The 72089-nt window shown below is 44.8% G+C and overlaps 1 protein-coding gene and 1 long non-coding RNA gene across 6 annotated transcripts in view; both read right to left on the bottom strand.

The window, feature by feature from the left end:
* Nucleotides 1–15469: 15469 nt before the first annotated feature.
* LOC132385718 (uncharacterized) lies at nt 15470–49876 on the bottom strand. Of its 5 annotated transcripts, none has more exons than XR_009509240.1 (5): nt 49707–49876; nt 48024–48290; nt 34965–35066; nt 31160–31427; nt 15470–16051 (listed from the first exon to the last, which is right to left on the bottom strand). It is a non-coding gene; the product is annotated as an uncharacterized LOC132385718 (long non-coding RNA). The 5 variants fall into 5 exon arrangements; XR_009509239.1 differs by lacking the exon at nt 15470–16051 and adding an exon at nt 22408–23024; XR_009509241.1 differs by lacking the exons at nt 15470–16051; nt 31160–31427 and adding an exon at nt 22411–23024 and having other exon boundaries at nt 49707–49859.
* A 7128-nt stretch (nt 49877–57004) lies between these two features.
* LOC132385712 (E3 ubiquitin-protein ligase TRIM39-like) overlaps nt 57005–72089 on the bottom strand; it is a 15627-nt gene continuing 542 nt past the window's right edge. The window contains exons 2-7 of the mRNA XM_059957922.1: nt 71648–71743; nt 71006–71239; nt 69178–69200; nt 68973–69091; nt 59082–59213; nt 57005–57701 (exon numbers count right to left, since the gene is read on the bottom strand). Of these exons, the coding sequence (XP_059813905.1) occupies nt 57151–57701; nt 59082–59213; nt 68973–69091; nt 69178–69200; nt 71006–71239; nt 71648–71743 (1155 nt within the window). The 3' untranslated portion in view covers nt 57005–57150. The remainder of the gene's footprint in view (nt 57702–59081; nt 59214–68972; nt 69092–69177; nt 69201–71005; nt 71240–71647; nt 71744–72089) is intronic.

Below are 72089 nucleotides of genomic sequence, written 5' to 3'. Positions count from 1 at the left end.
TAGTGAAACAGGGATTTCAGCTCATCATTATATCCCAGTTATCTGCCTTCTCCAATTCATCCTTTGGTCTATTGCCTTCTCTGCCTTGCTGATTCAAATGCTCAAAGAGATGGTCTTTAAATGCTTGCTTGCAACATGTCCTCCGTCATTATGTTCCAGATGGTGACCTTCAGAAGCAATTATTCCTAAGATCACCTCTAAACTTCACACGCTTCTTCTTAAAACACTCCTTGTTATTCAGACCTCTGTCTGGAATCACAGAGTCCCAATGAAGAGAAAGTGTGCTTCCTTCCAAATGGTCCATGCCCACTTGAATTCAGCCCATTTGCCTGCATCTAGCCCATAACCCTGTGATCAGGTACTATCCATTAGCCTGTAAATATATCCTTTAAACCCTCTAGCTGAACTCCACCCTACCACTTTCTATAGTCGCTCCTTCCACATCCCCATCATTGTCTGTGGATAAAATGTCCCCTTTTAGTCTTTCTTCTCTTACGTAAAATCTATGCCCTTGAGTTTTACAACCACCCCCTCGTGCTTGAAAAGGCGGTCTCCATTTATATTATCGATGCACCTCATGTTCATTGTCTTCTTTAAGATCACCTCTCAACATTGGATGCTCCAGGAGAACATTATTCCCACCAATGCGGTCTCTCCTTGCTCCTCAGTCCATACCATACATTCTGATGAATCTCCAGTGCAATTAAACATTTTCTGTCGTGTGGCACCAGACACATCTCAAGCTTTTGATACAATTCATGTTTTAAAAAGTCCTTCCAAGAGTTCTGTTCAGTACTTTCCATATAACGACAGGTATCCCAGTGGACGCCTTCATTCTATTTACCTGTCTCGACACCTTTAGGTACCGTTGTACCTCTGCGTCAATGCTACGCCTTCTATAAGAAATTCTGAAGACGCAGGAGAGATATATCCCGAAGAAGAAGTATTTTAAAGGGAGGATGAGGCTAAGCAAAAGAAGGGGCATAGAATATAGCAACTATTTGTAGAAAGCTAGAGGAACGGAAAGCTTTTATAACTTGACAGCATCGACGTTCAGAAGTTCAAAGTACATTTATTATCAATGTATATATACTGCATACAACCTTGAGACTCGTCTCCATACCGGCAGCCACAAAACAAAGACATCTCTTAGAACTTATTAAAGAAAGAAGATCGTCAAACACCCGATGTGCAGGGGTAAAAAACAGATCTTGCAGATAACAAAGTCAGCACATAACATATTGAACTGAAGTGCTCGATAGTGAGTCTAAAGCCACAGAACCAGGCATCACTGTAGCCGATTCAGGAGCCCGTTTATTGCAGACCAGCACAAAGAAAAATAAACCCCGCAGTGCTGTGATCTGAACTTTCCTGTCCTGTCCTCCAGACCCCACACCCTGACATTTTCAGTCTGCCCTCGTACTTCAACCTCCTGAATCTCAGGTCATTCCATGCCTCTGGTTCTGGGCCGTGCCGCGTCGTAACACTCTCAGCCATATCAATGCGGAATGCAAAGAAAACAGAGCAGTGAGGACAGAAACGATGAATGTCAGGGTAATCTAGGCAGTAACATAAAAGAGGAAACCAGAATCCTTTTTTTTCAGATATTCCTCACAAAGCGTACAGGAGAGGTAAAGTGGATACCAGACAACTGTAAAATGATGTTGGAGAGGGAGCAAAGCCGAACAAAAAATAGTAGATCAAGTCAATGTTATTTTGCATTAGTCTTCACCATGGAAGACAGCAGCAGAACACATGAACATCCGAATATCAGACAGTAGAAACGTGTGAGTATTTCTCCCTCCTTCCTTTCTTAAAAAGTGGGATAACATTAGCCATTCTCCAATCCTTAGGAACTGATCCTGAATCACATGCAGGTGAACTGGGAGAATCAGGTAGGTGCTGGACCCCAGGATAGGGAGTTTGTGGAGTGTCGAAGGGATGTATTTTTGGAACAGCTTGTTCTTGAGCCAACCAGGAACGAGGCTATTTTGGACTTGGTGATGTGTAATGAACAGGAATTGATAAGTGATCTTGAAGTAAGGGAGCCATTAGGAAGTAGTGATCATAACATGATAAGTTTTTATCTACAATTTGAGAGGGATAAGGGCAGATCAGAGGTGTCAGTGTTGCAATTAAATAAAGGAGACTACGGAGCCATGAGGGAAGAGCTGGCCAAAGTTAAATGGGCGGATGCCCTGGCAGGAAAGACAGTGGATCAGCAGTGGCAGATATTCTTGGGGATAATACAAAAGATGCAAACGCAGTTCATTCCAATGAGAAGGAAGGATTCAAAGAGGGAGAAGGGGCCACAGTGGTTGACAAAGGAAGTCAGAGATTGTATAGCATTAAAGAAAAAGAAGTATGACAGGGCTAAGATGAGTGGGAATACAGATGATTGGGAAAGTTTTAAGGAACAGCAGATCTTAACTAAAAAAGCAATACGGAGAGAAAAAATCAGGTATGAGCTCAGTCTAGCCAGGAATATAAAAGGGGATAGCAAAAGCTTTTTTAGCTATGTGAAGAGAAAGAAGATAGTTAAGAACAATGTTGGCCCCTTGAAGAATGAATTGGGAGAAATTGTTATGGGAAACAGGGAAATGGCAACAGAATTTAATGCGTACTTTAGATCTGTCTTCACCAGGGAGGACACAAGCAATCTCCCAGATGTATGGATGGACCAGGGTCATAAGATATCAGATGAATTGAAACAGATTGACATTAGGAAAGAAACTCTGATGAGTAGACTGATAGGACTGAAGGCTAATGAATCCCCGGGTCCAGATGGTCTGCATCCGAGGGTTCTAAAAGAGGTGGCTCAGGAAATTGCGGATGCATTGGTAATCATTTTCCAATGTACCTTAGATTCAGGATCAGTTCCTGAAGATTGGAGAGTGGCTAATGTTATCCAACTTTTCAAGAAGGGAGGGAAGGAGAAAATGGAGAACTATCGCCCTGTTAGCCTAACGTCAGTCGTGGGGAAGATGCTTGAGTCCATTATTAACGACGAAATAGTGGCATATCTTGATGGCAGTAATAGGATTAGGCCGAGCCAGCATGGATTTACCAAGGGCCAATCATGCTTGACTAATCTGTTGGAGTTTTTTGAGGGTGTAACAAGGATGTTAGATGAGGGTAAGCAAGTGGATGTAGTGTACCTAGATTTTCAAAAGGCATTCGATAAGGTGCCAAATAAGAGATTGGTGAGTAAAATCAGAGCTCATGGCATTGGGGGCAGGGTTTCAACATGGATAGAAAACTGGTTGGCAGATAGAAAGCAAAGGGTAGCAGTGAATGGGTGTTTCTCGGACTGGCTGGAGGTGACTAGTGGGGTACCACAGGGCTCTGTATTGGGACCACAGCTCTTTACGATTTATGTCAATGACTTAGATGAGGGCATTAAAAACTATATCAGCAAGATTGCTGACGATACTAAACTGGGTGGCAGTGTGACATGCGAAGAGGACGTTAGGAGAATACAGGGAGACTTGCATAGGCTGGGTGAGTGGGCAGATACTTGGCATATGTCATTCAATGTGAATAAATGTGAAGTTATCCACTTTGGAAGCAGGAACAAGAGGGCAGAGTATTGTCTGAACGGTGTAGAGTTAGGTAAGGGAGAAATGAAAAGAGACATAGGAGTCCTAGTTCACCAGTCAATGAAGTTGAATGAGCAAGTGCAACAGGCAGTGAAGAGGGAAAATGGAATGTTGGCCTTTATTACAAGGGGAATTGAGTACAAGAGCAAGGATGTCCTTTTGCATTTGTACAGGGCCCTGGTGAGACCACACCTGGAATATTGTGTACAGTTTTGGTCTCCAGGTTTAAGGAAGGACATTCTGGCAATTGAGGAAGTGCAGCGTAGATTCACTAGGTTGATTCCTGGGATGGCAGGGCTGTCTTACGCAGAGAGATTGGAGAGATTGGGCTTGTACACACTGGAATTGAGGAGATTGAGAGGGGATCTGATTGAAACGTTTAAGATAATTAAAGGATTTGATAGGATTGAGACAGGAAATATGTTCCAGAAGTTGGGAGAGTCCAGTACCAGAGGGCATGGATTGAGAATAAGAGGTCAGTTATTTAAAACAGAGTTGAGGAAAAACTTCTTCTCCCAGAGAGTTGTGGAGGTGTGGAATGCACTGCCTCGGGAGACGGTGGAGGCCAATTCTCTGGATGCTTTCAAGAAGGAGCTAGATAGATATCTGATGGATAGGGGAATCAAGGGATATGGGGACAAGGCAGGGACTGGGTATTGATAGTGAATGATCAGCCATGATCTCAGAATGGCGGTGCAGACTCGAGGGGCCGAATGGTCTACTTCTGCACCTATTGTCTATTGTCTATCTAAGGAACATTGGAAAATGATTACCAATGCATCCGCAATTTCCAGGGCCACCTCCTTTAGTACCCTAGGATGCAGACCATCTGGACCTGGGGATTTGTCAGCCTTCAGTCCCATCAGTCTACTCATCACCGTTTCCTTCCTAATGTCAATCTGTTTCATTTCCTCTGTTACCCTATGTCCTTGGCCCATCCATACATCTGGGAGATTGCTTGTGTCTTCCTTAGTGAAGACAGATCTAAAGTACTTATTAAATTCTTCTGCCATTTCTCTGTTTCCCATAACAATTTCACCCAATTCATTCTTCAAGGGCCCAACATTGTTCTTAACTATATTCTTTCTCTTCACATACCTAAAAACGCTTTTGCTATCCTCCTTTATATTCCTGGCTAACCTGCGTTCTTACCTCATTTTTTCTCCCCGTATTGCCTTTTTAGTTAATTTCTGTTGTTGCTTAAAAATGTCCCAATCATCTGTCCTCCCACTCACCTTAGCTCTGTCATACTTCTTTTTTTAATGCTATGCAATCTCTGACGTCCTTTGTCAACCACTGTGGCCTCTTTCCCCCCTTTGAATCCTTCCTTCTCCGGGGGATGAACTGATTTTGCACCTTGTGGATTATTCCCAAGAATACCTGCCATTGCTGTTCCACTGTCTTTTCTGCTAGGATATCTGTCGTTAACTTTGGCCAGCTCCTCCCTCATGGCTCCATCGTCTCCTTTGTTCCACTGCAAAACTGACACTTGCGAGCTGCCCTTATCCTTCTCAAATTGCAGATAAAAACTTATATTATTATCACTACCTCCTAATGGCTCCTTTACTTCAAGATCGCTTCTCAAATCCAGTTCATTACATAACACTAAATCCAGAATATTCTTGTCCCTGGTCGGCTCTTGTACAAGCTGTTCCAAGAATGCATTCCGTAGGCACTCTACAAACTCCCGATCCTGTGGTCCAGCACCAACCTGATTCTCCCAGTTCACCTGCATCTTGAAATCCCCCATAACTACTGCGACATAACCTTTGCCACATGCCAAAGTTAACTCCCTATTCAACTTGCACCCAATATCCATGCTACTGTTTGGTGGCCTGTAGACAACACCCATTGGGGTCCTTTTGCCCTTACTGTTCCTCAGTTCTATCCACACAGACTCCACTTCTCCTGATCCTATGTCCCCCCTTGCAAAGGACTGAATCTCATTCTTCACCAAAAGAGTCACCCACCCCCTCTGCCCACATTTCTGTCCCTACGATATCACGTATACCCTTGTACATCCATTTCCCAGGTCTGATCTCCTTTCAGCCATGACTCCGTTATCCCAACAACATCATAGTTACCCATTCGCACCTGTGCTTCAAGCTCATCCGCCTTATTTCTGACACTTCGTGCATTCAGATATAGAATTTTTAGCCCATTTCTCCTCTTTCTGTTTGAATCGCTGCCGATTGTGCTTAACCCAGCTCCCCGCACTCCCATCGGGCTATGCGCCCCTAGAATTTTGTTCTCCTTCCTAAATTTACTTATTCTTTCTACACATTTAACTCCATGTTCCGTTAGACCATCCCTCTGTACATGTGTCCTCCTTATCACTTGTTCCGCCTCACCATTCTCTACTACACACTTAATATTCCGGAACCGTGTAGTCCCCACCTGTCCTTTATTCTTCATCTCGCTATCCTCTCTCACATTCTGGATCCCCGCCCCCTGCAAATTTAGTTTAACCCCCCCCCCAAGAAGCACTAGCAAACTTCCCTGCAAGAATGTTAGTACCGCTCCAGTTCAGGTGTAAACCGTCCCCTCGGAACAGATCCCACCTTCCCTGGAACAAAGCCCAATTATCTGAAAAACCTGAAGCCCCCCCTCCTGCACCATCCTCTCAGCCACGTATTAATCTTTATAATCTTTCTGTTCCTTGCCTCACTCGCACGTGGCACAGGTAGCAATCCTGAGATTGTTACCCTGGAGGCCCTGCTCTTCAGCTTCGCAACTAACACCCTGAGCTCCCTACGCAGTTGTATTAGTTGTATTAGTCATAGATACTTCAATAATAAATGCAGTTTGGAATGAAATTACTTCTTGCTGTTAACTCAGGCGGACGCAGCCGTTCTGTGGACTATTTGAAATGATACGTGCTCTGGGATAATCCAATGTGCATGTGGGGGTGTCTGCTGAGTTGGAGCCGAAACGAATCTCAAGATTGTCTCATTTGTTCATACATTGATCATGAAGTTAATTTGAATTTTCACATCTGTTTTTTTTAATGGTTCAGGCAGCCATTTTGTGAAGTGTTTGAAATCAGTGTTCGAGAGCATGCGCAGTTTGCGGACACAGATGGGAAGGGACCGAAACAAGTGGATAAAGTGATGTCGAAGTCTACGGACAAATGTTCATTCAGGCAGGGTCAGGCAGAGACAATGGGTTACCCACACATAGCCTCACACACACTCACACACACACACACACACACACACACACACACACACACACACACACACACACACACACACACACACACACTCACACACACACACACACACAACTACACTGTCTTCACCGTCTAGAGAACATGGAAAAGAAACATAGAAAACCCTACAGCACAAAACAGACTCTTCGGCCCAAAAATCTGTGCCGAACATGTCCTTATCAAAGAAACTACCTAGGGTTACACATATTCTTCTAAGCTCTCTGACCAAACCAGAACAATTTTATGAGACCCTATCGTTTCCACCTCCACCACCGTCGCCGGTAACCTGTTCCACTCTCTCACCACTCTCTGCGTAAAACAACCTATCTCTGACCTATGCCTTCTTCCAAGCACCTTAACACTGTGTCCTCTCGTGCTAAACATTTCAGCCCAGAAAAAAGACTCTGACTATCCACATGATCAGTGCCTCTTCTCCTCTATCAGGTCACCTCTCATCCTCTGTCGCTCCAAGGAGTAAAGGCCGAGTTCACTCAACCTCCGCTCATAAGGAATGATACCCAATCCAGGCAACATCCTTGTAAATCTCCTCTGCAACCTTTCTATGGTTTTCACATCCTTCCAGTAGTGAGGCGACACGAACTGAGCACAGTACTCCAAGTGGGGTCTGATCAGGGTCCTATATAGCTGCAACATTACCTCACGGTTCCAAAACTCAATCTCACGGATGATTAAGGTCAATGCCCCACTTGCCTTCTTGACTACAGAGTGAAACTGCGGAGCAGCTTTGAGTGTCCTATGGTCCCGGACGCCAAGATCCCTCTGAACCTCTACACTGTCAGCAGTCTTACAATTAATCAGCCATCATAATTGACATAATGAAATGAACGACCTCACACTTATCTTTTTTGAACTCGATCTGCCACTGCACAGCCCAGTTTTGCATCCTATCAATGTCCCGCTGTAGCCTCTGACAGCCCTCCACACTATCCACAGCTCTTTGACACATACGGGATGAGATGATTAGAACACACTCACGGCTGAGTTTGATGGCCATGCATTAGGGTTAGGGTTGGACCCGGACGAGCCCCCTGATGTTCTGCCTGTTACTGTCACTGAGGAAACTGGAGGGTTTCTTCAATATGAAAGTGTTTATTCATCACCACCGACAGACAGTTTCTTGGGGACCCTCTCGTTAGAGTGCGCCAAGCACAAACTATATCGAGTGTTTATATTCTTGAGGAGAATGGCAACAGTAGGTGATTCAATACAATTTCACAAGCTACAATGACATAATTGACTTCAATATTCAGTGTCTGACAAATGCTTCTGTCACAACCACGGATTCAGCAGCGCGGCAGATTCGGCAATTGCGCTCGCGAATATGCACGTGGCAGCCAATTATTATTTCATTGTGATCGTATTTAACCACATTCGTCCCGTCGTAGTTTTTGTCCGGACTTGAACCTCGGACACAGCAACACTTCCCTTTCCGCCTTGCCTGTGAAATTGGACTGTTGAGTCACCTGAATCTGAAGACTAGCGGTCTTCGTTTAATTCTCGCTTATACTTTTCAGCCGCGGAGTCGGCTTCGTTTTCCATTTCAGAGTTTTAATTCACGGCTTGTTTGGCCGAGCGTCTTTGTTTGCTTTTCCCTTTAACATTGTTGGCGTTAAAGTCTGTGTCCTTTCGAACTGCTTCAGTGTCTCTCTCTGCGCACTCTGGCCATGTCCGCAAACTAACTCTTGCAAATGGTCAAAATATTAAATCTTTAATTTAATCACATTCTGTCACCGCGGGGATTTCACGAGGCAGGTGTAAATGGTTTGTAAATAATTTAAAAATATTTATTTTTAAATCTGTTGCAACCTCTCCCTGTGGAGTCGCTAAATGGTTTTAAAAACCCCAGGCAAGTGCTGCCTCGACATGTCATTCCGAGAGATCACCTGTGGCACAGACGGATCACTGGACAGATAAAATGTCCTCAATTGCCCGTAGGTACCTGAGTGTGCAGAAAATATTGTTCGTGTTCATCGCCGTCATTGGAGTTCCTGGTGAGTGAGCAGAGCAATTCATGTTCGGTATTTCTGAGTGTTTACTGGTGTGAAGCTGTTTGTGATCATTTAACAAGCTTTTAACTTGATGATCATTGAGTACATATCCGTCAGAGGTATCGATCCTGTCAGTTCCATGTTCTGATATTTATATTTAGTGACAAGCGGTACTAAACCGCTGCCTCTCCTCTCACTCATGGGACCGACTCGAACGTTGTTCTTGCCTTTAACGGGACGTTGCACAGAGTTTCTCCAGCGCTGGGGACAAGCAGCTCTCCGGGAGGGTGTGACGGGGAGGATTTCAGTGGAGCCTTTTCCAGAGCAGTCCCATTGCTGGGTCCAGGCAGCTCCATAGAAAGGAGTGACAGGGTGGGTTTGAATGGGATTTTTCCCAGTGCTGGGGGCAGCACCTTCCAGGGAAGTTGGAGGGTTTTACATCGTGAAGTTCCCAGTTCCTGAGTTATTGATCAGAGAGAACCCCTGGTCCTGTGTTTTACGTTTCGTTACGAAGTCTGTCACAGTCCGATCCTACTGTCTATTGGTCAATGACTGGGTCTGATCAGCTGAACCAGTGTTCACGGATCTGCTAACGTGTGATATGGAACTGAACTGCGCTGTAGAATTAATCCATTAACTCAGCCTCAGGTTACTAGCTTGTTTCTGCTTTCCCTCTGAGACCCGTCGGGAATCGGGGCCCCGCTTCGTCCAGACGAAGAATCTCGGACCGAAACTAGAGTTTGTTCAATTCCATGGAAGCTGCCTGACCTGCTGAGTTCTTCCAGTATTTTATGTGCGTTGTTGCCTTCTGTGTCGCTTCTCGGCCCCGTCAGATGCTGAGTTTCCAGAGACCTGGTCAGTCCGGGTTAAATCAGTGAAACCGGCTCCATCAGCGACTGGAATCGGGATCAGCACTGATTGTGTAGTTCGTGCAGTTGGTTTTTATCGCCAACATTTGCCCATATAGCGTTTTAACTCCACATTGCAGAGGGCAAGGTAGAGACAGTGTGACCCCTGTCTGATGTTGGATTAGCAACGGTTCACAGACTCTCGCACTCCTGATCTTCAGATGAAAACCGATCCGTTGTAAATTTCCGCAGAATGTGTTCAATCATGTACAGTGGGGAGTGGCCAAAATCCAGAAACAAAACCCCCCTGTTCCCCGCCCGCCCTCATCCCACCCCGTCACAGACTCTCCCACAAAACGAAGGCTGGAGTCCTGGCGAACTCTCGCAAGAAGCTGGAACATCTGCCCCGTCTGGCAATAAAGAGGAACTTTTTGAGAAAAAAAAGTGTCAGTTCTCTCTCTCTCTCTCTCTCTCTCTCAAGTGAATTTATTGGCGATCGTGATCCTGTCCCGGGGAAAGTGCGGCCTCTCCACCTGCACCACTCGCTACCTGGTGGCCATGGCAGCGGCGGATCTGCTGACGGTTGTTACCGAGATCATTTTATTTGAAATCAGTTGGTATTACTTCCGGTGGAGTTTTCTGGACATCACCCCTGTGTGCAGTGTTATCACTGTATTGAAGTTCACAGCCATACAATGTTCTGTCTGGTTCACCGTCACTTTCACCTTTGACCGGTTTGTCGCCATTTGCTGCCAGAAGCTGAAAACAAAATATTGCACCGGGAAAACTGCGGCTGTGGTTCTAACAACAACCGGCATACTGACCTGTCTAAGAAACGTTCCCCGATACTTCACATGGGAACCCGCAGTGATCATCGACAATGTACCGTGGTTCTGCAATATCAAGGACAATTATCTCACTGACCCCGGGTGGGTAGCATATGACTGGCTCGATACGGTTTTTGTTCCGTTCCTCCCTTTCGCTGGGATACTGCTGCTCAACGCTCTGACAGTCAGACACATTTTAGTGGCCAGTCGGGTCCGTAAGGGGCTGAAGGGTCAGAGCAAGGGGGAGAACCGCAGTGACCCGGAGATGGAGAGCAGGAGGAGGTCTGTGGTTTTACTCTTCACCGTCTCCGGCAGCTTCATCCTCCTGTGGATGACAATGGTTGTAAATTTCATATATTATCAGGTCTCAGGAAAAGGATTCGATTTCAATGTTTCCGAATGGATCTTTATGTACGTCGGGGTTTTGCTGAAGAATTTCAGCTGCTGCACGAACACATTTATTTACGCGGTGACTCAGTCAAAATTCCGGGAGCAGGTGATCAGCGCGGTGAAATATCCGGTCACCTCGGTGCTTCAGTTCATTAATAAAGCGGCGTCCTGAGTTCAAACCGGAAGCGGCCGCAGTGTCTCCAGTCCGTGTCCAGCCCCTCACGTTCACCACCTGATTTCCCAGGTGTTATTCCCAGGCCGATTATCCCATCGTCCGGCAGCTGTGGGATATCAGCATAGTTTGTGTATGGGGTGGGGCAAAGCACCGTCCGGGAGGATCAGTATTTCATTGGACCGGGAAGATATCAGTCGGAGAACTGCTCCGGAAGGCGCAACCCCATTGGTCAGTGGATATTTGCATCTATTTCCATTCCCTTCTATCATCCTCACTGTCCGACGTTCCACCATGTCGGCGGCGTACAATACGATGCTAGTTGACTATTCCAATATTATCACAGCAGTCTCCACTGTCCCTTGAATGATTGGCTAACGTGAAGGAATATGACGGGATTTGGATAAACGACGGTCGACACTCCCACTTCAAGGCGTTGATCCCGCCACCATCTGGACTGGAGTGTGGTGCGGAGAATTGGGAAATAAAACCCTGGCCGATTCCATTGTTTTTCCGTTCGAAAGTTAAATTACCCCAAAGTCCCAGATATCGTATGCATTGAAACACAATATTATGAATTAAATTAAAGTCACTCCCATTACGTCAGAGAGCTTTTAAATAAAGTCTAACAACCCCCGAAGATTGTAATGAAGCCTCCATTTGATTTCTTTCTTTCTGATACGCTTCGCACTGAATGAAAATGTGTTCAACTGTTTCATAATGACAAAACGTACACGAGCCAGAATGATGTTTACCAACACGACATGAGGAATAGTATTGTCAATTGGAAGACGATTCGTGTTTTAAGCCCTTTTCCCATAAATCCAACACTTCTATGTATTCTGTAATGGTATCTCCCATTGTGACCATTATCCCACCAGTCTTGCCATAAGCCCACAATTATTAACACTAAAAAACCCTTACCTGCTGATTTCCTAGGTGGAAGCTCTTTACCGACAGTTAAACTTTTAACAGCTTTGGTAAGTATACAATCAACCCGCTCATTCCCCTAAACCCCTCTAAACTGAAAGGCTAACTTCACATTCAGTTAGACTTAACGAAGGGTCTCGGCCTGAAATGTCGACAGTGCTTCTCCCTATAGATGCTGGCTTGCCTGCTGCGTTCCACCAGCATTTTGTCTGTGTTGCTTGAATTTCCAGCATCTGCAGATTTCCTCGTGTTTGACTTTGAATAGGAAATAATGTTTGATGAATTTCCAACAGTAAATCTGATCTATTACTGAAGTCACCTGTTTTAAGACTCATCAAAACCGAAAAGGAATCTGAACAAATTACAAATTTATCTGGGCAAATTTCTTTCACCCACTCTCAGTCGAAAACAGATGGCAACCAATTTTGCCGTATGTACTGATAAATGGTAGGTAAGTCATTTCTTCATCCTTTTCTGCAATTCAGTCAGAAAAAAAATGCTCCACCAACATTCCCAGTTAAATTATCTTTCGATCCGTCTGCAAAAAACGGTTAAAATGATTAACCTAGTTAATGATGACTGGTTCACATATCATCATAATTTTCCTTAGTATACTGATGAGCTAACAGATTCTCAAACATGACAGCATCCTTAAACATTATTAAACTGTCCAATCCAAAATGTATGTGCTGGTGGCGAAGGCTGTTGGGGTGGTGAAACCTATCCCGGGTAGGCTGGCGGGAGGATGGGGTCAGAGCAGACGTGCACGATATGGAAGAGATGCGGTTGAGGGCAGCGTTGATGGTAGACGAAGGGAAGCCTCTTTCTTGAAAAAGGAGGACATCTCCTTCGCTCCAGAATGAAAAGCCTCATCCTGAGATCAGATGTGCTGGAGACTGTGGAACTGAGAGAAATGCATCGCGATTTTACAGATAACAGGATTCGAATAGTTATAATCCTGGCAGCTTTGAGAGTCCGTGGGTTTGCAGTAGACATCAGTGGATAAGCTGTCTCCTGAGACAGAGTCAGTAAAAACAAGGAAAGTACTGAAAGGTTGCGCCTCAATTTTGAGACTGCGCCCTCTAGTGCTGGATACGCTCACCAGAGGAAACATCCCCTCCACATCAACCCGATCTGTTCATTCAACACTCGGTAGGTTTCAATGAGATCGCCCCGCGTTCTTCTGAATTCCAGTCAGTACAGGCGCAATGCTGTCAAATGCTTCTCGTATGTTAACCCGTTAATTCCCGGAATCATCCTGGTGAAATTCCTCTGAACTCTCTCCGAGGACAACACTTCCTTTCTGAGATACGGGGCACAAAAATGTTGACGATACTCCAAGTACAGCATGAATAGTGACTGATAAAGGCTCAACGCTATCCCTTTGCTTCTGTATTCATGGGCTAATCTACAGAGGGAATACGAGTTCATATCTCCCAGATAGTGGTTCCAGTGTCAGGCAGTTATGTTGCATTTTAATACTGGAATAATGCAGAAGATTTGGATGGTAATTAGAAGACCCTTAACAAGATGCTGCCTGGATAAAATAAGACTGGACAATCCAGGGGAATTTGCTCTGTTCGGGAGAGGCTGTGGGAAGCCCTACAGAAGATTATAGGTACCTGAGAAGCACAGACACACTGGCCGCCCGGTATTGTGTTTCGAAGTAGGAAATGTCTACTCGCAGACGAAACGCACTTCAGCAGAAACGGGGAACAGTACTTCACGGGTCCTTTTTGCGATGTTTGTGTATTTTGTAATTTAGTGCATTTTTCTCTCTTTTCATGACACTGATGCTGTAATACAAACATCTTATATTAGACTGCAATGTTAAACTTGCCTCTGAATGTTTAAAGTAGATGTGTGTTGCAACTTTTGTTTTTTTTTGGACTCATAGTGATGGTGTCTGGAAGGAATTCCAGGGGTGGTGTTGGAGGCAGATGTGATAAAGGCTTTTAGATACCACGTGAATGGTTGGAGAATGGAGGGATGTGGACCTTGTGTAGGCAGAGGGGACTGGTTTACTGAGACATAAAGTGACCGGTTCAATTGGTTCAGAACAACACAGTGAGCAGAAGCGCCTGTTCCCCTACTGTCATTGTTTTATGTCGGTGAGACCACGGCTGCAGAACTGTGCAACTCTGGCCGGCCGCCTCGGAAAGGACGTGATTAATCTGGAATTCGCAGTGAAGATTCACGACTTTTGTTGCCGGCCGTGGAGAACGGGTGTCAAAAGGAGACTCGATTGTGACTGTGCACTGACCCCAAAACTGAGCGTGATGCACCACCGATTCTCCCCTCCGCCACCACAGGCCCCATTGTCACGATGTAATTGTCGGGTTACATAAAGAGTGACAAATGACACAAATTGTTCAATGAAGAATAGTCACAAACGCTCTCTTTTCATAGGAACTTCAGCTTCAGCTGCCGAACATACGGGGCCGCGGAGCCTACTGGGTGTTGTAGTCCTAATGTCTCAGCTTCTCACTCGCTCCCTGCGTCAACACTATTCCTCAGCCATCACAAACATCTGTTGGAACAGATTCACCGTGATGTCGGAGGAGAACCACGCCTGTCGTTCTGGACGCAGAGGCCGGCAACTACCGACAGCAGGAATTAGGGCAATTAATGCCTCACATTCACCACCCCACTCTGAATAAATTCCTCCTCATCTCTGTTCTGAGGGAAATTTGGAACAAGTGGTGTACCGCAGGGTCGGATGCTGGGACATTGGTTATTTGTATATTTCTCAGTGTGAGTTTGTGAGGCCTCCGTCGGAGAGGGTCGACCATGGATGTTGCGTCCGAACTGTCCAGATATGCACCACAGAAGCCTCAGATAAATACTCCGGACATGGTTTGACCAGAGTGTTATAAATTACAATATAACCTCCTGGATTTTGAACTCAGCGCTTCACGAATAAAAGCCGGTATTCTATAAGCCTCCTTCACCACCTAATCGACCTGTTTCGCCACATCCAACGAGCTGTGAACTTGCATCCCAAGAACTGTCTCTCTGCAACACTGTTCGGCATCTCGCCGTTGGCAGTGAACAAAATTTCTACACCACATTACAGGCCTTTCGGCCCTCAATGATGTGCTGACCATGTCACATACTCTAGAAACTGTCAAGAACTTCCCTACCGCATAGCCCTCTATTTTTCTAAGCTCCATGTACCTAACTAAGAGTCTCTTAAAAGGCCCTGTTCTATCCAACTCTGCCACCTTCGCCATGCATTCCATGCACCACCACTTTCTGTGTGAAACACTTACCTCTGAAACCCCCTCTGTACCTACTTCCAAGCATCTTAAAACTGTGCCCCCATGTGTTAGCCATTTCATCCCTGGGAAATAGCCTCTGGCAATCCACACGATCAGTGCCTTTTATCATTTTATACACGTGTATCAGGTCATCCCTCACCCTCCGGCGCTCCGGGGAGTAAAGGCCAAGTTCACTCTGCCTGTTTTCATAAGGCACGCTCTTCAATCCAGGCAACACCCTTGTAAATCTCCTCTGCACTCGCTGTATAGTATCCACATCCTTCCCGTAGTGAGGTAACCAGAATTGGACACAGTACTCCAGGTGTGGTCTAACTAAGGCGTTGTTCCTCTGTAACATCACCTCACAGCTCTTGAAATCAATCCCACAGTTGATGAAGCCCAGTACGCCATACGGCTTCTTAACAACACTCTCAACCGACGCAGCAGCTTCGAGTGTCCTGTGGACACAGACGCCACTATCTGGCTGATCTGGGTCATCGGACAGGGGTTATCGGACTTGAATTATGATTTGTTCAGTGTTGCCACCTCCCCTGAACCCCGACTCGCTGCCTGTCCCAACCCCGGGAGGGTGGGAGTTTATCTCAGTTACGAGTCCGGGACAGATTCATTTTACAACGCGGAGACTATGTCCCATCTCCACACCTTCACTGGGAATAAATTCACGAAAAAACGTTAAACTGTCTTCTGGATTTGCGATGAAAACAAGTGTCTAAGAATCTGCTCCAGTTCCGCTCCGGTTCTGTAAACAGGCTGGGTCTTGGGACCAATGTCAGGAGTAATGTCCCTGTAAATATAAATGTGCGGAGAGTGAAATAAACACGAGATGAGAATTATCGATCTATTAATGTTAACTCGCTCACCACGTCCATCAACAGAACAGAAACACGGCGGATTCGGTCCTGAGCTGCCCCGGGTCCTAAAGTCCACCCGCACTGAGTCAGTTTAACGGGGACAAGCCGGGGCGGTGCTGACTGGAAAAGGGAGGTCAAGTTGAATCTTGGAAAGACCGTAAGACATAAGAGCAGAATGTGGCCATTCCGCCCATCGATTCTGCTCCGCCATTCTATCATCGCAGATCCCGAGTCCCACTCAACCCCATACACCTGCCTTCTCGCCATGTCCTTTGATGGCCTGATCGATCAGGAAATGACCATCTTCCGCCATAAATATACCCACAGACAGCTTCCACCGCAGCCCGTGGCAGTGTATTCGACCGGTTCACTACTCTCTGGCTAAAAATATTCCTGCTAACCTCTGTTCAAAAACATCTCCCCTCAATGTTGAGGCTGTGCCGTCTACTCTGGATGCCCCATCATATGAAACACATGCACCCTGTCTCGTCCCTTCAACACTCGGTAGGTTTCGATGAGATCCTGCTTCCTTTCTGAGGTATGGGACCAAAAACATTGACAAAGCTCCAAGTACGGCCTAACCTGTGTATTATAAAGGATCAGGATTATATACTTAATTAAATATTCCATTCCTCTTCAAAAAAGCCAACAATGTATTTTCTTTCTTTAAGACTTAACCTGTGAAATACCTTTCTGGGTCTCTTGCACGAGTCCCCCCGCAGCTCTGATATTTGAATTTTCTCCCCATTTAAACACTAGTCTGCACTATTATTCCTTTGACCAAAATGTATTATCATACATTTCCCAACACCGCATTCAATCTGCCACTTTTTTAATCCTTCTGTTGTCTAAGTCCTGTTGCAATCACATTGTTTCCTCAGCACTACTTTCCCCTCCACCTATCATTGTATCATCCGCAAACTTTGCCACAAAGTCATCAATTCCATTATCTGAATCGTTGATACACAATGTGAAGAGTAGCGGTCCCAATACTGACCCTGAGGAACACTAGTCACTGGCAGCCAGCCTGGAAAGGCCCATTTTATTCCCACCTGATGCCTCCCGCCTGTCAGACATTCCTCTGTCCATGCCAGTATCTTTCCTGTAACAACATGGGATTTTATCTTTCTCGGCAACCTCATGTGTGGTACCTTATCAACGGCCTTCTGAAAATCGAAGTAAATGATATCAACTGCCTCTCATTTGTCCATCCTCCTTTTCACTTCCTCACTGACCTCTGACAGGTTTGTCAGGCACGATTTCCTTTTACAGAAACCATGCTGACATTGACTTGTTTTATCATCAGTCTCCAAGTACCTCGGAAACTCATCCTCGTTAAATGATTACAATTCTTTCCCAACCACGGAACTCAGGCTGACTGGCCTAGGAATTCCTTTCTTTTGCCTTCCTCCCTTCGTAAAGAGTGCAATTTTCTACTTTCCGATCCTCCGGGATCATGCCAGAATCGAGTGATCCTTGAAAGACCGTGACCAATGCATCTGTATCTCTTCAACAGCTTTTCTCAGGACTCTGGGTTGTCGTCCATCTGTTCCAGGTGACTTGTCCACCTTCAGACCTTTGAGTTAGTCACACGCTTTTTCCTTTGTAATAGAAAAGGCACTCGCTCCTTCTGTGTCTGCCACAGTGAAGAATGATGCAAAGTATTCACTAAGTTTCTCTGCCATTTTTTGTTTCCCATTACTACCTCACCAGCATCATTTTCCAGTGGTCCAATATCAGCTCTCATCTCCCTTTCGCTCATTATGTAGCTACAATATAATATCCTGTTTTATATTATTGGCGAGTTTGCTCTCGTGTTTCACCTTTACCATTCTTATGGCTTCTTAGTTGCCTTTTGTTGAACTTTAAAAGCATCCCGATGATCCAACATCCCACTCACTTTTGCTGTTTATATGCCATTTCCTCAGCTTTTACACAGGCCTTTTGATTAATTTTTGGAAGTTCGACTGTAAAGTTTTATGAGATTTTTTTATTTAGATTTCTTGTGCAAGTTATACGCAAGTTTCTGAGATACAAGAAAGCACAAGGCAGTATTTATCAATTCTTATTATAATTAAGAATATTTGCTATGAGATAGGTGCCGGGGTGGGTAAATTACTATTTACATATGATGGAGGTTTATGAATTTGAGATAGAAATGTCAATTTAACTGTATATAGGATGCCATTAGCAATTAATCAGTTGGCAAATAGATGGGACTTAAGCTTTCAGCGGCAAAAAAACACAAGTCAAATGTTTTATAAACAGGATTAATAGACCTGCGCTTGATTTGAAATCATCTGATCAAACTCTTGAAGACGTGTAAGTGGTGAGATTTCCAGACAGGTGGATGCACAATGAGCTGACAGGGAAGCACCGTATCAGTAAAATAATTGATAAATATAAAGGAGCAATAAATATTCTCGGTGTCTCTGTGGATATTCTTCGGGTGTGACATGAAAATCTCTGCTAACCATTTACATTTGTTTCATTAGATCTTGTCTTGATTCTGTGGCTGATGGATCAGCTTCATCTCCAACTTTCAAATGTTTGGCTGTGAGACAAGATTCTGTTATGGTGCAGTAAAGTTGTTTCAGGTTTACTGATTGATTTTTCGGAGGTTGAATTTAATGTTAATGTACTGGTTTAATTTGAAGGAGCAAAGAAATGATCATCCTGTTAGGGGTGTGTCGGAGGACTGTTGGGAACATCACAAGAAGAGTGTTATAGTTTAGGGTGCTTGGGTTCTTATTACGCTGGGAATGTGGGTTCGTTGAATTATGCAATATGTCCCACTGTGGCATTCCCGGCAACCCCAACTTGTTTTTGTAAATGCTTTTATTGATTTTGGGATACACGGTTTAATAAAGTCTCGGGACTTGTTACGCCTTGAAATCTGTTAGTTCATTGGTACATTAAGGAAATTTATTGTGATGTGTTAATACAGAAGGAGCAAAATATAATTTAACTGGGGTTGTTAGTGTGGCTGTTATTGTGCCCACATTATAGGTAACGATAAAGAAACGACATTGACCGATTTCTGGAGAACAACATTCTCGATACACTTTCAGATGAAGCACGTGACCCATCGTGAACTTGGTCACATCCTCATCATGGAAGACAATCCAATTGATGTCATCCAAGCGGTCCTGCAGCATGAAGTCCGATTGGTCGGACCAACAGTGGACGGATCACCTATGGCCGCCTCTTGTTTCAGCTTTTGCCTGTACATCGGCAGAAGCCGGATCAGAGAGTGATCTGATTGTTGAAGTGTGGTCGGAGGAGCACTTTGTAAGCGTTATGGAAAGGTCGAGTGTGCCAGCTCCCCGAGCGCTCACCTGGATGTGCTGACAACACTTCGGAGGGGCTTCAGTCAGCGATGCTGGATTAAAGTCAGGGCGACAATGAAGGCAGCCTCTGGGTGGGCAGTCTTCAGCGTGCTGAGGGTTTCGTACTGTTCCTTGAGAGCCAGGTCAGTATCAGCCTGGGGCGGAATGTACACTGCCGTGATGATAACACCGTGAACTCCCTGGGCAGCCAGTAGGGTCTAAACAGCGGCTCCACATCTGGGCAACAAAGGATTGGAGCACATGCATATTCTGGGGGTTGCACCAAGCATTGTTGACCATGAAGCATACCCCACCTCCTTTACTCTTCCCCGTGAGTGGTTTCCACCTGTCCACAGGGAACAGGGAGAACCCAGAGGGTTCGATGGCCTGGACCGGTGTCTCCTCCGTCAACCAGGTCTCGGCAAAGCACAAAACGTTATATTATTTTGTTTTCCGCTGGTGAGAGATACTGGCTGTCATTTCACACAGCTTGTTGTCCAGGGGCTGGGTTCTATTCACGCTGGGAATATGGGTTTGTTGGATTATGCAATATGTCCCACTGTCGCGTTCTTAGTAACCCCACATTGTTTTTCTCAATGCCTTTAATTGATTTTAGGATACACAATTTAATGAGGTCTCAGGATTCTGTTCTGCTTGACAATCTTGATTCGTCAGCATATTTTCGAAAATTATTATGATATGTTAAACATTGCTGCAGAAGAATCAAACGATAACGTAACCGGGATGACGGTGTGGCTGTTTTTTGTTCATGAATTACAAGTAACGATAAAGAAACAATTTACCAACCATTTATCAGTATATATAGTAGAATTTGTTTCCATCATTTTTGGCTTACAGTGGGTGGTGGAAATTTGTTCATGTAAATGTACAATGTCCTGTGTATGTGACTCAAAATGGCTTCTTTGGTTTGTTAAGAGTAGGAATGCTTCTTTGTCTGATAGGTGTTTCTCTCGCAGTTGTTTAGCTTTAGACTTGCTGATATGGGGATTGTATTCATTTGGTAACCAATGGGGATTGTTATTTTGTCTTGTGAGGCTGGGAACTTGGGGGCCGGGGTGTTTTCGCGGGTTTTCCAGAGAGTCGGGAGGAAGACGCCGAGGAAGGTGGACGTGCCCGGTCGAACACCGGGGTGGTCCCGGGTGCGAAGACGCGGAGGGCGGAGGCAAGCGACAAGGGGTCGAATGTTTCGTTGGTTGAGCTCCAACGATGTGCACTAAACCGACTGAACTTTGATAAGTTGGCGCCTTTTGCTTCTTCTTTTCTTTCATATATGTTGTATTGCCTAGTACTCTTTTATTTTTAGTAAACTCTTTAAAGTGTATTTCATAACGGTATCTGGTGTGAATTTGATACTGTGTGCGGGCACGAGGCATAAACTTGATTCTCACAGCACCTGTGTGTACGGGAGGTGGGGTTGGTGAGTGGCTGGATCTCCTTTTCCCCTAGACATATACCAGCCTGTTGTTTAAGTGTGACACAAAGCTGTAATTTGTTCAGATGCCTGTTCGGTTTTGATGAGTCTTCAAACCGGTATTCTTGCAGTAGAACAGATTTACTGTTGGAAATCAAACGCATCAAACGTTATTTCATACGCAGAGTATTGGTTTATATTTCCACTTCTTATGGGTCCCTGCACACAGCGGATCAGTTACAAAAGCTGTTAAAATTCTAACAAGCACATCAGAAGCTAAGGGGTTGTTGGATTAATAATTAAATCAAGATTGGTGGGATAAAGGGCATCAATGCAGACACCTTTACAGAATACATACTTGTTGTGTTTATGGAAGTTTGTGGATGAAACAAGAAGATAAAGAATTACATTGACACGACTTAGAATTTGACACACTATGCCTAATTACTGTATTCCTTTGTTCGTGTTGGGAAGCATCATTCTGGGTATGTAGTTTTCATTTAAAAATGGCAATAATTTTAATTTAACTCAAGCTATTGTGTTTTGTTACGTACAAACTATAGGACTTTTGGGGAGTAATTTAGGTTTCATTTGAAAAAGGAAGCAGTGAGGGTTTTATGTCCCAATTCTCTACACCACACTATGTCCAGTTCGTGTCCGGAATGAGGCTTTAAATTGGAGTGTCCGCTGCCGTTTATACAAACCTCGTTCTCCATGTCAGCCAATTATTCAAGGAGAAGGCGGAGACTGAGGTGATTGACAATGGATTAGCCAACCAGCATCCGGCAAGACCGTCGCCATCAAAGTGGTCCTGACGAAGGGTCTCGGAACGAAATGTTGCTTCCCGACTTGCTGAGTTCCTCCAGCTTGTTTGTACGTGTCGACTAGATCTCCGCCACTTTCTGGCAACGTCGGGCTGCGAGTTCGGTGGGAGGGAATGGGAACTGATGGGCATATTTGCAGACCAATGGGCGAGCGGCATTCAGGAGTAATTCTGTGACTGCCACCTGACCGATCCAATGAGGTAACGAGTTTCCAGGCCGGTGCTTTGCCCCGTCCCCCACGCACACTCTGGTAACTGCCCGGAGCTGCCGATCGATGGGACAATCCGCCCGGGAATAAACATCGAAACCTCTGGCACAAAACAGGAGGTGCTGTGCCGAACATGTCCTCAGCTTGGAAACACCTGGGAGATGAGGCGGTGAATGTGAGGATCTGGAGCCCGTACCGGAGACACTGCGGCCGCCTCTGCCGTGTGCTCAGGACGCGGCTTTATTAATGAACTGAAGCCCCAAGGTGACCGGATATTTCACCGGCTCATCACCTGATAACGTCTGACCGGCGCAATGCCCACGGTGAGAGATTGTGATTACATTATTGAATTCATATTTAGACCATATGTGGGAGTCAACTGTCTCAACAAAGGTTGGGATCAATTGAATATGCGGCCAGTGTAAATTTGCCTTGAGACTCGTCACAGCCCCAAATCTACACACAGCCCCACATACACATTAAGTGCAAGAATCATTTCACGGAATGGCTGTCTCCATTAAAAAAAAATCAAAAACAGAGGTCAAATTTCATATTGCATTTATTATTGAAGTCCGTATAAAGGGAAAAACCATGAGATTTGTAACACCTCGAAATCCACCGGTTCCCCCAAGTCAGTGTTCACCGCGAATCCGCCAACACACCCACTATGCACATATCTGCAAATCGGTGTGCACCCACAAATCTGTGCTCACCGAAAAAACCCCACATTCAACCCTCCAGTCAGTGTTCACCCCCGAATCGGTCAACACACCCACTATTCACATATCTGCAAATCGGTGTGCACCCACAAATCTGTGCTCACCGAAAAAAAACACATTCAACCCTCCAGTCAGTGTGCACCCCCGAATCCGCCAACACACCCACTCTTCACATATCTGAAAATCGGTGTGCACCCACAAATCTGTGCTCACCGAAAAACCCACCTTCTACCCTCCAGCCAGTGTGCACCCCAAAGCAACCGACACACCTGTTACCAGCTCCTGTTTCCTTAACTCCGAGTGTCACTTTAAGAGGCTGGAGCTGGATTCTGAGTGACAGCCGAAGAGAGAGAGAATATTTAAGAACTGTGTTCACGAAAAAAGCTGCCTCCTCCTGAAAAGAAGCAAGAACAAAGTTTAAATTTCAAACACACGTTCACATGCATAGTCCCCATATTCTAGTTGACATCCCCTTAAATCTACGCTCCTCCCCAAACCCATTCTCACCCCGTAGTCAGTGGGTGCCCACAAATCCACCAACAACCCCATATTCACTGACAAACCCCTATGCCTGCGCAAATCCCTGTGCACCCAATATTCGCCAAAACTTTTCTAAGTCAGCACAATCCTCAAATCCGTGTGCAACCCCAAATCCGCTGAGACACTCAAATCTGTGCGCAGCCCTAAATACTCCCAAATCCCTGTGCACCCTCAAATGCCCAAAGCAGTGTGCACCCCCAAATTCACCGACACTCCAAAATCCATATTCACCAACATACCCTGAAACCTCCGCACATCCGCAAATCAATGTGCAGACCCATTTCCATGTGAACCCCCAAACCCGCTGACATCCCCACAAGCACACTAGATTATCCCAGAGCAAGAATCATTTCAAACAGTTCACAAAATAGCTGCCTCCATCTTAAAACGATGAAAATGCAAACTGCATTCATTTTTAAAGTATTTTTGTATGTCTGAATCTCTGTGTGTTTATATGCGAAATCGTATGTGTCTGTCCGTCTCTTTGTGTGTCTGTGTCGGTCTGTGTCAGAGACCAGCTCGCAGACGGCGATTGGTCTTTGTCGTGACCGCGCAGCTACTGAGAACACATGGCTCTCCCGTCCACTCCACATCCCCTCCCCCGCCTATTCTGCAGCGCACGGAAAGGGAACAAACTGGCCTCTCCCGGAAACCACAAGCCTTTAGCTCTGAGAGAACATTGGTGCTTTCCAAACTATGAAGAATTGCAGAACATCTATAATTCACTGTGTGAGTCAACCGTCATCACAGTACGGGGTGGGGGATGTGGGGACGGGAGGGTGGCCGGGAAACAAGCGACAGAAAAGGGGGAAGATTAGGGTGGAATGTGTGGAGGAAAGAGTGGGGTGGTGTGGCTGAGAACAGATGAAGGGAGGAGGACAGTGAGAAAGAGATTGAGGCTTCTACATATTTAGTCTCTCTCTCTCTCTCCTCCACACTCCCTTCCCCCGCCTATTCTGTAGCACATAAAAAGGGAACAAACAGGCCTCTCCCGGAAACCACAAGCCTTCATATTCCGAGAAAACATTGTCACTGTCCAAAAAACGAAGAATTGCGCAACATCAGACAATTCACTGTGCGAGTCAACCGTTATCACAGTGCGGGGTGGGGGATGTGGGGACGGGAGATGGCCCGGAAAACGAGCTGCAGTAAAGGAGGAATTGGGGTGAGGGTGAGAGGCAGGGGAAGCATTGTGTAGAAAGGGAGAAAGAGACAATAAGGGACAGAAGAAGGGGAGTGAGTGAGTGAGTAGGGTAGGGAGGACAAGAGTGTGCTGAGGACAAGAGTGTGTCAGTGGGAAGGTAACGGATGAAGAGAGGAGAGAGAGATAGTGTGTGGAAGAGAGGGAAATTGGTGAGGTGAGAGCTGAAAGGGAAAGTATGAGGGAGTGGGAGACAAGAGATGGAGAGAAAGATACAGTGAGAGAACGGGGAAGCAGAGGTGGCAAAAGTGGGAAGGGGTGAAGATGGGGGCAGGAGAGTGGGGAGAGTTTGAGCCAAAGAGGAGGAATGAGATATTTTTGGGAAGTGGTGTGAACGCCAATGTGAAGTTGAAGGGAGTGTGTGTGTGTGTGTGAGTGAGTGTGTGTGAGAGTGAGAGAGAGAGAGTGTGTGTGTGAGTGTGTGTGTGTGTGTGTGTGTGTGTGTGTGTGTGTGTGTGTGTGTGTGTGTGTGTGTGTGTGTGTGTGTGTGTGTGTGAGTGTGTGTGTGGGGGGGTGTCTGTGTTTGTTTTCAACAACTTTACAATCCTTGGCTCTGATCGCCACTCTTTGACCATGGATGTCCAGTATCAATTCACTTCTATCCCCAGCAGGAAATCCTGAAAGCACATCGTCTGCTTCCCGACAACAGCCCCAACCAATTTCCCTTCATCGACACTTTATTCTGAGTCAGAGAGCACCATGACAAACTGTGGTGAACTACGTGTGCCTGTCTGGACACGCCCCCTGCTGACTGCTCCTGTGGCTCCTCCCACAGACCCCTGTATAAAGGCGATCAGAGCCTGGGCCCGGCCTCTCAGTCACCAGGATGTAGTATGGTGGTCACTCACTGCTTGTTCCTTCTTCCAGTAAATAAAAGCCGATATCTCGCCTTTACGTCTTAGAATGAGTTATTGATGGTGCATCACAAACAAACCCTTTTTCCCATTTAGTCCGTACCGAATTGTTATTCTGCCGAGTCCAATAACCGCAGCTGCACCATGGCCCTCAATACCCCTCCCGTCCATGTACTGATCCAAACTTTTCTGCAATGAAATCCATAACTTCCACTGACAGCTCTTCCCACACCCTCAACACCCTCTGAGTGAAGGAATTCCCACTCAGGTTCCTCATAAATATTTCACCTTTCACCCTTAAACTGTGATCTCCAGTTCCCATCTCACCCAAACTCAGAGGAAAAATCCTGTCTGCATTTACCCTGTCAACAACACTCAAAATTTTGTATAAATCTGCAAAATCCCCCTTCATTTTCCAACACTAAAGGCAATAAAGTCCTCAACTTTTCCTAAAGCTCGAGTCCTCAAGTCCCAGCAAACGTATTGTAATTTTTCTCTGCACTCTTTCAATGTTGTTGATAACTTTCCTTCAGGCCAGTAACAAAAACTACACACAATACTCCAGATTAGGCCTGACCAATGCAGTAAAGCCGAAACAGGGGATAACTTTACTGCACCACAACACAATCTCAAAGCCTCTTCTTGTATCACACCCAAACATAATAAAGTTAAAGCTGAAGCTGATCTATAAACCACAACTATAATCAAGAACAGATCCAATTGAACAAACGAGATTGGTCAACAAATACTTTCATGTAACACCCTAGAATACCCGCAGGGATAACTGAGAATATTTAATGTTTCTTTACATTTATCAATTATTTTCTGATCCGGTGCTTCCATGTCAGCTTATTATCCGTCCACATGCCTGGAAATCTTACCACTGACACCTTTTAAGGAGTTTGACCATATCAGTTCCAATCATTTCCAATCAAGTGCAGGTTCATTAATGCTGTCTTTAAAACACATAACTTGTCCCATCTATTTGCCGACTGTTCGACCTTACTAATTGCTAAAGCATCCTATATACAGTAAAATTGAAATTTCTACCTCTAATCCATAAACCTCCATCATCTGCATATAGGGATTTACACAATGAAAAACCTATCTCAGAAAAAAATATTAATTATCATATAAAATAATAAATACTGCCTGTGGGATCACAGTCTTTATCTCATAACAAACTGAATATAACTTTCCCACCCATACCTGACACAAAACGTTCAATTAAAACAACTCAAAGTTAGATAATCGCCCCTCCATCCTCATTTCCACAATTTCATAAAATTTCTTTCCTTCCATAAATACCATCTGCCTTTTGGATAGTAAAAATACTGCTGTTACAACATCTATATTTAACTGACCTTACTAATACCATCTTCCAAACATAAAAATGAATTCAATGTCATACTTGCCCACACATACCTTTACAAGACATACAAATAGAAACAATCAGAAAAAAATTGTACAATAGCACTCTCAATTGCATTTCCAAAAATTAATCAAGTCCATCCTTCAAGAAATATTATTTGCCTTTTCAATATCAAAAATATTGCTATTACAACATCTTTATTTAACTTTACTTTCCTAATATGATCTTCCAAACCCAAACTGATTCCAATGTTATTTAAGGCAGAGATTGCTAGGTTTCTGAGTAGCCAGGGTATCAAAGGTTATGGTGTGAAGGCGGGGGCATGGGACTCAATGGGAGAATGGATCAGCTCATGATAAAATGGCAGAGCTGACTCGATGGGCCAAATGACCGTCTTCTGCTCCTTTATCTTATGGTCTTATTCTACCGTTCCAGATTGCCTCTGATAAAACATGAAATTACCTCTTTTATCGAAAATATAATTCAAACACTCGATTACCATACATTCCACAAGTTTACATAAATGAGACTTTAATGATATTGGCCTACAAGGTGGATCAGACGGGGAGATCCAGGTTTTAGAATGGAAACTACTACAACCATTTTCCATGAGAAAAGTAGATGGCCAAACCTCCAAATACAATTCATAAAGTTAATATTTTCACAAAAGAAAATTACACACATACCTGTTGAATCAAGATTTTCTGCAAGTTCATGATACATTTTATTCCCATTCACAACACTATACTCTGCCCCTTTCCTTATAAAACTGACAACACCACCCCTCTACCAACTGACCTGTCAAGCCAAACGACAATATAATCCTGCACAGCAATAAAACTTAAAATGTTTAGGTTTCCTGAACAGATATAACATCGGAAGAATCTGACAAATCAGAAATAAACTGCTGAAAGTGTTGGCCATGTAAAATCAGGCTTCTTGCATTTCGCTTCAATATTTCAATCCCATTACATATCTTCACAAGTAGACTGGGATGCAGAAACCCCCACAAATCAGAGCTTCATTTACAGCTTCCCACATAACACCAGTTACACCAAGATACCTTTCTGCAGCTTTCACAATAATTTTAATTTCTCCAGCAGGATGAGATGTCTGAGCAGGACAATTCATCTCATCGGTTATAAACATCACAAACTTCATTTTATCCAGCAGTGAAGTGTCTTTGGTGAGAGAACAGTGATGCTGGCATATATCCTTGACAGACAGACCTCAGTATGTGCGGTTGGGAGACTGTAGGTCTGACACGGTGGTCAGCAGCACAGGAACGCCGCAGGGGACCGTGCTCTCTCCGGTCCGGTTCACCCTGTACACATCAGATTCCAATATAACTCGGAGTCCTGCCATGTGCAGAAGTTCGCTGATGATATGGCCATAGTGGGGTGTGTCAGGAATGGTCAGGAGGAAGAGTATAGGAAACTGATACATGACTTTGTGATATGGTGCAGCTCAAACTACCTGTGTCTCAATTTCACCAAGACCAAGGAGATGGTGGTGGACTTTAGGAGACCTAGGCCTCATATGGAGCCAGTGATTATTAATGGAGAATGTGTGGAGCAGGTTAAGACCTACAAGTATCTGGGAGTGCAGTTAGACGAGAAGCTAGACTGGACTGCCAGCACAGATGCCCTGTGCAGGAAAGCGCAGAGTCGACTGTACTTCCTCAGAAGGCTGGCGTCATTCAATGTTTGTAATGAGATGCTGAAGATGTTCTATCGGTCAGTTGTGGAGAGCGCCCTCTTCTTTGTGGTGGCGTGCTGGGGAGGCAGCATTAAGAAGAGGGACGCCTCACGTCTTAATAAGCTGGTAAGGAAGGCGGGTTCTGTCATGGGCACAGAACTGGAGAGTATGACATCGGTGGCAGAGCGGAGGACGCTGAGTAGGCTACGGTCAATCATGGAAAACCCTGAACATCCTCTGCACAGCACCATCCAGAGATGGAGAAGCAGCTTCAGCGGCAGGTTACTGTCAATGCAATGCTCCTCAGACAGGATGAAGAGATCATTACTCCCCAATGCCTTTCGGCTCTACAATTCAACTACCAGGGGCAAGACATGTTAAAGTGCCGGGGTTAGGACTGAGCTTAAGATACCACTCAATGCACTTCAGTAAACTATTTAAGAACTTTTTAAAAGCTATTTATTAATGCTTTTTGGGAGGGTGATTTTAGATGCATATCATATTTGTACTGAGTTAAATACTGTATGTAATTAGTTTTGCTACAATAAGTGTATGGGACACTGGAAAAATGTTGAATTTCCCCTTGGGGATGAATAAAGTATCTATCTATCTATCTATCTATCTATCCATCCACTGACGTCACAGTCTGTTCTCTGAGTGGGATCACTTTATCCAGTTTACCTGTTCTGCTTGCTGTACTTGTCCTTGAACAGGCCCTTCTGCTCACTGTGTTGTTCTGAACCAATTGAACTGGTCACTTCATGCCTTACTAAACCAATCCCTTCTGCCTACACAAGGAACACATCCCTCCAATCGCCTCACATCCAGGTGGTATCTAATAGCCTCTATCACATCTGCCTCCACCACCACCCGATATTCACTCCAGACACCCACCACTATGGGAATGAAAAACCAAACTTGAAACGCAAATCTCCTTTAAACATTCTGAGTCAGGTTTCTAACATCATTGCCTTTTCAATTCTTTTTTTTCAACAGCAGCTATGCATAGAAAAGATACAAAATGCACTAAATTACAAAATACTTCAATAGTGCAAAAAGGTCCAATGAGGATGTGTTACCCCTTTCCCCTGAAGTGCATGCCCACTGGCATTGGACATTTCCTCCTGAGAGAAAAAATCCCGGCTCTCCACTCTGTCTGTGTCTCTCACATTCCTGTAAACGTCTGTCAGACCTCCCTCAGCCTCTGCCACTCCGGAGGAAATTACCCGAGATTGTCCGGTGTCTCTTTATTCAGGCAGCATCCTGTTAAGCCTCTTCCACTCACCATCCAAAACCTCCTCATTATTCCTGTCTTCCAATGCAATTCTCCAGATGTGGTTAAACTAGAGATTTATACAACTGCAACATAACTGCCTGACAATGGAACCACTATCTGGGAGTTATGATCTCGGATTCCAAGATCCCCCTGTAGATCAACACAGTCCAATCTCACCCCATTAATATAACAGCAAAGATATAATGCTGAGGCTTTAAAAGACACTAGTCAGGCCACACTTGGAGTATTGTTGACACTGTTGGGCCCCAAATCTCAGACAGATTGTGTTGTCATTGGAGAGAGTCCAGAGGAAGTTCAGAAAGATGATTTCGGGAATGAAGGGGTTAAAATATGAGGAGCACTTGGCAGCTTTGACCCTGTGCTCATTGGAACTCAGAAAAATGCGGGGCATCTCATTGAAACCTACCAAATGTTGAAAGGCCTGGATAAGGTGGTTGTGGAGAAGGTATTTCCTGTGGTGGGGCACAGCCACAAAGCAGAGGGGCCACCTTTTCAAACAGAGGTAAGCAGGTTATTTTTTTATTAGCCAAAGTGTATTGGATCTGTTGAGTGCTCTGCCACAGACTGCGGTGGAGGCCGAGTGTGTGGGTATATTCAAGGCGGAAGTTGATCGTTTCCTGATCGGTCAGGGCATCGATGGATATGGGGGGAGGTCAGATATCTGGAATTGAGTGCGATCTGGGATCAGCCATGAAGGAAAGGGGTCTGACTCAATGGGCTGAATGGCCTAATTCTGTTCCTATGCCTTATGGACTTATGAATACAAGCCCCCTCAATCATGATGAATCTCCTCTGCACTCTTCCAGCACAAAACATCCTCTGTACAGAATGCTAAGCGGAACTGAACGCAACTTTTACAGAACGTTGTCAAGTCAGGCAGCATCTGTTCAGGGGAATAGAGTCGATGGTTGGGACAGAACCCCTCCCTTACCGCACTAACGCAGGCCCTTCGGCCCAACCTTTCCATGCTGTCCTCCAGTCCATTTAAACTAATCCCTCTGCCTGTCTTTGACACAGAACACAGAAATCTACAGCACATTACAGGCTCTTCAGCCCACAATGTTGTACCGACCATGTAACCTACTCTACAGACTGCCTCGGATTTCCGGAACGTATATCCCTCCATGTTTCTAAGCTCCATGAACCTATCTGAGAGTCTCTTAAAATATCCTCTTGTATCCAGGTCCACCATCGCTGCCGGCAGTGCATTCCATGCACCCACCACTCTCTGTGTAAGAAACTTACCCCTGACGTTCCCTCGGTACCGACTTCCAAGCAGCTTAAAACTACGTCCCCTCGTGTTAGTCACTTCAAGCCTGGGAAAATGCCTCTGGTTATCCACACGGTCAAAGCCTCTCATCATCTTATTACAATTACTTATGTACAGGTTAGGAGGAATATAGCTTCAACATCACCTCACAGCTCTTGAACTCAATCCCACGGTTGATGAAGGCCATCACACCAGACGTCTTCCTAACAACACTGCCAACCTCCACAGCAGCTTTGAGTGTCGTATGGACATGGACCCCAAGATCTCTCTGACTCTCCACACTGCCAAGAGTCTTACCATTAATATTATATTCTGTGTTCAAATTTGACCTGCAGAAATGAACTTCTTCAGCTGTGTTGAACTCCCTCTGCCACTTTCCGGTTCTGCATCCGAGGCGAGGAGATAGATTGCTGAGCCTCTGGCTAGGATCATTATGTCCTTATTGTCCACGGGAATGGTACCGGAGGACTGGAGGGAGGCAAATGTTGTCCCCTTGTACAAAAAGGGTAGTAGGGATAGTCCCGATAATTATAGACCATTGAGCCTTCCATCTGTGGTGGGAAAGCTGTTGGAAAAGATTCACAAAGATAGGATCTATTGGCATTTAAAGAATCATGGTCTGATCAGTGACAGTCAGCATGGCTTTCTGAAGGGCAGATCATGTCTAACAAGCCTGATGGAGTTCTTTTAGGAGGTGACCAGCCATATAGATGAGGGTTGTGCAGTGGATGTGATCTACATGGATTTTAGTAATGCATTTGATAAGGTTCCACATGGCAGGCTTATACAGAAGTCAGAAGGCATGGGATCCAGGGATGTTTGACCAGGTGGATTCAGAATTGGCTTGCCTGCAGAAAGCAGAGAGTTGTGCTGGACGGTGTACATTCGGATTGTGACTAGTGGTGTCCCACCAGGATCAATTCTGGGATCCCTATTTTTCGTGAGTTTTATTAACGACCTGGATGTGGGGGTAGAAGGATGGGTTGCCAAGTTTGCAGAAGACACAAAGGTTGGTGGTGTTGTGGATAGTGCTAAGGAATGTCAAAGATTGCGGAGAGGCATTGATAGGATGCAGGAGAGGGCTGAGAAGTGGCAGATAGAGTTCAACCTGGAGAAGTGTGAGGTGGTACACTTTGGAAGGACAAATTTCAAGGTAGAGTACAAAGTAAATGGTAGGATACTTGGAAGTGTGGAGGAGCAGAGGGATCTGGGGCTACATGTCCAGATGCCTCACAGGTAGACAGAGTAGTTAAGAAAGCTTATGGGGTGTTAGCTTTCCTAAGTCGAGGGATAGAGTTTAAGAGTCGCGATGTAATAATGCAGCTCTGTAAAACTCTGGTTGGGCCACACTTGGAGTACTCTGTCCAGTTCTGGTCACCTCACTATAAGAAGGATGTGGAAGCATTGGAAAGGGTACAGAGGAGATTTACCAGAATTCTGTCTGGTTTTGACAGTATGGATTATGATCAGATATGAAGGGAGCTCGGGCTTTACTCTCTGGAGTAATTAATTAAGCACTTGCGTTATATTTTGGAAAGAGTGTTGATATAGTGTTTTATTAGAGTGGATTTCGAAGGGTAAAATGACATTAGATTCAGTTTTAGGTTTGGAAGATGATATTCGGAAAGCACAATTCATAAAGATGTCGTAATAGCAGTATTTCTTGATACTGAAAAGGGAAATGATATGGAAGAAAGGACTTCTGATTAAATTAGGAGTGAGGGGGACATTGTATAATTTTTCTGAGTTTTTTTTTTGGATGGACTGTCCAAGTACCGGTCAGCATGTTATGTTTGTGTTTCTATGAGATGGAGAATGGGATCCATCTTCAACTTAACAATGTTTGTATGTGATACAATTACAGGCTTTAAGATTGTGTTCAGGTGCAGTAATGTTGTCTCCTGTTTTGGCTTTACTGATTACAATGGAACAATTGCCCTCAAAGTAACAGAGGTTCAAGTTCAAACTCCAGGAAATCTGCAGATGCTGGAAATTCAAGCAACACACACAAAATGCTGCTGGAACGCAGCAGGCCAGGCAACATCTATACCTGTCCTGACGGAGGGACTCGGCCTGAAACGTCGACAGTGCTTCTCCCTACAGATGCTGCCTGGCCTGCTGTGTTCCACCAGCATTTTGTGTGTGTTGCTGGAGGTTCAAGTTGACGTTAACATTCTGGATTAATTTCAGAGGGCAATGAAATGATCATCCTGTTAAAGGTGTGCTGGAGGATGGTTGGGGACATCACAAGAAGAGTGTTTTTTGTTTTGTGTGGCTGGGTTCTTACCACACTGGGAATACGGGTGTATTTGATGATAGGTTTACAGTGGGTGAAGGAAATTAGTCCTTATAATTTGTTCAGAATACATTTCGGTTTTGATGACTCTTATACAGGTCATTCTGGCAGTAGGTCAGATTGACTGTTGGAAACTCCTCAAACGGTATTTCATATCTAAAGTTTGATTTATAAGCCTACACATTATGGGCCGCAGATCACAATGATGAGGGAAATGATGATGTTGACTGTTTAGCACCAAAAGCTGTTAAATGTTAAGCTGCGGATATAGACCTTCCACTTAGCAAATTAGAAGCTAAAGGGTTGGTACTGTTAAGAATTAGGGGCTTATGGCAAGACGTAGGATAATGGACATAAGGACAGACACCTTTACAGAATACATAATCTTGCAGTGTTTATAGAAGAAGGTCTTAAAACAAGGGAAGGAATGATATTGACTCGACTTAGAAATGCCCACACTATGCTTAATTATGCCTTGTAACTAATTGGAAAATTTCATTCTGTGTCGTGTACATTTTGTCATTATGAAACTGTCGAAATACATACTATTTCAATATGAAGCATATAAGGCTGAAGAGAAATCAACTGCAGTCTTCAGTACAATCTTTGCGAGGGTAGATAGTTTTCAGGTAAAAACTTTATTAAATTATGGGATTGACTTTAAATCAATTTACAGTTTGAGCTGGAAAAGGCATGTATTAATTGTGTTAAACCTAAGGAAATGGCATAGAAGGTAGCAAAGGTGAGTGGGATGTTGGATTATTGGGATGCTCTTAAAATCCAACAAAAGGCAACGAAAAAAGCCATAAGAATGGTCAAGACGAAATATGAGGGCAAACTGGCCAATAATATAAATCAGGATACTAAAAGTTTAGAAGAGCCTCTGTGACCTCTTGTTTAAATCCATTCACTCACCCCTTCCCATCTTAATCCACTCCTTTCCCACACTCTTTTCTGCTGTCTCTCTCCCCTATTCATTTTTGTTCTTCAGAGAAGATGTCAATCTGAAACGTAGACTGTCCATCTCTCTCCACACATGCTACCTGACCCGCTCGGTTCCTACAGCATTTTGTGTCTGTTTGATCGGTAAATCTCTGCTCTCCGTCCAGCGGAAAGATATTGGAGAGATATTAGTTGCCCACCTGCTTCCCTGGGAAAGGTTGCCTGTCGGCAACCCGACTGCGCCGAAGGCCCACGGGCTTTCCACTGGTCCTGGGGACGCTTTGCCCGAGTGTTCCCCCAATCTCTGGGGCAGTGCTGCCTGAGTCTCCCCACAATGCCCGGGGACTCTCTAATTCTCTGCTTCCCCTCCCAGTCTCTGTCACCCTGGATGTGGAAACGGCGAATCCATGGATCGAGGTGTCTGAGGAACAGAAGAGTGTGAGATGTACCCGGACCCGGAGAGATCTCCCTGACACCGGGAAGAGATTCACAAATCGGGCTTGAATGCTGGGATCGGAGGGATTCACATCGGGGAGACATTACTGGGAGGTGGAGGTGACGGAGAATCGGGGCTGGGGTCTGGGAGTCGCCGCAGAGTCTGTGAAGAGGAAGAGACGGGTCAGTCTGAGTCCGGACACCGGATTCTGGGTCATCGGGCGGAATTATGATGTGTTACATCGGGATTGTGACATGTCCCGTGGTCTCCCCTCCCCCGAGTCCTGTCTCGCTGCCGGTCCCATCCCCGGGAGGGTGGGAGTTTATCTCAGTTACGAGTCCGGGACAGTTTCATTTTACAACGCGGAAACCAAGCCCCATCTCCACACCTTCACTGGGAATACATTCACGGGGAAACTTTATCCTTACTTTGCGACTGGGGATGAAAACCAGTGGCTGAGGATCTGCTCCGGTTCCGCTCCAGGTCTGTAAATGGGTTGGGTCCTGGGACTGGCGTCAGGAGTAAGATCACTGTAAGTGTAAATGAGCGGAGAGTGAAATAATCATGAGATGAGAATTATCCATCCATTAATTTTAACTCGTTCACCGCATCCAACAACAGAATAGAATAGGGTCCTGAGCTCCCCCGGGTGCTACAGTCCACACGAACTGAAACAGGTTAAATGGGACAAGTGGGGGTGGTGCTGACTGGAAAAGACAGTGAAGATTGTTCATTAAGTTCATCTGCCATTTCTTTGTCCCCCATTACTACTTCACCAGCATCATTTTCCAGTGGTCTAGTATCAACTCTCATCTCCCTTTCACTCTTCATGTAACTGAAAACTAAACTTTTAGTATCCTGATTTATATTATTGGCTAGTTTGCCCTCATATTTCGTCTTGACCATTGTTATGGCTTTTTTCGTTGCCTTTTGTTGGATTTTAAGAGCATCCCAATAATCCAACATCCGACTCACCTTTGCTACCTTATATGCCATTTCCTTAGAGTTAACACAGTCGTTAACTTGACTTGTCAGCGACGGATTCCTACCCCCGCCATTGGAGAACTTCTTCGGTGGGACACGTCTCTCCTGCTGTTCCCACATCCATCAGCCACCTCTGTTAAGTCGTCATCCCCAGAGTAACGTCCCGATACAATTGGGACGATTCCATTATTATATGCCTCTGCATGTTCAATACTGTGAATTAATTTAACGTCAGTCCTATAACTTAATAAAGTTTTTAATCTGAAAACTATCAACCCCTCAAAGATTGTACTGAAGACTGCATTTGATTTTTTTCGCCCATATCTGCTTCACACTGAAATAGTATGTGTTTAAAAGTTTCATAATGACAAAATGTACACAACAGTCATATGAAGCAAGGTTAGCAGAGCTGGGACTTTTCTCTTTGAAACGTAAAGGAATGAGAGGGGACTTGATAGAGGTCTAGAAGATTATGAGAGGCATAGATAGGGTGGATAGTCAGTACCTGTTCCCCAGGGCACCAATAACAAACACCAGAGGACATAGGTACAAAATTAAGGGATGGAAGTTTAGGGGAGACATTAGGGGTAAGTTTTACTTTACACAGAGGGTTGTGAGTGCCTGGAATGACTTGCCAGGGTTGGTGGTGGAGGCTAAAACATTTGGGGTATTTAAGAACCTCTTGGACAGGCACACGGATGAAAGAAAATTAGAGGGTTATGGGGTAGTGTGGGTTTAGTACTTTTTTTAAGGATTATATGGGTTGGCACAACATGAAGGGCTGAAGGGCCTGCTCTGTTCTGTAGTGTTCTATGGTTCTATGGTCCTGTGACACAGAATGAAGTTTTCTAATTAAATACAAGGCATAATTAAGCACAGTGCTGACAATTCTAAGTCGTGTCAATATCATTCCTTCCCTTCCTGTTTTAAGCCCTTCTTCCAAAAACCCAACTTGTTTATGTATTCTGTAAAGGCATCAGTCCTTATGGCAATTTTCCTTCAGACCTTGCCATAAGTCCTGAATTCTTAACCCTACCATCCTCTTAGCTTCTGATTTGCGAAGTGGAATGTCTATATCCACAGTTGAACTTCTAACAGGTTTTGTTGCTAAACAGTCAACTCCATCATTTCCCTCAACAGTGCGATGTGCAGGGCCCATAAGGTGCAGACATATGAACCGAACTTTGTATGTGAAATAATGCTTGATGAGTTTCCAACAGTCAATCTGACCTACTGCTAGAATGTCCTGTTTTAAGGCTCATCAAAACCGAAAGAGAATCTGAACAAATTACAAGTTTGCAAGGACCAATTTCCTCCACACACTGTAACCCTAAAATCAAAGCAAAGAATTCTGCTTCATAGACCCACAAATGGCTGGTAAGTGATTTCTTTATCATTGCCTGCAACTCAGGCACACACAAAAAATGAGAACAGACGCACCAACATTCCCAGTTAAATTACGTTTTAATCCATCTGTAAAAATGCTGACCGTATGATAATAACTTTCATTAATATACTCGTGAACCAACAGACTCTCAGGCAGAACGGAATCCAATTGTGTAACCTAAAATTAACTACAGTCATTGGAAAAAACAACAAAGTGGGGTTACCGAGAAAGCTACAGTGGGACATATTGTATCATCCAATACACCCATATTCCCAGCGTGATAAGAACCCAGCCACCCAGAACTAAAAGCATTCTTCTTGTGATGTTCCCCACCACCCTTTAGCACAGGATGTTCAATCCAATTTGTTTACATCAACTTCCACCTCTGTCCCTGGAAGGGCAATTGTCCAATTTCAACCAGTAAAGCCGAATCAGGGGACGACCTGACTTAACCACAACACAATCTTAAAGCACGAAATGAATCACACCCAAACATCATAAAGTTGAAGAGGAAGGTGATCTATAAACCACAAACATAATCAAGAACAGATCCAATTAAACAAACGAGATTGGTCATCAAATATTTTCATGTCACACCCAAGAATACTCACAGGGATAACGAAGAGTATTTAATGTTTCTTTACATTTATCAATTATTTTCTGATCCGGTGCTTCAATGTCAGCTTATTATCCGTCCACATGCCTGGAAATCTCACCATTGACACCTTTTAAGGAGTTTGACCATATCATTTCCAATCAAGTGCAGGTCCATTAATCCTGTTTGTAAAGCACATAACTTGTGTTTTTGCTACTGAAAGCTTAAATCCCATCTAGTCGCCGACTGTTCGACCTTACTAATTGCTGAAGCATCCTATATACAGTAAAAGTGAAATTTCTACCTCTAATCCATAAACCTCCATCATCTGCACATAGAGATTTACACAATGAAAAACCTGTCTCAGAGAAAAATATTATTAATTATAATATTGTTATGATCCCAGCCCCCTCCTTTGTGAGAATCGCAAGAGCACCCGTTGAGGAGGGGGGGTGGTCAGTAGACCCAGGAAGTGAGAGAGAGAGAAACGTGAAATATTGCACGTCCCACCAGGGATACAGAATAAGATGCCAGCAACTATTGTCTCATGGAGACCACGTGAAAAGCCCTCGGGCAAGGTGGGCTGGTTGAGAGAGAGATTGCATCATCCCAACCTGATTGACACCTGCGACCCCGTGAGGAAGTATAAAGGAGAGTCTCGGGGACAGCCCCTTAGACGCACCCAGAAGACACGAGAGAGCGATCCCGCAGTAGCGGGATGCCATTCTGAAGGAAGCCACGTGCGTTAGATTCCGGGATTTGAATTTGTGGCTGGAATCACAGGAAACCGCTTTGAACTAACATCGGGGAGAGGGAACCAACGCTTCCCCGATTTCACGGAAGATTCATCAAGACTCGGCAAGTTCTTTCTCTTCTCCCCCGCCCAATCTCTCTCTCTCGGTCGCCCCACGCAAAACCCAGTGATTTTCAAAGGGCTGCGGCCTGCAGACTTTCAGAGTGACTTTTATATTTCCAAACGGACAATCTATTAACCCCTGGACACCAGCAGAGCTCACTTCTTAATGATGATGATTACTATACCCGCGCTTTAGATTGAATGTTGACAATGTGCACTATCTAAATGTATGTATTAACCCTACTTTTTGTCCCTTTACGAGTAAAACGTTTGAAAATAGTGACATCAGACTTCAACGGACCTCTCTATCTCTGCTGGTAAGTTCTCCAGTTACGGGATTCATAACAGTTGGGGTTCTCGCCTCGGGATTTGACACCAAATTGGGAGGCCAGTGAATCGGGCTTGTAAATCAAAAACTTGAATCTGGTTACGTGGGTAGCCAGACGGGAAACCAGCATAGATGGACGTGGGGGAATTTATGGAAAACCCGACGGTGGGGGCGCTAGAGGCGGCCACCAAATCAGACTTGTTAAATTTGGCGAAGGAGTTGAACCTCACAGAAGTGAGTTCGTCCATGAAAAAGCGGGAGGTACGAAGGGCCATAACCCAGTATTACATTGGGAAGAAGGTGTTTGAAGCTGAGGTATTGGGAGATATCCCTGAAGAGATACCATCAAGTGGGACGGTTCAGTTAGAGGTGGAGAAATTGAAGTTGGAACATGAAATTAAATTAAAAGAGCTGGAAGCGTCTGAGAGAGAGAGAGAGAGAGAGAGAGAGAGAGAGAGAGAGAGAGAGAGGGAAAGGCAAAGGCAGCATGAAATTAACCTAAAGAAGCTAGAAGCAGAAGAGAAAGAGAAGGAATGTGCCGAGAAAGAGAAACAGAGGCAACATGACCGGGAAATTGAGAAGATGAAGAACGAAAGAAGAGATCAAGGGTCAGACCAAGCAGAGCGGTTTAATGTTAGTAGGGAGTTGAGATTGCTGCCCCCGTTCGAGGAGACAGATGTCGATAGCTATTTCTTGCTTTTTGAATAGGTGGCAGTAAATCAGAAGTGGCCAAAAGAGCAGTGGGTGGAGTTGTTACAGAGTGTGTTAAAGGGGAAGGCCCAACGAGCAGATGCGGCCTTGTCCCTAGAGGAGGGAGTAGCGGAGAATTATGATGAGGTAAAAAAGGTAATTCTCCGGACTTAGGAATTGGTACCTGAGGCCTATAGACAAAGGTTTAGAAATTTAAGGAAAGGGTGGAATCAAATGTATACCGAGCTAGCCCATGAGAAGGGGGTGCTCTTGGACCGTCGGTGCACCGCGGAAAGAGTGGGCGAGGATTATGGGCGTCTCAGGAAGTTATTTTTGATTGAGGAATTCAAAAGTTGTGTTCTGGAGGAGTTCTGGGTGTATTTGAATGAGAGGCCGGATAAGTCCATTTCAGAATTTGCCAGGTTGGCGGACGAATATGCCCTAACCCACAAGACAAAGACTCCCTCGAATAAAGGTCCCCAGAGAGACCGTGGGAACGATCGAGAAAGTCCGACGAGTGAGGCAGAGGTTCCACCGGGAGCTAGCGGTAAGGTTGACGGGGAAAGGCAAGACGACCAGAGGGCTCCGGGTTTGACCTGTTTTAATTGTGGAAAGGAGGGGCACATTGCATCTCGATGCTTTGCTCCGAGGAAGGAGATAGGAAGAGGGAAAACCACAGTCCCTATCGGGTGTGCCGTGGTAATCAGCAAATCGACCAGAGAGCTGAGGGTCGATAAAGTACGAGAGGTCTCTGGGAGTTGTCTGTCACACGGAACCGTGTCTGTGACGTAGGGAGACACACCAGTTTCCGTACGAATCTGGAGGGATACGGGCTCTGAATTATCCCTGGTTAGCCGTAAGGTACTAGAATTTGGTCGGGAAACGGGCATGGTAAAGGTGGAAGGAATAAATAAACGGATAGAAATGGTGCCCTTATATAAGGTGTTGTTGGATTGTGAGCTGGTGTATGGACCAGTTGAAATAGGGGTGCCCTCAGAATTCCCGAGAGATGACGTGGACATCCTGCTGGGAAAGGACTTAGCAGGGGGTAAGGTTTGGTCAGCCATGCTGCCGACCGGCCGACCGGAGAGTGTGGTGGCCCCGTCCCTAGCGCCCAAGGACCATCTCGCCGGCGCGGTCACTCGCAGCCTGTCGAGAGAGAGAGCTGTGAACGAGAGCAGTTTAAATCTGGCCAGTTTGATTTGGCCGAGACGTCTTTGCCGACCCTGTGCCACGAGGGTTTCGAGGGTGGTAAGACGAAGAGTAGTAAAGTGAAAGGGGGTAAGGGAGAGGAGATAGATCTGCCTTTAGCGAAGAGAAAGGTCCTAAAGGTAGGAAATAAAGATGAGAAACAGATAAAGCTGTTAAAAGGTCCAGAGTTGGACATGGATGATCTGTCTGGTTTGGCAGAGTTGTTTGAAGAACTTGAGAGTTCTAAAGGTGTTCCCGATAACGAGAGGAGGGCAGTCCTAGATGGAAAGGATACCCTTGCCTCGAAGGGGTCTGCTGAAAAGGAGGTTGTTTCAACTCGCAGGGTTGCGCCTTCCCCGGGTGGGAGCTGCCCAGAGAGTAACTGGGAGGATCGGGGGAAGTTAGAATGTGGAAAAGGTACGGGTGTTGAAAGCCTGGAAGAGGCCAATGTCCCGTTTGAGTGTGTCCGAGATGGGGATGCATGAGGTGCTGAACCTGGTAACGGAGCTCAGAAGAAGTCTGAGGTATCTGATTCAGTGGAACAGGACAGTGGCCGTCCTTGTGGGTCAGATGGACTCGGTTCAGTGGGAAAAGGGTTAACCTTGGTAACCGGGGAAAGTGTGAGTTCCCCGGCGCCTGTACTTGAAGGAGTGTTCAAAGTTAATGCAGAATTTAAGAATGGGGGGGTGAGGATTGTTGGCGAAGGAAACGAAAAGTCTGTAGTTTCCAAATCGAAGGAAGAAATCTTAAACCTGGCAGATCGCTCACAGAGTGAGCCGGGGAATAGCGGGGTCCCCCACTCTATTGTTACGCCAGGATGGGGTGTGAAAAGGCTGCCTTCGAGTTCGAATCAAACACCAATAGCCTGAAGGGAACTGATAAAAGGGCCAGCCACCTGGGTAAAATCAAAGAGTTGGGTGGAAATGGTCTAAGTCTGGGGCATGGTGTTGCTAAAATAACCCCGATGAGCGGGGCGGGCGGGAGTTCACCACGCAAAACTACTCAAGTTCCCCACGGGGGGGGCTCGCCGGAAAAGAGGCAACGGTTAATGGGGATGTCATTGTTAGACAGCCAGGCAGATTGAACGGGTTTGCGCCAAAGCCTGTGAATAATAAAGACAGCCCTTTGGAGAGCTGCCGGTTAAGTTAAACGACTGAAACGATTAGTATTCGCGTAAACTTTTGTAAACGCACCTAAGCTAAGGTCACACCTCCTTAGTTTTGTTGCTTAGAAAAAAAAAATTAAATAGGTGGTTATTGAATTGAAGTCTGATGTACGGTTCGCAATGTTAAGATACGAAAGAAAGGGACACTGTAATCGTTAACTATTTAGATACTGACTTGAATGTATAACGGTAGTATTTTGTGAAAAGAAAAACTTGAGTATTGTGTTAGATTCAAAACTCCTGTAAGACAGTGGACCACTCCGTTTTAACCGCTGGTAAAACGTCTTTTTAAGAGGGGATCCCAGCCCCCTCCTTTGTGAAAATCGCAAGAGCACCCGTTGGGGGCGGGGGGGTCAGTAGACCCAGGAAGTGAGAGAGAGAGGAACGTGAAAAATTGCACGTCCCACCAGGGATACAGAATAAGATGCCAGCAACTATTGTCTCATGGAGACCACGTGAAAAGCCCTCGGGCAAGGTGGGCTGGTTGAGAGAGAGATTGCATCATCCCAACCTGATTGACACCTGCGACCCCGTGAGGAAGTATAAAGGAGAGTCTCAGGGGGACAGCCCCTTAGACGCACCCAGAAGACACGAGAGAGCGATCCCGCAGTAGCGGGATGCCATTCTGAAGGAAGCCACGTGCGTTAGATTCCGGGATTGGAATTTGTGGCTGGAATCACAGGAAACCGCTTTGAACTAACATCGGGGAGAGGGAACCAACGCTTCCCCGATTTCACGGAAGATTCATCAAGACTCGCCAAGTTCTTTCTCTTCTCCCCCGCCCAATCTCTCTCTCTCGGTCGCCCCACGCAAAACCCAGCGATTTTCAAAGGGCTGCGGCCTGCAGACTTTCAGAGTGACTTTTATATTTCCAACGGACAATCTATTAACCCCTAGACACCAGCAGAGCTCACTTCTTAATGATGATGATTACTATACCCGCGCTTTAGATTGAATGTTGACAATGTGCACTACCTAAATGTATGTATTAACCCTACTTTTGTGTCCCTTTACGAGTAAAACGTTTGAAAATAGTGACATCAGACTTCAACGGACCTCTCTATCTCTGCTGGTAAGTTCTCCACTTACGGGATTCATAACAGTTGGGGTTCTCGCCTCGGGATTTGACACCAAATTGGGAGGCCAGTGAATCGGGCTTGTAAATCAAAAACTTGAATCTGGTTATGCGGGTAGCCAGACGGGAAACCAGCATAGATGGACGTGGGGGAATTTATGGAAAACCCGATAGTGGGGGCGCTAGAGGCGGCCACCAAATCAGACTTGTTAAATTTGGCGAAGGGGTTGAACCTCACAGAAGTGAGGTCGTCCATGAAAAAGCGGGAGGTACGAAGGGCCATAACCCAGTATTACATTGGGAAGAAGGTGTTTGAAGCTGAGGTATTGGGAGATATCCCTGAAGAGATACCATCAAGTGGGACGGTTCAGTTAGAGGTGGAGAAATTGAAGTTGGAACATGAAATTAAGTTAAAAGAGCTGGAAGCGGCTGAGAGAGAGAGCGAGGGAAAGGCAAGAGAGAGAGAGAGGGAAAGGCAAAGGCAGCATGAAATTAACCTAAAGAAGCTAGAAGCAGAAGAGAAAGAGAAGGAATGTGCCGAGAAAGAGAAACAGAGGCAACATGACCGGGAAATTGAGAAGATGAAGAACGAAAGAAGAGATCAAGGGTCAGACCAAGCAGAGCGGTTTAATGTTAGTAGGGAGTTGAGATTGCTGCCCCCGTTCGAGGAGACAGATGTCGATAGCTATTTCTTGCTTTTTGAATAGGTGGCAGTAAATCAGAAGTGGCCAAAAGAGCAGTGGGTGGAGTTGTTACAGAGTGTGTTAAAGGGGAAGGCCCAACGAGCAGATGCGGCCTTGTCCCTAGAGGAGGGAGTAGCGGAGAATTATGATGAGGTAAAAAAGGTAATTCTCCGGACTTAGGAATTGGTACCTGAGGCCTATAGACAAAGGTTTAGAAATTTAAGGAAAGGGTGGAATCAAATGTATACCGAGCTAGCCCATGAGAAGGGGGTGCTCTTGGACCGTTGGTGCACCGCGGAAAGAGTGGGCGAGGATTATGGGCGTCTCAGGAAGTTATTTTTGATTGAGGAATTCAAAAGTTGTGTTCCGGAGGAGATCCGGGTGTATTTGAATGAGAAGCCGGATAAGTCCATTTCAGAATTTGCCAGGTTGGCGGACGAATATGCCCTAACCCACAAGACAAAGACTCCCTCGAATAAAGGTCCCCAGAGAGACCGTGGGAACGATCGAGAAAGTCCGACGAGTGAGGCAGAGGTTCCACCGGGAGCTAGCAGTAAGGTTGAGGGGGAAAGGCAAGACGACCAGAGGGCTCCGGGTTTGACCTGTTTTAATTGTGGAAAGGAGGGGCACATTGCATCTCGATGCTTTGCTCCGAGGAAGGAGATAGGAAGAGGGAAAACCACAGTCCCTATCGGGTGTGCCGTGGTAATCAGCAAATCGACCAGAGAGCTGAGGGTCGATAAAGTACGAGAGGTCTCTGGGAGTTGTCTGTCACACGGAACCGTGTCTGTGACGTAGGGAGACACACCAGTTTCCGTACGAATCTGGAGGGATACGGGCTCTGAATTATCCCTGGTTAGCCGTAAGGTACTAGAATTTGGTCGGGAAACGGGCATGGTAAAGGTGGAAGGAATAAATAAACGGATAGAAATGGTGCCCTTATATAAGGTGTTGTTGGATTGTGAGCTGGTGTATGGACCAGTTGAAATAGGGGTGCCCTCAGAATTCCCGAGAGATGACGTGGACATCCTGCTGGGAAATGACTTAGCAGGTGGTAAGGTTTGGTCAGCCATGCTGCCGACCTGCCGACCGGCCGACCGGAGAGCGTGGTGGCCCCGTCCCTAGCGCCCGAGGACCATCTCGCCGGCGCGGTCACTCACAGCCTGTCGAGAGAGAGAGCTGTGAACGAGAGCAGTTTAAATCTGGCCAAGTTTGATTTGGCCGAGACGTCTTTGCCGACCCTGTGCCACGAGGGTTTCGAGGGTGGTAAGACGAAGAGTAGTAAAGTGAAAGGGGGTAAGGGAGAGGAGATAGATCTGTCTTTAGCGAAGAGAAAGGTCCTAAAGGTAGGAAATAAAGATGAGAAACAGATAAAGCTGTTAAAAGGTCCAGAGTTGGACATGGATGATCTGTCTGGTTTGGCAGAGTTGTTTGAAGAACTTGAGAATTCTAAAGGTGTTCCCGATAATGAGGGGAGGGCAGTCCTAGATGGAAAGGATACCCTTGCCTCGAAGGGGTCTGCTGAAAAGGAGGTTGTTTCAACTCGCAGGGTTGCGCCTTCCCCGGTTGGGAGCTGCCCAGAGAGTAACTGGGAGGATCGGGGTAGGTTAGAATGTGGAAAAGGTACGGGTGTTGAAAGCCTGGAAGAGGCCAATGTCCCGTTTGAGTGTGTCCGAGATGGGGATGCATGAGGTGCTGAACCTGGTAACGGAGCTCAGAAGAAGTCTGAGGTTTCTGATTCAGTGGAACAGGACAGTGGCCGTCCTTGTGGGTCAGATGGACTCGGTTCAGTGGGAAAATCAGGCTTCTTGCATTTCACTTCAATATTTCAATCCCATTACATATCTTCACAAGTAGACTGGGATGCAGAAACCCCCACAAATCAGAGCTTCATTTACAGCTTCCCACAGAACACCAGTTACATCGAGATACCTTTCTGCAGCTTTCACAATAATTTTAATTTCCTCAGCAGGATGAGATGTCTGATCACCACATTGGTTATAAACTTCACAAACTTCATTTTATCCAGCAGTGAAGTATCTTTGGTGAGAGAACTGTGATGCCGGCATATATCCACTGACGTCACAGTCTGTCCTCTGAGTGGGATCACTTTATCCAGTTTACCTGCTCTGCTTGCTGTACTTGTCCTTGAACAGGCCCTTCTGCTCACTGTGTTGTTCTGAACCAATTGAACTGGTCACTTCATGCCTTACTAAACCAATCCCTTCTGCCAACACAAGGAACACATACCTCCATTCTCCTCACATCCACGTGGTATCCAATAGCCTCTATCACATCTGCCACCACCACCATCCGATATTCACTCCAGACACCCACATTGATGGGAATGAAAAACAAAACTTGAACCACAAATCTTCTTTAAACATTCTGAGTCAAGTTTTTAACATCATTGTCTTTTCTAATTGTTTTTTTTTCCAACAGCAGCTATGCAGAGAAAAGACAAAATTACACTAAATCGCAAAATACTTCAATAGCGCAAAAAGGTCCAATGAGGATGTGTTCCCCCTTTCTCCTGAAGTTCATGCCAACTCGCATTGGACATTTCCTCCTTAGAGAAAAAATCCCGTCTCTCCACTCTGTCTGTGTCTCTCACATTCCTGTAAACGTCTGTCAGATCTCCCTCAGCCTCTGCCACTCCGGAGAAAATTCCCCGAGATTGTCCGGTCTCACTTTATCCAGGCAGCATCCTGTAAAGCCTCTTCGGCTCACCATTCAAAACCTCCACATTATTCTTGCATTCGAATGCAATTCTCCAGATGTGGTTAAACAAGAGATTTATACAGCTGCAACATAACTGCCTGACAATGGAACCACTGTCTGGGAGTTATGAACTTGCATTCCAAGATCCCCCTGTAGACACAGTCCAATCTCGCCCCATGAATATAACAGCAACGAGATAATGCTGAGGCTTTATAAGACATGAGTCAGGCCACACTTGGAGAAGTGTCAACAGTGTTGGGCCCCACATCTCAGACAGGATGTGTTGTCATTGGAGAGAGTCCAGAGGAGGTTCAGAAGGATTATTTTGGGAATGAAGGGGTTAAAATGTGAGGAGCACTTGGCAGCTTTGACCCTGTGCTCACTGCAACTCAGAAAAATGCGGGGGCATCTCATTGAAACCTACCGAATGTTGAAAGGCCTGGATAAGGTGGATGTGGAGAAGGTATTTCCTGTGGTGGGGCACAGCCACAAAGTTGAGGGGCCACCTTTTCAAACAGAGGTAAGCAGCTTATTTTTTTTATTAGCCAAGGTGTATTGGATCTGTGGAATTCTCTGCCACAGACTGCGGTGGAGGCCGAGTGTGTGGGTATATTCAAGGTGGAAGTTGATCGTTTCCTGATCGGTCAGGGCATCAAAGGATATGGCGGGAGTTCAGATATCTGGAATTGAGTGCGATCTGGGATCAGCCATGATGGAAAGGTGGCTGACTCAATGGGCTGAATGGCCTAATTCTGTTCCTATGCCTTATGGACTTATGAACAGAAGCCCCCTCAATCATGATGAATCTCCTCTGCACTCTTCCAGCACAAAACATCCTTTGTACAGAATGCTAAGCGGAACTGAATGCAACGTTTCAAGAACGTTATCATGTCAGGCAGCATCTGTTGAGGGGATTAGAGTCGATGGTTGGGACAGAACCCGTCACTTACGGCACTAACACAGGCCTTTCGGCCCAACCTTTTCATGCTGTCCTCCTGTCCATTTAAACTAATCCCTCTGCCTGTCTTTGACACAGAACACAGAAATCTACAGCACATTACAGGCTCTTCAGCCCACAATGTTGTACCGACCATGTAACCTACTCTAGAGACTGCCTCGGATTTCCTGATCGTATATCCCTCTGTGTTTCTAACCTCCGTGACGCTATCTAAGAGTCTATTAAAATATCCTGTTGTATCCAGCTCCACCATCGCTGCCGGCAGTGCATTCCACGCACCCACCACTCTGTGTGTAAGAAACTTACCCCTGACATTCCCTCAGTACCGACTTCTAAGCAGCTAAAACTACGTCCCCACGTGTTAGGCACTTCAAGCCTTGGAAAATGCCTCTGGCTATCCACATGGTCAAAGCCTCTCACCATCTTATACACCTCTATCAGGTCACCTCTCATCCTCCGTCGCTCCAAGAAGGAAAGGCCAAGTTCACTCAATCTATTCTCATAAGGCATGCTCTCCAATCCAAGAGCAACATCCTTGTAAATCTACTCTACACTCTCTGTAGTATCCACATCCTTCCTGTAGTGAGGCCACTGGAACTGAACACAGGACCCCCAAGTGGGGTCCAACTAAGCCCACAGCCCTGCCGCGTTGGGGTACAATTACTTTTGTACAGGTTAGGAGAAATATAGCTTCAACATCACCTCACAGCTCTTGAACTCAATCCCACGGTTGATGAAGCCCATCACACCAGACACCTTCCTAACAACACTGCCAACCTCCACAGCAGCTTTGAGTGTCGAATGGACATGGACCCCAAGATCTCTCTGACCGTCCACAATGCCAATAGTCTTACCATTAATATTATATTCTGTGTTCAAATTTGACCTGCAGAAATGAACCTCTTCATCTGTGTTGAACTCCATCTGCGCTTCCCAGTTCTGCATCCGAGGCAAGGAAATAGATTGCTGAGCCTCTGGCGAAGATCATTATGTCCCCATTGTCCACGGGAATTGTACCGGAGTATTGGAGGGAGGCGAATGTTGTCCCCTTGTTCAAAAAGGGTAGTAGGGATAGTCCAGATAATTATAGACCATTGAGCCTTACATCTGTGGTGGGAAAGCTGTTGGAAAAGATTCAGAAAGATAGGATTTATTGGCATTTAAAGAATCATGGTCTGATCAGTGACAGTCAGCACGGCTTTCTGAAGGACAGATCATGTCTAAAAAGCCTGATGGAGTTCTTTTAAGAGGTGACCAGACATATAGATGAGGGTAGTGCAGTGGATGTGATCTACATGGATTTTAGTAATGCATTTGATTAAGTTACACGCGGTGGGCTTATTCATAAAGTCAGAAGGCTTGGGAACCAGGGATGTTTGACCAGGTGGATTCAGAATTGGCTTGCCTGCAGAAAGCAGAGAGTTCTGGTGGAGGGAGTACATTTGGATTGGAGGGTTGTGACTAGTGGTATCCCACAAGAGTCAGTTCTGGGACCCCTACTTTTTGTGATTTTTATTAACGACCTGGACGTGGGGGTAGGAGAATGGGTTGGCAAGTTTGCATAAGACACAAAGATTGGTGGTGTTGTGGATAATGAAGAGGATTGTCTAAGATTGCAGAGAGACATTGAAAGGATGCAGGAGTGGGCTGAGAATTGGCAGATGGAGTTCAACCCAAAGAAGTGTGAGGTGGTACACTTTGGAAGGACAAACTCCAAGGCAGAGTACAAAGTAAATGGCAGGATACTTCGCAGTGCAGCGGAGCAGAGGGATCTGGGGCTACATGTACACAGATCCCTGAAAGTTGCCTCACAGGTAGACAAAGTAGTTACGAAAGCTTATGCGGTGTCAGCTTTCATAACTTGAGGGACAGAGTTTAAGAGTCGCGATGTAATGATGTAGCTCTATAAAACTCTGGTTGGGCCACAGGGAGTACTCTGTCCAGTTCCGGTCATCTCACTATAAGAAGAATGTGGAAGCACTGGAAAGGGTACAGAGCAGATTTACCAGAATGCTGCTTGGTTTAGAGAGTATGGATTATGATCAGAGATCAAGGGAGCTAAGGCTTTACTCTCTGGAGAGAAGGAGGATGAGAGGAGAAATGATAGAGGTATAGTTGATATTAAGGGGAATAGATAGAGTGGACAGGCAGCGCCTCTTCCCCAGGGCACCACTGCTCAATACAAGAGGACATGGCTTTAAGGTAAGGGGAGGGAAGTTCAAGGGGGATATTAGAGGAAGATTTTATACTCAGAGAGTGGTTGGTGTGTGGAATGCACTGCCCGAGTAAGTGGTGGAGGCAGATACACTAGTGAAGACTACTAGACAGATGTATGGAGGAATTTAAGCTAAGGGAGGCAGAGTTTAAGGGTCAGCACAACATTGTGGGCCGAAGGGCCTGTACTGTGCTGTATAGTTCTGTGTTCTATCTATTTCTCGCTGGAATCTCTCTTTTAGTTTAATTGTTTATTGAAGGCACGACACAGTCCAGAAAACTTAATGCATTACATTTTCCTCCATTTTGCTTTGATACCTTACCCCGAAACAACACCACAACGTCATCAGTGGGGCCTTCTGGGAGTTGTAGTCATTGGTCCTCGCTCGCTCCCTGTCAAAGCATGTTTCGTCAGCCACCACAGACGTCCCCGAAACAGACGCACCGAGGCGCGAAGGGGAATCTCACCCGTCCTTGTGGGCGCCGAGGCCGGCGACACCGACAGAAGCGACTCGCTGACCTCCGCCATGGCGATGGAGCGGAAGAGGAGGGGCTGGTCATGGGCCGATTTCCTCCAGCCTATCGTAGCTCAGACGTAACACTGACCCCTGCTGTCATTGGCTGCAGTGCCTGTCGCTCAAATGGGAACTCGGAAGGTGATTAGTTTATGTGAACGTCAGTCAGCCTTCCAGTCTTTATGAGTTTGGATTTGGATTTATAACGGGACAGGAAGCAAATTGGGAGAAATGTGAGTTTTTATGTGATGGTGCATCAGTCTCCGAGTGACATTATTAACAATAAAAGGGCAAAGGCCGTGGTGAGGAAGTAGGTGATTTATTGGAGGTTATATGAAGGGATATCAAACTTGGAATTGTTTGGGATATGATTTAGAAAATGGGATTTGTGGGGATCATAATATTCCAGTGTTGATTATTGAGGGCAAAATGATTGTTACTGAAACAGGGAAGGTTGTGTTACTGGCTGGGTCATTTGATGAGATTAATTTAAGTGAAGAAGTTAAACAATATAGGGATATGTTTTTCAGTGAATACCCTGATGTGCTGGAAGTCAGCTACAGCAATGATAGTATCACTGATGGAGAGATTTCTTTGTATGAATTTAAGAAGTCTATTAATAATGCAGGTCAGGTGTCTCCAGGAAAGAGTGATATTTGAAATTGTAATTGTATATAATTCGCATTTGTAAAATATTAAATATTTGAATTGTGCATCCACTTTCCTCATGGAAAATGGAAATAGTAGTGCCTGAAAACCTGGCAGATCCCCACTTGATCCTTCTAGTTAAGGGCCTATATCGTGAAAGTCTCATTTATGTAAACTTATGGAATGTATAGTAATCAAGCGCTTGAGTTATATTTTGGAAAGAGTGGTGATAAAGTGTTTTATTAGAGTGGATTTTGGAAGTGTGAAATGACATTAGATTCAGTTTTAGGTTTGGAAGATGATATTCGGAAAGCACAATTAAATAAAGATGTTGTAATAGCAATATTTCTTGAGACTGAAAAGGGAAATGATATGGAAGAAAGGACTTTTGATTAAATTAGGAGTAAGGGGGACATTGTATAATTTTTCTGAGTTTTTTTTTTGTATGGACTGTCCAAGTAAAGGTCGGCATGTCTGTGTCTATGAGATAGAGAATGAGATCCCACAAGGCAGTATTTGTAGCCCTTCATTATTTAATATTATGATTAATGATATTTTCTCTGAGATGGGAAAACCACAATATACAGATGACTTAGCTTTATGGATTTGAGGTATTAACTGCAATTTACAATTAATGGATCAAACAGTGGGCAGATTGATGAGGATTGTAAGCTTTCAGTCGTTAAAACACATTACGTGGTTTACAAACAGCATTAATAGACTTGCAGTTGATTTTAATTTATAGGATTAATGTCTTGAGGAAGTGTCAGTGGTAAGATTTCTCATTATGTGGATGGATAATAAGCTGACGGGGAAGCAACTATCAGTAAAATAATTGATAAATGTAAAGGAGCTTTAAATCTCCTCAGACATCTATGTGGGTATTCTTGGGTGCAACATGAAAATCTTTGACCAATTATATTTGTTTAATTTGATCTGTTCTTGATTATGTCTGTGTGGCTTGTGGATCACCTTCATCTTCAAATTAAAAGTGTTTGTATGTGATACAATTACAGACTTTTAGATTGTGTTCTGGTGCGGTAATGTTGTCTCCTGTTTTGGCTTTACTGATTGCAATGGGACAATTGCCCTCAAAGATTCAAGTTGATGTCAACATACTGGATTAATTTGCGGGTCAAGGAAATGATCATCCTGTCAAAGGTGCGCTGGAGGACGGTTGGGGACATCACTAGAAGAGTGTTTTTTGTTTTGGGTGGCTGGGTTCTTACCACGCTGCGAATATGGGTGTGTTTGATGATACAGTATGTCCCACTGTAGCTTTCTCTGTAACCCCACATTGTTTTTTCCAATGACTTCAGGTGATTTTAGTTTTTACACGATCGGATTCAGTTCTGCCTGAGAGTCTGTTGGTCATCAGTATATTAATGAAAGTTATTATCATACAGTAACCATTTTTACAGATGAATCAAAAGATAATTTAATTGGGGATGTTGGTGTGGCTGTTTTTGTGTGCCTGAATTGCAGGTAATGATAAAGAAATGACTTATAGCCATTTATCAGCATAGAAGGCAGAATTCTTTGCCAACAGTTTAGGCTTACAGTGGATGGAAGAAATTGGTCCTTATAATTTGCTCAGAATACATTTCGGTTTTGATGAGTCTTAAACAGGTCATTCTGGCAGTAGGTCAGATTGACTGTTGGAAACTTGTCAAATGGTATTTCATATATAAAGTTTGATTTATATGTCTGCACATTATGGGGCCCTGCACATCACGCTGTTGAGGTAAATGATGATTTTGATTGTTTAGCTCCAAAAGCTGTTAAATGTTAAGCTGTGGATATAGACCCACTTAGCAAATTAGAAGCTAAAGGGTTGGTACTGTTAAGAATTAGGGGCTTATGGCAAGACGTAGGATAATGGACGTAAAGACAGACACCTTTCCAGAATACATAAACCTGTTGGGTTTATAGAAGAAGGGCTTAAAACAAGTGAAGGAATGATATTCACATGACAGAAATATCCACACTATGCTTAATTATGCCTTGTAACTAATTGGAAAACTTCATTCTGTGTCGTGTACATTTTGTCATTATGAAACCGTCGAAACACATACTACTTCAATGTGAAGCGTACAAGGCTGAAGAAAAATCAAATGCAGTCTTAAGTACAATCTTTGCGAGGGTAGATAGTTTTCAAATAAAAGCTATTAAATTATGGGACTGACTATAAATCAATTCACAGTTTGAGCTGGAAAAGGCACGTAATAATTGTGTTAAACGTAAGGAAATGACATAAAGGGTAGCAAAGGTGAGTGGGCTGTTGGATTACTGGGATGCTCTTTTTATTTATTTATTAAATTTTTAGAAAATTACAAAGAATAAATGTAATGAAAAATTAGTAAGAAAAAGAAAAATAATATTAATCCTCCTCCCCCTCCCCACCTTAACCCTTATCTAAAGAAAGAAATAAGGAAGAAAAAGATTGCCTCGATATTGGAGGATACCCACATGCTCCATGGAGTTCAAAATAATATTTATATGTATTCTTACTTTCCCCAATTACATTATAATTTTATCTTCAAAGGACCTCTATATTTAATCCCATCTTTTGTAGGTATGGGAGCCAAATTTTGAAAAATATATGATATTCATTTCTCAGATTATATGTAATTTTTTCAAGTGGAATACAACAATATATTTCATTATTCCAATGATCCATAGTTAAATATAACTCAGATTTCCAAGTAATTGCGATAACTTTTTTAGCTACTTCCAATGCAATATTTTTAAATTTTTTCTGATACTTATTCAATTTAATTTTCGGTATTGTCCTTTCAATATCTCCTAATAAAAATAATATTGGACTATTTGGGAGTTGAACTCCAGTACTTTGTTCCAATAAAAGTCAGATATATCGAAAATGGTTGAATTTTAAAACAAGACCAAGTAGAATGTAAAAAAGTACCAATTTCTTGATTACATCGAAAGCATTGGTCAGACATATTTGAATTTAATCTCTTTATTTTCTGTGGTGTTATATATAATTGATGTAAAAATTATATTGTATTAATCTAATTTGAACATTTATTGTATTTATCATACTATCAGAACATAATCTTGACCAACTTTTTCCAACAATTTTAAAATTCAAATCAGTTTCCCATTTTTGTCTTGATTTATGAATTCCAGATTCAGTCTGTTTTTGAATCAAATTGTACATACAAGATGTATTTTTTTAAATTTTTCCTTTTTGAATTAATATTTCTATTTCACTAAGTTTTGGCATCAACATTGTTTGACCCAGCTTTTTTTGTAAATTGTCCTTTAATTGAAAATAAGAGAAAAGAGTGTTGTTTGATATTTTATATTTATTTTTTCATTGATCAAACGACATCAATATACCTCCTTCAAAACAATTACGTATATATTTAATCCCCTTTTGGAACCAATTATGTAAAAGTTTATTATCCATTGTAAAAGGAATAAGCCTATTTTGAATTAAAGTTTGCTAATAAAGATTTCTTTATCTTATCGTCCATATTTACCTTATTCCATAAATCAATCAAGAGTCTTAATATAGGAGATTCTTTTTTTTCCCGTATCAATTTGGATTCCCATTTGTATGTAAAATCTTCTGGTATGTTTTCTCCTATCTTATCTAATTTTATTCTAATCCATGCCGGGTTTTTTTTTCATCAAAAAAAGATGCAATAAATCTAAGTTGATTTCCTTTATCATAATTCTTAAAATTTGGAAGTTGTAACCCTCCTAAATCAAATTTACATCTCAATTTTTCCAATGATATTCTTGACATCTTTCCTTTCCAAAGAAATTTCCTTACATATTTATTTAGTTCTTGAAAAAACTTCTGCGGTAATTGTATTGGTAAAGTTTGGAATAAATATTGCAATCTATGGAATATATTCATTTTTACAGCATTAACTCTACCTATTAATGTTATTGGTAACATCATCCATTTATCAAGATCCTCTTTTATTTTTTTTAATAATGGCAAATAATTTTGTTTATATAAATTTTTACATCATTGTCAACTCTGATACCTAAATATTTTATCCCATTTATTGACCATCGAAATTGAGTTACTAATCGACATTGATTATAATTTCGTTTGGTAAGGGGTAAAATTTCACTTTTATCCCAATTTAATTTATACCCTGATACTTTCCCGTATTCTTCCAATTTAAAAGATAATCTTTGCAAAGATTGTAATGTGTTTGTTAAATAAATCAAAACATCATCAGCAAATAAATTAATCTTATATTCTTCTTGATTAACTCTAAAACCACCAAAATCTGAATCTGTTCTAATTAATTCAGCTAATGGTTCTTTTGCCAATACGAATAAAGCAGGTGATAACGGGCAGCCTTGTCCAGTTGACCTCGTTAAGCAAAATGGTGTTGAAATCTGAGCATTTGTAACTACTTTAGCTTGAGGATTAGTATTTAAGGTTTTAATCCATTGTATAAAAGATCTTCCTAGCTCATATTTTTCCAATACCTTAAACAAAAAATCCCATTCCAATCTATCAAATGCTTTTTCTGCATCCAAAGCAAATGCCACACTCATTTCCTCTCTTTTTTGTGCCAGATGAATTATACTAAGTAACCAGGTTAGATTATCCATTGATTGTCTGTTTTTAATAAAATCTGTTTGATCCATATGTATTAATTTTGGTAAATATTTAGATATTCTATTAGATAAATCTGTATTCAACAAAGAAATAGGCCTATATGATGTTGGTTTTAGAGGATCTCTTTTTTTGGCAATACCGTTATGATCGCTGTTAAAAAAGATTGTGGGAGTTTATGCATTCTTTCCACTTGGTATATTAATTCCATAAAGGGAGGAATTAATATATCTTTAAATTTTTTTATAAAATTCAGGAGGAAAACCATTTTCTTCTGGGGATTTATTACTCTGAAGTGATCCTAAAGCTTCTTCAACCTCTTTTAATGTAAAGGGCATATCTAATCCTTTCTGTTCTTCCAAATTAAATTTTGGAAGGGTTATTTGTGATAAAAAATTTATCTATCTCAGTAATCTTATTTTGTGATTCTGATTGATATAGTTCAGTATAAAAAAAAATAAAGTTTCATTAATTTCTAAAGGTTTATCAGCAACCTTATTTACACTTGTTCTAATTGCATTTATTGTTTTAAAAGCCTGTTCTGTTTTCAACTGCCAAGCAAGAATTTTATGTGATCTTTCAACTAATTCATAATATTTCTGTTTAGTTCTCATAATTACTTTTTCTGTACGATATGTCTGGAGTGTATTATATTGTAGTTTTTTATTAACAAGTTGTCTTTATTTTTCTTCTGTCATATATCATTGAGATTCTTTTTCTAACTTTATGATATCTTTTCCCAATTTTCCTTCTTAATTTTAGATGTATAACTTACAATCTGACCCCTTAAAATATGCTTTCATCGCTTCCTATAATACAATTTTATCCTCAATTGAATGTAAATTTGTATCCAAAAAAAATTGAATCTGTTTTTTCATAAAATCACAAAAATCTTGACGTTTTAATAAAATTGTATTAAATCTCCATCTAAGTTTTATGTCTATTTGAATAAAATGAATAATCTCTTTCTCTTGGATTAATTTTTCTCCATATATCAATCAGGTTTAAATCTTCCATTAATGATAAAGTTAGTTTTATTACTTTTAATTTTGTAACAACTTTAGTTGACCTATCCAAAACTGGATCTAAACAAAAATTAAAATCTCTGCTTATTAATATTTTATAATTTGCGTCAGCCAAGTTCAAAAAATCTTCTTGTATGAATTTTGCATCATTTTCATTTGGTGCATAAATGTTCATAAAAGTCCATAATTCTGAAAAAATTTGACAATGTATAATCACATATCTCTCCACAGAATCAATTATTACATTTTGTATTTTAATTGGTAAAGATTTATTAACCGAAATTGCAACTCCTCTCGATTTTGAATTAAATGAAGTTGCTATAACATTTCCAACCCAATCTCTATTTAATTTCTTATGCCTGTGAACTTACTGAACACATCCTTGCCAGAAAAAAAACTTATCCCAATCCACTCTTCCTAGATCCTTTTTCATTTCCACAAAATTGGCCGTTCTCCAATTTTACCGGAACATTAAGCTGCCAGTTCTGCCCCTCACTGATAGCAGTAATGACGTTATCCCACGTGTCAACCCAAGCCCTAAACTCATCTGTTTTACCGACAATACTCCGTGCATTGAAATAGATGTACCTGAGAATATGTATATCATCCGCTTTTTTTTTCATTTCCGTTTATACATGCAGTCCTCTCATGTTCCTTATCCTCCTGCACCTCACTATCTGCTCTGACACTCTGGTTCCCCTCCCTCTGCAAATCTAGATTAAATTCCCCGGAGCAGCACTGGCAAATCTACCCGCAAGAATGTTATTTCCCCCCCCCCACCCCGCCCAGTTCAGGGGCAAACCGTCCCGTCGGAACAGGCCCCACCTTCCCGGGAACAAAGCCCAATTGTCCAGAAACATGAAGCCCTCCCTCCTACACCATCCCCTGAGCCACGTATTTAGCTGCACTCTCCGCACATTTATATTTACAGGGACTTTACTCCTGACGCCGGTCCCGGGACCGGACCCGTTTACAGACCCGGAGCGGAACCGGAGCAGATTCTCAGCCACTGGTTTCCATCCCAGGTCGCGAAGAAAGGATAAAGTTTCCCCGTGAATTTATTCCCAGTAAAGGTGTGGAGATGGGACTTGGTCTCCGCGTTGTAAAATGAAACTGTCCCGGACTCGTAACTGAGATAAACTCCCACCCTCCCGGGGATGGGACCGGCAGCGAGACGGGACTTGGGGGAGGGGCGACCGGACACGTCACAATCCCGATGTAACACGTCACCAGCCCGCCTGATGACCCAGAATCCGGTCTCCGGACTCAGTCTGACCCCTCCCTCCCTCTCCACAGACTCTGCGGCGACTCCCAGAAACCAGCGCCGAATCCCCGTCACCTCCACCTCCCAGTAATGTCTCCCCGATGGGAATCCCTCCGATCCCAGCACACAAGGCCAGACTGTGAATCTCTTCCCGGTGTCAGGGAGATTCCTCCGGGTCCCGGTCCGTCTCACACTCTTCCGATCCTCAGACACCTCGAGATCCGGATTCGCCGTTTCCACATCCAGGGTGACAGAGACTGGGGGGAGAATCAGAGAATTAGAGAGTCCCCGGGGATCGGGGGGAGACTCGGACAGCGCGGCCCCGGGGATCGGGGGGAGACTCGGACAGCGGGACCCCGGGGATCGTGGGGAGACTCGGACAGCGCGGCCCCGGGGATCGGGGGGAGACTCGGACAGCGCGGTCCCGGGGATCGGGGGGAGACTCGGACAGCGCGGCCCCGGGGATCGGGGGAGACTCGGGCAGCGCGGCCCCGGGGATCGGGGGGAGACTCGGACAGCGGGGTCCCGGGGATCGGGGGGAGACTCGGACAGCGCGGCCCCGGGGAGCGTGGGGAGACTCGGGCAGCGGGGTCCCGGGGATCGGGGGGAGACTCGGACAGCGCGGCCCCGGGGATCGGGGGGAGACTCCGACAGCGCGGCCCCGGGGATCGGGGGGAGACTCGGTCGGATCGGCCCCGGGGATCGGGGGGAGACTCGGACAGCGCGGTCCCGGGGATCGGGGGGAGACTCGGACAGCGCGGTCCCGGGGATCGGGGGGAGACTCGGACAGCGCGGTCCCGGGGATCGGGGGGAGACTCGGACAGCGCGGTCCCGGGGATCGGGGGGAGACTCGGACAGCGCGGCCCCGGGGATCGGGGGGGAGACTCGGGCAGCGGGACCCCGGGGATCGGGGGGAGACTCGGACAGCGCGGCCCCGGGGATCGTGGGGAGACTCGGTCCGCGCGGCCCCGGGGATCGGGGGGAGACTCGGACAGCGCGGCCCCGGGGATCGGGGGGAGACTCGGACAGCGGGGTCCCGGGGATCGGGGGGAGACTCGGACAGCGCGGTCCCGGGGATCGGGGGGAGACTCGGACAGCGCGGTCCCGGGGATCGGGGGGAGACTCGGACAGCGGGGTCCCGGGGATCGGGGGGAGACTCGGACTGCGCGGCCCCGGGGATCGGGGGGAGACTCGGACAGCGGGGACCCGGGGATCGGGGGCAGACTCGGACAGCGCGGCCCCGGGGATCGGGGGGTGACTCGGACAGCGCGGACCCGGGGATCGGGGGGAGACTCGGACAGCGCGGCCCCGGGGATCGGGGGGAGACTCGGACAGCGCGGCCCCGGGGATCGGGGGGAGACTCGGACAGCGCGGACCCGGGGATCGGGGGGGAGACTCGGACAGCGCGGCCCCGGGGATCGGGGGGAGACTCGGACAGCGCGGCCCCGGGGATCGGGGGGAGACTCGGACAGCGCGGACCCGGGGATCGGGGGGGAGACTCGGACAGCGGGGTCCCGGGGATCGGGGGGAGACTCGGACAGCGGGGCCCCGGGGACCGGGGGGAGACTCGGGCGGCGCGGCGCCGGGGATCAGGGGGTGGTGGAGATCTCAGGCGCGGTCGGGTGGCCGACACGAACCTTTGATTCGACAAAAGCAGATGTCGCCACAAGGGTTTTCCGCTGGACAGGGGAAACATCCTCCCTCACTCCTGCCTGTTGACCCCTGAAAGAATTTTGTGTTTCCATGAGATCTCCTCTCATTCTTCGAAACTGGGAACAGAGAACATAGAGCAATAGAGCACAGGAACAGGCCCGTCATACAATGTGTTCACTTTCATTTGTGAGTGGGAAGTGGTGGAGTGTGATGGTTTGAGACAGTAAAGGAGGTGATAATGGGAATCAGTAGCAGAGAGATAGATGGCAGATTGAACCAGGAGGGGGAGGGGTGGAAAGCCTGTGGGTGAACTGTGTGTGTAGACGTAATGAGAAGCTGGAGGGGGCAAAGATGGCAGATCAGGATGACTTTGTCCCCTTTCCCAGAGCCCCATCCCCCGCAGCCCCTCATTAGGACAGGGGATGAATTTACAGGAACCCTTCAGCATCACAGGTCTGGATGAAGTGTTTCAGTCTGAACCGTCGACTGTTTACTCTTTTCCATTGAAACTTCCCGGCCTGCTGTTCCCCCAACAATTTGTTTGTGTTACTCTGCTTTAAATATGCTCAATTATTTGGCCCCCACCGCTGCCTGTGGCAGATTCACTATCCTGTGGATAAAGGAATTCCTCCTCATCTCTGTCCTGAATGGACATCCCTATAGTCGGAGGCTGTGCTTACCGTTCTCGACCCACCCACATCCTCCCAACATCAACTCTCTCCAGACAGGTGTCAGAGAGATCTGGCGAGACCCTTCATCCGGACCTGTGCAGCTTTGATTACCAGCATCTGCAGATTTTCTCCTGTTTGATTTTTAATGCAGGAGTTAATAAGTAAACTTCTTGATTGGTCAGAGTCTCAAAAGTTATGGGGAGGAGACTGGAGAATAGGGTTGAGAGGGATGATAAATCAGCCATTCTTCTAAACTCCGGTGAGTACAGGCCCAGAACCATCTAACACTCCTCATATGTTAACTCTTTCATTCCTGGAATTATTCTGGTGAATCATCTGCACCCCCTCCAATGCCAGCACATGATTTCCGATAGAAGGGACCCAAAACTGCTCACAGTACTGCAAGTGTGGTCTGACCAACGCCTTATAAAACCTCAGAATTACATCCTTGCTCTTGTACTCTAATCCTCTCGAAATGAAAGCAAACATTGAGTTTGCCAATCTTACCACAGACACAAACAGCAAGTTAACCTTCAGGGAATCCTGCACAAGGACACCCATGTCTGTTTGCACCTCTGATTTTTGAATTTTGCCCTGTTTACAGAATTGTCATGCCTTTATTGCTTCGATCAAAGTCGTACCTGCCTAAGTTTGTACCTGTCAAACTCTACCTGTACTACAAGATCCCTATTCCATATCCTGGTGCATTCAAATAAGACCATAAGACAAAGCAGCAGAAGCCGGCCATTCGGCCCTTCGAATCTGCTCTGCCATTTTATCATAAGCTGATCCATTCTCCCATTTAGTGCCACTCCCCCACCTTCTCACCGTGACCTTTGATGCCCTGGCTACTCAGATACCGATCAATCTCTGCCTTAAATACACCCAATGACCTGGCCTCCACTGCCGCAACAAATTCACAGATTCACCACCCTCTAGCTAAAAAAATTTCTTTGCATCTCCGTTTTGAGTGGGCGCCCTTCAATCCTTAAGTCATGTTCTCTCGTACTAGACTCCCCCACCTTTGCCACAAACAACTTTGCCACATCCACTCTGTCCATGCCTTTTAAAATTCGACATGTTTCCGTGAGGTTCCTCCTCATTCTTCTAAACTGCACGGAGTTCAGTCCAAGAGTGATCAAATGTTCCTCACATGTTAACCCTCTCATTCCCGGAATCATTCTGGTGAATCTGCTCTGAACCCTCTCCAATGTCAGAACATCCTTTCTTAAATAAGAAGCCCAAAACTGCACACAGTACTCCAAGTGAGGTCTTACCACTGCCTTATAGAGCCTCAACATCACATCCCTGCTCTTATATTTTATTCCTCTAGAAATGAATGTCAACATTGTATTCACCTTCTTCACCACCGACTCAACCTGGAGGTTAACCTTAAGGGTATCCTGCACGAGCACCCTCAAGTCCCATTGCATCTCAAATCTTTGAATTCTCTCTCCACTTAAATAATAATCTGCCCGTTTATTTCTTCTGCCAACATGCATGACCAATCACTTTTCAACATTGTATTTCATTTGCCACTTCTTTGACCATTCTCCAAATCTATCCAAGTCTCTCTGCAGACTCTCTGTTTCCTCAGGTGGGGGAGTTTCCACCTACCTTTGTATCATCAGCAAACTTAGCCACAAAGCCATCTTTTCCATAATCCAAATCGTTGATATACAATGTAAAAAGAAGTATCCCCAACACGGACCCCTCTGGAACACCACTTTTAACTGGCAGACAACCAGAATGGGATCCTTTATTCCCACTCTCTGTTTCCTGCCAATCAGCCAATGCTCTATCGACAGATGTAATTTTCCCGTAATTCCATGGGCTCTTATCTTGTTTAGCAACTTCATATGTGGCACCTTGTCAAAGGCCTTCTGAAAATCCAAATACACAACATCCACTGCATCTCCCTTGTTCAGCCTACTTGTAATCTCCTCAAAAGATTTCAATGGGTTTGTCAGGCAGGATTTTCCTTTAAGGCAACCATGCTGAGTTTGGCCTATCTTGTCATATGCCTCCAGGTACTCCGTAACCTCATTCTTGACAATTGACTCCCACCGATGTCAAGCTAACAGGTCTATAATTTACTTTTTGCTTCCTTGCCCCTTTCTTAAATACCAGAGTGGCATTTACAATCTTCCACTCCTCCGGAACCATGTCAGAATCTATTGACTTTTGAAAGATCATTGCTAATGCGATCTCCACAGCTACTTCCTTCAAAACACAAGGGTGAATTCCATCTGGTCCTGGAGATTTATCTACCCTGAGACTATCCAGCTTCCTGAGTACTTTCTCTGTCGTAATTATGACAGCGCACACTTCTCTTCCCTGACACCTTTGAGTGTCCGGTATACTGCTGATATCTTCCTCAGTGAGGACAGATGAAAATACTCGTTCAGTTCCTCAGCCATCTCCTTATGTCCCATTACAATTTCTCCAGCATCATTTTCTATCAGTCCTATATCCACTCTCACCGGTTTTTTACTCTTTATATACTTGAAAAAGCTTTAGGTATCTTCTTTGATATTATTTGCTAGCTTTCTTTCATAGTTCATCTTTTCCCTCTTAATGGCCTTCCTTTTGTAAGCTTTTAAAAACTTTCCAATACTCTGTCTTCCCAGTAATTTTTGTTTCCTTGAATGCCCTCTCCTTTGCTTTTACTTTGGCTTTCACTTCTCTTGTCAGCCATGGCTGCATCTTTTTCCATTCGAAAATTTCTTCTTTTTTGGAATATATCTGTCTTGCACCTTCCTCACTTCTCGCATAAACTCCAGCCACTGCTGCTCTGCTGTCCTCCCGCTAGTGTCCCTTTCCAGTCAAATTTGGCCAGTTCCTCTCTCATGCCACTGTAATTTCCTTTACTCCACTGCAATACCGACACATCGGATTTCGGCTTCTCTTTCTCAAATTTCACAGTGAACTCAATCATGTTACGATCACTGGCTCCTAACGGTTCCTTCACCTCAATCTCTCTAATCACCTCTGGGTCATTACACAATACCCAATCCAGTATCTCTGATCCCCTAGTGGGCTCAACAACAAGCTGTTCTGAAAAGCCATCTTGTAGACATTCTTCAAATTCTCTGTCTTGAGATCCAGTGTCGACCTGATTTTCCCAATCCACTCGCATGTTAAAATCCCCACAATTATCATAACACTGCCCTTCTGGCAAGCCTTTTCAATTTTCTGTTGTAATTTGTAGTCCACATCGCTGCAGCTGTTAGGAGGCCGGTAGATAACTGCCATTAGGGTCCTTTTACCCCTGCGATTTCTTAGCTCAACCCATAAAGATTCTGCACATTCCGATCCTATGTCACCTCTTTCCCATCCCCCTGCCAAATTAGTTTAAACCCTCCCTAACAGCTCTATTAAACATTTCTGCTATGATATTGATCCACTTCGGGTTCAGGTGTAACCCATCCTTTTTGAACAGTTAATACTTCCCCCAGAAGAGATCCCAATGATCCAAGAATCTGAAGCCCGGACCCCTGCACCAGTCTCTCAGCCACGCGTTCATCAGCCTGATCCTACTATTCTTGCCCTCGCTAGCACGTAGCACAGGTAGCAATCCTGAGATTACTACCCTGGAGGTCCTGCTTCTCAGCTTCATTCCTAACTCTCGGAAATCTCTCTTCAGGACCTCCTCCCTTTCCCTCTCTATGTCATTGGTACCAACATGTACCAAGACAGCTGGCTGCTCGCCCTCTCCCTTCAGAATATTCTGGACCCGATCCGAGACATCCCGTACCCTGGCACCTGGGAGGCAGCACACCATGCGGGTATCTCTATCAGGCTCACAGAATCTCCTGTCTGTTCCCCTGACTATGGAATCCCCTATGACTACCGCATTCCTCTTCTCCCTCCTTCCCTCCTGCACAACAGCGTCAGGCTCAGTGCCAGAGACCCGGTCACCATGGCCGTCCCCTGTCAGGTCATCCCCCTCAACAGCATCCAAAACGATATACTTGTTGCTGAGGGGGGCAGACACAGTGGTGCTCTCCACTACCCTGGCATTTCCCTTCCCTCTCCTGACAGTCACCTAGTTTTTTGACCTCTGTAGCCTAGGGATGACTACCTCCCTGTAGCTCCTGTCTATCACCAATTCGTTTTCTCTAATAAGCAGTCGGTCATCAAGCTGCTGCTCCAGATCCCTAACACGGTCTCTGAGAAGCTGAATCTCGGTTTACCTGGTGCAGATGTGGCTATCAGGGAGGCTGGAGGTCTCCCAGGATTCCCACATCTGACACCCTGAACAAAGCACTGACCCTGCAGTCATGCTACCTAATTCTACAGGAATGAAACAAAGAAAGATAGGTCTACTCACCCACTTACTTCGCCAAGCACACGGACTTTTTAAACCATTAGCTAATGTGCCCTGCTGTTCCCCCGTCCGTCCAGGCCGATTTGCCAAGGGGAGAAAAAGAGTCGGTGCCTCGCTCTCAGCTCTTCCCATTACCACCTAAGCCCGTTGAGCCAAATCCCTACACTCTGCTGCCACCCACTCCGCTGCCCGTTGTATAGGGTGGTCATCTTTTTAAACTCTCCGCGCTGTCCTGCGCAGTCTCGCCGTTCTTGTACGCAAAGTATTTTACACTGTCTTCCTTCAGAATTTAGCTCCCACGCCGCCCTTCTTGTCCCAATCTAAAAAAACACCTTCAGTACTGTATTCATCAGCCTATTCCACACTGTCCACATGAAATTCAGCAAGGCCTTTGATGTCGATGATAGACCACACTTGGAGCATTGTCTGCATTTCCGGTTCCCGAATATGGGGAGGATGTCATTACACTGGACAGGAGGCTTCAGGAGGATGTTACCAGGACTGGGGGCTTGGGTTAAAAGCAGAGAGTGAGTAAGCTTGGGCGATTCAGCTGTAGTGTAGGATGTTCAGGTCTGACCCCTTATCAAGGTAAATAATTCTAAGGAGCTTAAATAACGTTCTTTTTCCAAGAAATGGGAGTACAGAACCAGAGGCCTCAGATTGAAAGTGAGATGGGAAATCGGGTAACATTCTCAGAGAGAGGGAGGTTGGTGAACGGAATTTGCCCTCAGACGCTGTCGAAACAGGTAAAAAATAACATATTTTAAAATAAATACACAGATGGGAAATGGTTAGAGGGATGGGGGGGGCAAACACACACAAATGGACCATGCTCAAGAAGACATCTTAGTCTCGCACATTGATGAAGTGGGCCGTGTGTTCAACATCCATCAAACCCTCCGAGATCATCCTCCTGAGGAATCTCACCCCGGAGTCTGTCTGTGAAGTGTTGATGTGACGTCACGTCAGAGGGCAGCTCAGTGCCACAGAACAGTCAGACTGGGTAAGGACGGCAGATTTCAATCCTAAATGGGAATTTGTGCCTATTTCTGTGGCTGTGTGTCACACTCTGATAGTATATCGCGCGCGCGCATGTGTGTGTGTGTGTGTGTTGATTGTGGTAAATATCCGTGTGGAGTGTATACACATTGAAGGAGAGTATGCACATTGAAGAAGTTTTTATGTTACAGTGTGTCATCACATGTCTGGTGTGTGTTGACAATGTGTCACACGTGATTGAGTTGTTTAAATCAATAAATGACTGTCTCTGAAGAGTCTGGTTTCCAGGTTACTGAGGGAAATAACAACGTACATTGCTGAGGCTCTGACAACAATCTGCCAATCCTTCCTGTGTATGTGTGTGAGGGAGCATTGCCAGGCCGGTTATGCTGTGTGTGCTTCTCCCGAGATGAAATCTTGACCCATGTCAATGCTTGTTGGTGTGTCCGAGCTCATTCTCACAATGCTTCAATGTAGTGGTCTGATCACCATAAGACATAGGAGCAGAATTAGGCCATTTTCCTATCGAGTCTGCTCCGCCATTCAATAATTGCTGATCCTTTTTTCCCTCCTCAGCCCCACTACCTGGTCTTCTCCCCGTAACCTTTGATGCTGTGTCCAATCTAGAACCTATCAAGCTCTGCCTTAAATACACCCAACAGGTTCCACAAATTCACCAGCTGCTGACAAATTTCTCCACATGTTTTAAATAGATTCCCCCTCTGTCTTGAGGCTGTGCCCTCTTGTCCTAAACTCCACCACCATGGGAAACATCCTTTCCACATCTACTCTGTCTAGGACTTCCAACGTTCGAAAGGTTTCTAGGACTTTCAACATTTGAAAGGTTTCAATGAGATTCCCCCTCATCTTTCTAAATTCCAGCGAGTACAGACACAGAGCTATCAAACGTTCCTCGTATGATAACCCTTTCATTCCTGGAATAATCCTTATGAAATGAACCTTCTGCAATGCCAGCACATCTTTTCCTAGACGAGGAGCCCAAAATTCTTCACAATACTCAAGGTGAGTCTTCACCAGTGCCTTATAAATCCTCAGCATCACATCCCTGCTCTTGAAATGAATGCTATTTAAACTGATTGAATTCAATGCTAACATTGGATTTGCCTTCCTCACCACTGACTCTACCTGCAAGTTACCATTTAGGAAGTTCTGCAGAATGACTGCTAAGTCCAATTTCGTCTCAGATTTTTTTGATTTTCTATCCATTTGAAAATCTGCACATTATTTCTACGACCAAAGTGCAGGACCATGTATTTTCCAACATTGTATATAATTTGCCAATTTCTTTCCCTTTCTCCTCATCCAAGTCCTTGTCAGGACTAACTGTTTCCTCAACACTACCGGCCCCACCGCCAATCTTCGTATCATTTGCAAAGCCTGGAAACAAAGCCATCTACTCTAGGACAAGAGGGTATGACTTCAGGATTGAAGGACGTCCTTTTAGAACTGAGATGCAGAGAAATTACTTTAGTCAGTGTGTGTGGAGAATCTGTGGAATTTGTTGCGACATGTGGCTGTGGAGGCCAAGGCATATTTAAGGCAGAGATGTACCGGTTCTCATTTAGCCAGGGCATCAAATGGTATGGGGTGAAAGCAGGGGAGTGGGGATGACCGGAAGAATTGGGTCTTCCCATGACTGAATATTGGAGCAAACTCAATGGGCCGAATGGCCTATTTCTGCTCCTCTATCTTATTGTCTATTCCATCAGCTAAATCTTGATATACAGCATACAATGAAGGTGTCTTAACACCTGTGTCCCTGTGGAACACGACTCACTGGCAGCCAACCAGGAAAGGTTCCGTTTACTCTCCTTCGCTGTTTCCTACCAATCAGCCAATGTTCTAACCATGCCTGTAACTTTTCTGTAACACCATGGCCTCTTAACCTGGTTACCACCTTCATGTGTGGCACTTTGTCAAAGGCCTTCCGAGATTCCAAATATACAACATCCACTGCATCCCCTTTATCGATCCTGCTTGTAATCTCCTCAAAGAATCCCAACAGGTTTGTCAGGCAGGATATTCCCTTAACGAAGCCATGCTGACTTGTCCTATCTTGTCCAGTGTCACCAAGTATTCCATAACCTCATACTTAACAACTGACTCCAATTTCTTCCCAACCACAGAGGTGAGGCAAACTGGTCAATAATTTCCTTTCTGCTGCCTTCCTCCTTACTTAAAGAGTCAAGTGACATTTGCCATTTTCCAGTCCTCTGGCACCATGCCAGGGTCCAATGATTTTGAAAGATCATTTGGAATGCCTCCATAATTTCTACTGCCACCTCTTTCAGAACACTGGGGTGCAGTTCATCTGGTCTGGGTGACTTATGTATCTTTAAGGCTTTCAGCTTTTTGAGCAGCTTCTCCCTTGTAACAGTAACTGCACTCACTTCTCTTCCCTCGCACTCTTCAACACCGGGCACAGTGCTGGTGTCTTCCACGGTGAATACTGGTGCAAAATATTTGGCTTATCTGCCATCTCTTTATCCTCTGTTATTATGCATCCACCCTCATTTTCTAGCTGTCCTATATCCACTCTCATCTCTGTTTTATTTTTTTACAATACTTGAAAAATAATTTGATATTGTTTTCTATCTTGTTTTCCAAAGATAGGTGTGTAAAAAGGGCCTGAAGGATCATTGGATACCAGAGTCAGCCCAACCACAAACTGTACCAGTTGCTACCATCCGGGATACGGTACTGCAGCATAAAAGCCGGGAGCAACAGGCTCCGGGACAGCTTCTTCAACCAGGCCAGTTCAATTCAAATCAATTTCTTGTTTATTTTTTCCCAACCAATCATCCTTTTAGTTCCCCTCTGTAGATATTTAAAAGCTTCCCAATCCTCTCCCTTCCGAATAATTTTTGTTTAGTTGTATGCCCTCTCCTTTGCCTTTACATTAACTTTTCTTCCCTTGTCAGCCATGGTTGTACTATTTCGCCATTTGAGTATTTATTTATTTTTGGAGTACATCTATCCTCATTTTCCCAGAAACTGACACCATTTCTGCTCTGCTCTCATCCCTGGCAGCGGTCATGTTGTGAGCTCTGCCTCCTAAGGTTTCTTTTCACTACTCCCCTCTGGTTCAATACATAACACCCAATCCAGTAGAGCTGTTCCCCGAGTAGGCTCAACGACAAACTGCTCTGGAAAGCCAGCACATTGCATTCAACAAACTCACTCTCTTGAAATCCTTTACCAACCTGATTTTCCCAATTGCCCTGCATGTTGAAATCTCCCATGATTATCATAACATTGTCCTTTTCATCAGCCTTTTCTATTTCCAGCTGTAATCTGTGGGCCTCAACCCACTGACTGTTGGGAGGCCTGTATATGACTGGTGTCAGTGTCATTTTTACTTTTGCAGTTCCTTACATCAACCCACAAGATTCAACATCTTCCAATCCTATGTCACATCTTGCTACTGATTTACCAGCAGAGCCACACCACCCCCTCACCCGACCTTCCTATACCACCAATACATTGTGTAACCTTGGACATTCAGATCCCAACTACAACCATGATTCCGTGATGGCCACAACAACATCACAACACCAGTTCCTCTGGTTGGATCCAAACTTATGCACTGGTGTGTTAGTGAATTCGCCTGGGATTGGAACACAGTGGTTCATCCGCCAGTCCCGTGCATTGGTTGTATTGTGACCCTGTGCTGGTGTGTCCAGGGGTCTGACATCTCCAGCTGACCATGTGACAGTGATGCCTCCCAGTCGGTGGGGTTGATGTGGAATAAACTTCAGTTCCCCTGCACCCCAGTATTACAGACAATCTTTGCCTCAAATTGGAACTAAATTGATCTTCATAAACAAGGAGAAATGAATCTTTGTAAGTTTTACCTTGATTAATAGCATCAAGCGTTTCTCTCAGCACTGTGTTCAACAAATAGAGGTGATCGAATTTTTCAACCGGTAGGGTCTCATCTGTCACTGACAATTCCTGGACATCGTCATTAATCCTGTAAATATTAAACTGCTGGTTATAAATTGCTATTCTGAACTATTTTCAAATCCATTCAGGGTTTCAGTAAAGAGCCTGTCCTACCTTCTGTTCCGACGAGCTTCCTCCTGAAATAAATAAAACACAAATCTGATTAGACTTGGACTTACTGTCCACATCCTGAATTTCATCCAAATCATTACAAGGTGTTGAAAATTCCCACTCCCACAGTCACTCAGACACACGGACAATACAGAACCATGGGGTAAATGACAGGGAAAGTTTCTGAATGTCAGACCATTACTGAGAGGATGAAACTTGCAGGGAAGACAGGACAGGCTGTGCATTTTCATCTGGATATGAAGTCAGTGTGATAGGATGGAGGAATTTAAGATCAGTGATGTATGTGATTGTGTGCGGGTGGAGGAAGTACCTCTATTTATGGGGAGACTCGTGGGGAGATGTAATTCCAGATGGATTTTAACAAATTCCACAAGAAATTTAGTGAAGAGGATGTGAAACTCGCTGCCACAGGAGTGGATGAAATGGAACAGCAGAGTGACTGTAATGGGGAGGCTGGATAAACACGTGAGGGACCAGGGAGTTCAGGGCACTGTTGCTGGGTGCGGTGAGTAGGTGGCAGGAGGATTGTGAAGCAGGGATACTGATAGAAGATGGACCTAATGGCCTGTTTATGATAGAGAATGGGATATAATCCCATGCGAAATATATCCAAAAAATAAAGAGACATTGAAAGTTTCCATAATCTGATGGAAACCGGATATGGAGGATAAGTCTAATGTGTGGGTCAAATTCTTTGTTCTCACTGATTGACAGAGAGACCCTCACACCAACTGCAACAGACACACTCACAGCCTGTGACTGAAACCGGGTGTTAATGGGAGTTTCAGAGGATATTTAATGCGGTAATTAAGGAAACAGTCAGCAGCTCTGTATTATGATCGGAGTAAATAATTTCAGAGAGATTTGCATTTTGTCCTGGGGTGTACAGAAGTTGTGGAAGCCCAGTTTTAGGACAATAGACAATAGGTGCAGCAGTAGGCCATTCGGCCCTTCTAGCCAGCACAGCCATTCACTGTGATCATGGCTGATCATACACAATCAGTACCCCGTTCCTGCCCTCTCCCCAAATCCCTTGACCCCGCTATCTATAAGAGCTCTATCTAACTCTCTCTTGAATGCATCCAGAAACTTGGCCTCCACTGCCTTCTGGGGCAGAGCATTCCACATATCCACCACTCTCTGGGTGAAAAAGTTTTTCCGCATCACTGTTCTAAATGGGCTACCCCTTATTCTTAAACTGTGGCCTCTAGTTCTGGACTCACCCATCAGCGGGAACATGCTTCCTGCCTCCAGCGTGTCCAATCCCTTAATAATCTTATTATTATGGGACAACAACAACCCTGAATAGATGCAACAATTATCTGGTGAGAAACAGTTTACTGCCATTTGTAAATGCTGTGTGTAGGAGCAACACGTCTGTTTTCTGTCTGCATTGTATTCTGTGTTACGTGTTTATTATGGTAACTCGTCACGTGATTGGGGACGTGATAAAGGCGAAGGGAAAAAGTTACGTATCTGTACTTTGTTCTGGGCAGTTTTGAGCTGGGGACGGGCGGACCGCTGTTCTTGACCGCTGTGTGGCAGCTTACTTTACAATGAATTACCCTGAAGTTTCATCGCTTCAAGGTTGTATTTGGCGAATGAAGGACTGAAAGCGTATCTTGGACATTTTGAAATGTCATTATTAGAGTGATGGGAGGGCGCATCATGCAGGTATAACAACTTGTGTGAGGTCGCCAGCAGCGGCAATTGATTTGTTAGAATTGGCTCAGGTGCTGTGTTTATTTCAAATATACCACTGTTCATTTAGTGCCCTTTGACAGAAACAAATTGAAATATAATCCCTCACCTTGAGAAATATCACACCAGCTTTCTGATCCATCTGTTCCTTTAACTTAGTGATTTCCTCCTGAATAATCCTTATATTCTCTTGAAGTGCTAGAAGATTTTTCTCCATTGGATTGAGAATCCTCTTCTCTTCTTCCCTGAGATCCCTGAGTAAGCTCTGCTCTTTCTCAGTGATAATCTGGTGCAGTTCAGCAAACTGGGATGTGATGTGGGACTGAACACTGTGTGACTGTTCCTGTCGAAGGAAAGGTGAAGATTAATATACTGCATTGCTGTGCTCTGTTTCCTTTTGTCGTTGAGTTTGGTCTATGAGTCCATGCTACTTCTGAGAGCATTCCCGTCAACACCATTCCCTCACGTTTTCCTGAAACCTACTCTCACATATTGAACCATAAACTCCCATCTGATTCACACACACCTTCCCCACCTTTTCAGGGTTAACGGTAATTAGCCATTCATCCAGCATGTCCCTGGGATGTGTCGGAGTCTCTCGTGGTCACAGGGAGAGCATGCAAACTCCACACAGACAGCAGCAGAGGTCAGGATCGAACCCAGGTCACTGGAGCTGCGATACTCGGCTATTCTGCATTAAATGGAGCAAAACTCGACAGTAATATCAGAAATTCCGCTCAGGAAGCCTCACCCGAACTCCGGAAATCTTCTCTTTCTGTTGCTGCTCCTTTTCCTGGAAGTCTGATTTCTTTTTTGTGAGAGAGTCTAAGGAAGATTTTAGCTGATCCTGGAAGTCAGAGAGTGAAGGAAATAGAAACAAAGATGCATCAAAAGAAACAGGTGATCAAACCCGATTATCACACAAAATGCCGGAGGAACTCAGTGAGTCAGGCAGCATCTATTCAGGGGAAATAAACAGTCGGTGTTCCGGGATGAGACCCTTCTTTGGGACTGGGAAGGAATGGGAGAGAAGCCAGAATAAAAAGGTTGGGGATGAGAACCAGCTGACAGGTGACGGGTGAGACAACGTGAGGGGGAACGTGGGGGAGGGTGATGAAGTGAGAAGCTGAGAGGGGACAGGTGGAAGAGGTAAAGGGCTGGAGAAGAAGGAATCTGATACGAGAGGACAATCG

This window comes from Hypanus sabinus, assembly GCF_030144855.1.
Source record: "Hypanus sabinus isolate sHypSab1 chromosome X2 unlocalized genomic scaffold, sHypSab1.hap1 SUPER_X2_unloc_10, whole genome shotgun sequence".
In the NCBI taxonomy this organism is placed as follows: Eukaryota; Metazoa; Chordata; class Chondrichthyes; order Myliobatiformes; family Dasyatidae; genus Hypanus; species Hypanus sabinus.
This window is presented reverse-complemented; position numbering and strand designations above follow the sequence as displayed.